This window comes from Adiantum capillus-veneris, chromosome 13 (assembly GCF_014529385.1).
Source record: "Adiantum capillus-veneris isolate H3 chromosome 13, ASM1452938v2, whole genome shotgun sequence".
Taxonomy (NCBI): domain Eukaryota; kingdom Viridiplantae; phylum Streptophyta; class Polypodiopsida; order Polypodiales; family Pteridaceae; genus Adiantum; species Adiantum capillus-veneris.
The window spans coordinates 87,814,810-87,886,898 of NC_140943.1; the positions used below are offsets into that span (position 1 = coordinate 87,814,810).

Here is a 72,089-nt window from a genome sequence, read left to right on the forward strand (position 1 = left end):
GTAGTGATAGGAGAGGGTAACAAAGCAAGGTAAATTGCCTATATATAGGGGATCATCATGGATGTTTTGAGAGTAACAAGATTAGGTAACAATCGAGCACTTGATTATAAGGTAATGATCACCTTGAAACTAATTTTTTCTCCCTTTATTACCCTCGTCTGTTCCTTCTCTCTCTCTCTCTCTCTCTCTCTCTCTCTCTCTCAAGGTCATCATGTGGGGTGAGCGCTCGCCCCACATGATGACCTTGAGAGAGAGAGAGAGAGAGAGAGAGAGAGAGAGAGAGAGAGAGAGAGAGAGAGAGAGAGAGAAGGAATAGAGGAGGGTGAAAGAGGGAGGGAGGGTAAATTTATAATGGCACAATGGATGTGATTGAGAGAATGTGGGGCCTTAGGAGCTATTAATAAATGACACCATTCGTTGCTTACAAGTTTAAAATCACCTTGAAACTCATATTCCATCCCTTTATCACCCTCCTCTCTCTTTCTTTCTCCCACTCTCCCTCTATCTCCCTCAAGGTCAACGTGTAGGTGAGCACTAGCGCTCACCTTTCATGTTGAGCTTGAGGGAGATAGAGAGAAAGTGAGAGAGAGTAGGCAGAGAGGTGGGTGATAAAGAGATTGTAAATGAGTTTATGAAATATTGGAAGACAGAGAGGTGGGTGATAAAGAGATTGTAAATGAGTTTATGAAATATTGGAAGACAGAGAGAAGCTTGGATATATAGAGAGAGCTAGATACTAGTGTGGCAACAAAGAATAAGAGAGCTTAGGTAGGGAAGAAATATTAAGAGAGTCAGGGAGAGATATGCAAGAGATGATTGAGATGGAGTGAGGGGAAATGCCTATTAAATGGGATGTAACATGGAAGTTTCTTAAGTTACGAGATAGTAGGTTACAAATGATGCTTTGCAAGGTAATACTCACCTTATTTTCTTGAGCATGTGTTCATATTCAAAGACTCTCTACCTCCCTCTATCACACTCTTCTCTAGAGTCTTTCTATATCTCTCTCTCTCCATATCTCTCGCTCTTCCACTCTCTTCCTTCCTCAAGATCTACATGAAGGCTGAACGCTAGCGCTCAGTCCTTATGTAGAGCTTGAGGAAGGAAGAGAGTGGAAGGAAGAGAGAGAGAGAGAGAGAGAGAGAGAGAGAGAGAGAGAGAGAGAGAGAGAGAGAGAGAGAGAGAGAGAGAGATAAGGACTCTAGAGAAGATTGCGATAGAGGGACTCGGTTAAAATTTGTATAGAGAGGGGTATGGCCTAGGATATTCTTGAGTCATCCGAGTAAGTATCAAGCGGCTATAAATAAGGTTGCTTCAATGTATATACTCTTTATCAATGAATTTTCCCACTATCCCCCTCTCTCTTGTGACATACCTCCGTCCCCTTGGCTCAATTTTTCTCTATTGAGATAATGATAAAAAAGCAGAGTGATATAATTTTTACAGGTAGAATTATGGTTTTTTCTTTTGATTAATTTTGCATAGTTTTCTGTCTTTGCATTAACCTCTAAAGCAGATTATGGCGAAGAAAATTCATGATGGTGCATACGTTGAATTCATTTACAATGGAGAAGATATTCATGTTGAAAAAATAGACCAGGCTTTAAATTTGGCCAAGCTTCATGGTGACAAATTGATGGATTTATGCTTCTCTATTGCTGTGGTAGAGGTATATGAAGGGAAGGATGGTCCTCTACCTCATGTTCATTCTGGAAATGAGGAGATGACCACTTTGAAGAAGGCGGAGAACAGTTTTGTTGCATGCCCTAGAAGAGATTTGGTAATTTGGTAATACATGTCTCCTCGAACTTGAGAATAATATGTCTCCACCATGAATTTTTCATGCATGCCTGCCTTTACAATAGTGTGTTGAACAACATGTGCCTCCATGGTTGCGACCGATTCATTTCTCTTAAAGGCCTGAATTGATACTCCTGGCCACTAAAGCACATTGTTTATTTCCCTTGATACAATTTTATTTATGATGAAACCCCCTGTTTCCAAATCCAACAGCTGACCATATTCCTCCTCTATACCTCTAAGTTAGTCTACCCCCACCTATATTCTAGTTTTTTCTGCCTCTTCCTACTCTCTTAACCTCAATCTCCTAAATTTTATCTCAATCTGACACTCAATAACTATCCTCCTTCTACTTCGACCATCCTTTACTCTATCTCTATCTATCTCCCTCACTCTATCTATCAATTTCTTCTACCTCTCACTATTTTCCACCCTAACTCTATATATCAAACACTCCTACTTATTGATCTCTATCTATTTCTCTTCACAATATACTCCATCATCTAGACCTTTCTTTAAATTTTTCCATGTCTCTTCACAATGCACTCTATCATCTGGCCCTATCTTTATTAGTACATTAAGAGAAATTGGTAGTCTTAGAGCTACAGTCACCAAGGCCAAAAAAGTAGCGTTTCTCAATAGGTCGCATCAAAATTTTGATTGATTATGTCCGATTTTCTATTGAGAAAATCTCTTTATTTGGTGGTGAAGTGTATAGCATGATAGAGAGAGAGAGAGAGAGAGAGAGAGAGAGTGAGAGAGAGAGAGAGAGAGAGAGAGAGAGAGAGAGGGATTTGTCCATTCCAAAAATGGAAAATGATTGGATACCCCTCTAATTTGTGGACATTCTCAAAATACCCCTCGAATTTCAAAATTCTCAAAATACCCCAACTATTTTGTCATAAATTCCCAAAATGCCCTTCAAATTTTCCAAAATTCCTAAAATACTCATGGTTGTGAGATTATATATTTCTAAAAATAAAAAAAGTTGTAGCTTTTCATATGAGGACTGATTGTCTATCAATACAAGATGTTAAAAGTAGGATTTGAGTTGGTTATGTAAGTTTTGGAGATGAATTGCTTCATTACTTCTAGGCATAATTGCCTTTTTTTTCTATATAAAATTACATGCTAAGCACTCAAAAATGGATCTCAATTGTCAAATAGGAATAAAGATTAGAAAAACTTGAACAATTCAATGAAAATAGATACAAGGGTATTTTGGAAAATTTTGAAATTTGAGGGGTATTTTGGGGATTTCCACAAATTAGAGGGGTAATTTGGTAATTTTCCCTTCCAAATTATTTATAAAAAATTAAACCAAGGATCTCTCTCTCAAGGACTTCCACCTTAAGGCTCTTTTAACCCTTCATGATGACCTTGAGGGAGAGAGAGATAGAGAGAAAGAGGGATAGAGTTAAGGAAGAGAGTAGGGTAAAAGAGGGAGGGAGAAAGAGCTTCATAGACATGTTTGATAGAAGTTCGGGCCTAGGGAACTAGCGATATATAAGAACAACTAGATAGTGGTGGACCCAAAGAAAATAAAAGAGCAATTTAAATAAAATTTACTAGCAATTTAAAATCTTTGTCCCTCCCCTATCACAATCAACTCATGCAAATATCTCCCTCTCTCTCTCTCCCTCAAACTCATCATGAAGCGCTCGGACTCATGATGAATTTAAGGGAGAGAGAGGGAGGGAGATATTTGCGACTATTAATTTTAATTATGCATGTTTTATAACTATAACTAGCAACTATCCTTCATGTAAGTATTTTTATTCACCAAAGCTTAAGATTGATTGGGCTCAAAAAGAAAACATGATACCTCTATACTTCTCCCCTTGAAAATGTCTCTCAACCCCCCCATCACGATCTCCATGTGGTTGAGCGCTAGTGCTTACCTGCAAGGAGATCATGATTTTGAAAGGAAGAAGTGTAGAGTCCGATGGGAAGAGAGAGAGAGAGAGAGAGAGAGAGAGAGAGAGAGAGAGAGAGAGAGAGATAAATTAAAGTAAAATGAATTATGATATTGCTTTTGTTTGTGATGAATTACCCTTGCTTTTCTCCCTCTTTCTATAACATTCTCTTCATGAGAGAGATAAATTAAAGTAAAATGAATTATGATATTGCTTTTGTTTGTGATGAATTACCCTTGATTTTCTCCCTCCTTCTATAACATTCTCTTCATGCAAATATCACCCTCTCTCTCTCTCTCTCTCTCTCTCTCTCTCTCTCTCTCTCAAACTTATCATTAATGCTTGTGCCAAAAACAGTAGCAAATTGGCAGAGAGGAAGCACTAGCAATTCTGTAAAAGATGGGCGCTCGCAACCAACGAGAGTCAACGATCATTTTTCTAGGTAAGCCTTTGACTACACGTTTGTGATATTTTCCCTCTTTCTGTTACCCTAGACTATTTAGTTCATCTCCCTCTCTCTCACCCTCTTGCTCATCCTAGTGCTCACGCATCATGATGAGCAAGAGAGAGAGAGGGGGGGGGGGGGGGGGGGGGGGGGGGGGGGGGGAGGGGGGGAGAGGGAGATAAACGCAATAGGAGAGGGTAACAGAGCAAGGGAAACTTCCTATATATAGGGGTTCATCATGGATGTGTTGAGAGGAACAAGATTAGGTAACACTCAAGCACTTGATTATAAGGTAATCATCACCTTGAAACTAATTCTCGCTCCCTTTATTACCCTCCTCTATTCCTTTTCTCTCTCTCTCTCTCTCTCTCTCTCTCTCTCTCTCTCTCTCTCACACACACACACACACACACACACACACACACTCTATCTCCCTCAAGGTCATCATGTGGGGTGAGCACTAGCGCTCACCCCACATGATGATCTTGAGGGAGATAGAGTGTGTGTGTGTGTGTGTGTGTGTGTGTGTGTGTGTGTGTGTGTGTGTGTGAGAGAGAGAGAGAGAGAGAGAGAGAGAGAGAGAGAGAGAAGGAACAAAGGAGGGTGAAACAAGGAGGGAGGGTAGTTTTATAAGGGCACAATTGATGTGATTGAGAGAATGTGGGGCCTTAGGAGCTATTGATAAATGACACCATCCACTGCTTACAATTTTATAATCACGTTGGAACTCATCCTCCATCCCTTTATCACCCTCCTCTCTCTTTCTTTCTCCCACTCTCTCTCTATCTCCCTCAAGGTCAACATGTAGGTGAGCACTAATGATAAAAAAACAGAGTGATATAATGTTTATAGGTAGAATTATGGTTTTTTCTTTTGGTTGATTTTGGAGAGTTTTCTATCTTTGCATCAACGTCTAAAGTGGAATATGGCCAAGAAAATAGATGATGGTGCATACATTTAATTCATTTATAATGGAGAAGCTATTGGTGTTGGAAAAATAGAAAAGACTTCAAATTTGACCAAGCTTCATGGAAGCAGATTGTTTGATGGATGCACTAACTTCAAAAAGTCAATTTCCCCTCCCAAAATCCACTTTTCTCTCCCTCCCTCACTAATTTTCTCTCCCACACTCTCTCTCTTCTCCCTCCTCCCATTCCCTCTCTACAGTCAAGGTAGCCATAGCCAGAAGCTTTCCACCTTCTCTCACACCTCCATCAACCCTCTACAATCCCACACCCCATAGCCCACAGCTCCACTATCCTCTCTACCTCTCACTCCTCCCCTCTTTCTCTATCTCCACTTCTCTCCCTCACCTTTCTCCCACCCATTTGCAATCCCTTCCTAAGCCCAACTTCCCAAGCATGTCCACCGCTAACATGCATAGACGGCCCAAACCAGAGATACAAGAGATTGTGTTGCACAACACAAAAAATTCAGAGGAGGGATGAATCCCATAGGTATTCAAGAAGGCTTCATGGGTCTACATGCAACCGTCCAATGCTGGACCTCATTCGCGTACGATATCGAGGCGTATTGGAACGCCATTGGAAGGGAAGACTATTGGCATTCAAAGAAACCAAGTCCGGGATGGTGTCCATCGTGCAACACGTGTATAGTGCAGTTGAGATCCACCTGAAGAGAGATTCAACTCAATTTGCACCTCATTGTAAGTCCTCATGGTTTAGCTATCCCATGCATATATCATGTTTACGTGAATGCGATAATTATGTTTGACAAAAAGCATTTGTAAAGATGTTTTTCCATCCAGCTTAGTTGAGGAGCAGCCGCTTGAGTGCCTCTCAGGCACATTCATGGTTGTGCATGCTCACATTGGGGAGCTTATGTTTCCTAATGTCTCGTCAAAAAAACTTAACGAGCAGCGAATATTCATGTACTCCTACAAGTACTTGGTGCCAAAGTCAAGCCAAAGATATGGTAGGTTAGAAGCTGTGGAGACACCCTCATTGCAGAGTGCAGAATGGCCAACTCCAAACCATTGGGCCTTGCTTTCTTTCAAGCGCAAGGTGCTGCAAGATTTCCAAGGGTCCCTAAAGTTTGGTAAGGCAACCAGATCGGTGGGTCTGAGTTGGCATTGTCCCATGCATTTGTTTGTGCATGCATTCCGCTCTCTGCTGATTGTAGGAACAACGACAATGTTTGTTTGCAAAGAAGTTGACATAGATGAATGGACACCATTCTAGGTGTCAATTGGGGCTATGTTGACGGTTTGCATGATGGTGACCGTTACAAGTGCAATGTGTCCCCCACACAGCTTTGCCTTCGATATTTGAAGGCAAGGTGCACCTTGTATGCACGGTTTAGCTACGAAAGGTGGATGCACAAACGTGGAAAACGGATACCCTTGCAGCTGACAGCCGAAGAGGTTCAATCCTTTGAAATTCATGTCCGCATGCCCAATAATGAGGTGGAGGTGGTTGCAGTGAATCCGCGTTGGACTCTTGCCAATCTTCGGGAACACTTTGTCATAATGGGATTCGAAGATGTCGGCAATGTAAGTTTCAAACTTGAACCACACAAGGTCTGCTTTGTGCTTGATTAGCTACCTTTTCTTAATTTTTGTGGGTATTTGTATTTTGATTGCCCATTTTTTGGTTGTGTAGATTGGAAGGAGGATGGAGGCCACTATGCTTGTTTACAAAGATTGGGCTACAGACGAAGTCATCTTGTCTAAGTGAATTGGCTTGTAACTTTAATCGTTTATATATTGGATATTTTATTAAAGATTTTGAAAATTTTTAAGGTGTTGTACTTGATTTTGTACTTGAGTTTTAAGGTGTTGTGTAAATTTATTTTTAAAACATATATTTTTTATTTTTTTTGAGATGGAATATGTCTATATAAGGAGGACCACCTCCTCATTTCACCATTTTCATCCGAGCATTGCAGAGAGACCTAGCATACCCAATCACACAAAGAGAAGACATGGCTGCTACTAGTGCTTTAGATGCATTCCTTACCGAGGCTGGGCATGCAAATCGCCCTGAGCTTCAAGCATTTTTCACAACCCAACCCGATTTGGAAACCACCTTGACCCTCCACTCTCAATCTCTTGAGCACATTACTTCATACATTTCCACGTGCATGGGGAGATTCATTGTTGAGTTACCAAACCGGCAAGGGCAATGGGTCCCTGAGGGCCTTATGCAGCACATCTACCAAGGGGACAGTCCATTTCATCAGCGGCTTGCACGCTTTGCCACCATAGCACAACCCGTCGGACAATATGTGCGGCTTGAAGCTGATGATGTGCGAGCAATGCATAAGGGAAGGATCGGAAACACTTTTTTCTCTGTCTAGGCCATAAAAATCTTCCTCCTTCAAGAGTGCCCAGCAGGCCCTGACGTAGTGCTACCACACTTGTAGATCGGCTGATCTGAAGGACCCCAAGCCCGCGGCCATTGACACATCCGCAGAGGAGAGGAAGCTTGCCTTGACCTACCCTGTAGGGATTCAAGGCCTCTTGGAGGCCTCTCCATCTGTCGGTTCATCCTCAGGACCGCCAGAAGGAACCAGTACTCGGGATGCCATCCCTGAGGTAGAGATGACCCGTTTCTCCTCCATTGTGGTGGGTGGGGAGGAGTTTGTGTTTATGCACGATTTGGAGAAGTCCTTTGAGCTTTGCATGGATGAGTGTTTCGCCATCCTCGATGCCCATGGAAATTTTGAGGTTGATACCACCACCTCCCATGACAATGATCTCCTACTGCCCATGGGGAATACTTTGGCGGACACAGTGGCGATCTCACAAGCCAAGGTGGCAGCGGCCGAGCAGGCCAAGGTCTCCGAGGAGGAGTTTGCGTCCGTGCAAGCCATGTGTTTGGCTAAACGCGCAAGAGTGGATTCACCATCACCTACTACAACACCTGTTTTTCTTGATCCAAAGGGGAAGTCAAGTGTGGATCTTTACTTGCACCCGGATGCTGATGAGGAGGATCGTAGACAAGAGGTATAGATGCTCACTTACATTTGATTGTTACTAATGATTTTGTTAATGTTATATCATAATTCTTTGCCATATTTCTCACAAAACCTATGTTTTGCAGGATGTTTTGGAGGTTGACGCCTGGGTGCAACGGTCAAGGGGGAGTAGGATGCCATTCGGATCTCAAGCGGCACTTGCTCACTACCTCAGCACACTTCTGACTGGTGTCGTGATGCTTGTGCATGCCGACTACTCTTCCAATGGTGGCTACAAAATTTTTTCTCTCTGTTCACTCTCCAAGGCGTTGTGTTTAACAACCCTTGTCCAATCGGCCAACCTTGTAGTGCTTATAAAGAAAGATTTTGCAATATCCACTTTCGGCGTTAACTTTTGCGGGCGCCTTATCGCCCATGTTGGCATGAACCAAGCTGTAGGGGTTAATGACACCCAAGAAATCACAACCACTTTACTTTTAACAGGGAGCCACCCCAAAAGGCGAAGCGCTAGAAAATTGTAATTTGAAAGATCCTAAAGCAAAAGCCGGATATCATGTAAAGCATTGATTTCTTTAATGAAACTACTTTTTGGTGTCTACGACTCTCTTACTTGCAAGTTTTTGAATTTGTTATATGTTTGGCTTCCATTGTGTATGAGAAGCACCATAATTTTTGATATGACTACTAAAGGGTTTGGCAGGCCTTAAAATTATTAATATGCATACTTTGTTATATGTTAGGCTTCCAAAGTAATTGATTTGCCTACTGAAGGGCTTGGAAGGCCCACAAGGGCACACATTTGGGCCTTCCATGAGAAAATGAAAGGGGCCAATGCGCGCCCTTGTGGCAACTCATTTTGAAGCATGTAAAGCCCATTTAGGAGCATACCCAGGTACATTACATGTGCAAAACCCAAAGACAAGAGATAAACATGTTTTGGCAGCTCATTTGCGGTAATCTCAAGCCCATTTGGAGTAGACCTAGATACTTAAAGTTGTAATACCAAATCACAAGAGGAAACCATGTGGCAGCTCATTTTGGAGCTTCGCTAGCCCATTTTGGAGCATAGGGCCAGATCCTTTACAGTTGCAATAACCATCCTTCAAAATTTCTATGCTACATGGACTAAGGGGGGATTATTTCTAGATGCATCTATGCTAATTGAAGCATTGAAGCAAATGAAATATCCCTATTGCTTGTATAAATTTTATGGAAACCATTGGAAAGGACTTGGAATGCCCTAAAAAAGGCTGCCACAAGGGCGCGCATTTTGTCCATCCATATGCCTCTGGAAGCCCTAAATGCGTGCCCTTGTGGCGGCCACTTTGGGGGCATTCCAAGCCATTTTCAAGGCTTTCTAGATGCTTTTTCCATGCAGTAGTGAGTTTTCCCTTTCTTCAATGCTTCACATAGCATGGATGCATTAGGAAGTGCATGCCCCACTTCGCCAAGGTGCTTAACGTAGGCAAGTTTTCACAATAACAAGCTAATGGCTACATACATACAAAAGAAGGTAGACAAAACATGGACCAGTGCTACATCGCATGGTACAGAATTAAAGAAATACAATGCACAGAGTGGGGTATACAATCAAAAGATGCTTATATTCAAATTCTTCCCAATACAATGCACAGAGTGGGGTATACAATCAAAAGACGCTTATATTCAAACTCTTCCCAATCTTGGAAGTTCCATAAATAGAAAAAGGTTTGATGCCTAATTACAAGTTATTCCTCATGGCGCAAATGGAGAGCAAGCTGCATATCCTTGGGCACAATGGTTACACGCTTTGCATGGATGACACATAGGTTCCAATCCTCGAATATGCTAGTTAGATATTGCTTTGCTGCATCTTGGACTGCCTCTATGGCCACAGCGCCCATCCGAAACTGACTGTTGTACAATTGCAAAACCTCCCTGCATAGCCTTGCAAAAGGAGCCCTCCGAATCAAGAGCTCGGTGCTCTTCTAATAGTGGCGAATGTCCGCAAAAGCACGGCTGCGCTTTCGCACCTTCTGAGGTCGACAGAGAGGTGTATTTGTTGCATGAGTTGGGGCAGCTTGCTTCCTCTTCTTGTAGACAATGCTCTTTCTCTTTTTTGGCCGCACAGGCACTTCCAACACCTCATAATCTGATTCCACCCACTCTCCATATGATTCGTGCTCTTCACTATTGAGTGGATGTGATGGTGTAGATCCACTCCCATTAGGGAGTGTCTTATCCCCAGTAGACATGTGAGCCTCATAAGTTTGTATTTTGATGCCAACCCATGGGGGATCTTCATCCGTTTGCGTCTCTTCGGAGCCTTCTGACGGTTGCTTTTGGTTGTTTGTTTCTTTGCCTTGGTCGCTCTCATCCTCCCTGTTGCCATCAGAATCGTTGGAGTCCGATGAATAAACAACAACGTGATGCTTCCTTCTCTCTTTTGCCACTATAAAGGACTGGCCATGCTGGTTTGAAGCTCCAGCTTCTTCTGTGTGGACCTCACCTTGATCTTGTGAAGTTCCAGCTTCTGTTGCTGTACCTATGAGTCGTTGGCCATCCGGCCCCTCTGGATATGCAATCCTTGCCGTTTGTTTTTTCTTTCCATGGTAGCACCTAGTAGGGAAAATGACAAAATGAGCGCCTTTAACCTTTAAATAGGGTTTTTTGGGATTTGGGCCCTTTCACACTATACAGCCAATTAAGTGAAACTCAAATAAACCAATTGAATTTAACAAGTAAACCTGGATCATGTGGACGACTGGCGTGAAGCCCAAATGCTACCTTTTCGATACTCAGTTGCACGCCAAGCTTCATGGCCCAGGGACGCTTGCGATCGTTTCCACTTCTCGGATGCTGCAATATAGGAGGCCTTGCGTAACTGCCTTGCTAACATCGACTCTCTTGCTTTCTCAATAGTGCTAGTTCTCCCAAAGGTGTGCCTAAGAAACCAGTTAAACATCTCTTGGAGGTAGTTGGAGTGTGAACCACCACCACCATGCCGAGTATTCTTGAAGTAGACTCCTTTTTCTCGATAGTGGGACTTCTCCATGCCTTGTGTACTCCATATATCAAGCGAACCATAGCGGTCCATGAAGTATGCACCATGCGCATAAAGAATGTGCTAAAACAACCAAAAAGGAGATAAGCCAATAGAAAAGTTTCATTTTCAAACATTGCATATGTATTAAATCCGTTAAAACAAACCATGTAGTGTGTAATCTTGCTTTCAGACCATCCGTCCTTAGCGGCCTTTGTGAATTCATAAAGCACCTTCTTGAACTCCTCTTGCTACTCAACGGTGGTGCTTGAAAGATTCATCAATTGCACAACCTTTTGAAAGGATGACCATACTAGCTTGCATTGGTTAGCAACCTCCACATTGGGATCTTTGTCCATCGTGCATGAACACAAATCTTTCCACAACTCCCAACGCTTCTCACTTGCTAGATCGACACTTGCCTTGGATACCTGCATTGGAGACTTTGACATCTTCTTGAAAAATTTACGTGCCTTGTATCCATTCATGGAAACCTTTTCTGCCACCTCATATGTCTTCTCCCTACAAGTATCTACTACAATGTTCACCCCTGATCGGTGAAATCCAATCTCATTAAGGAGCGTCTCCACCCCCTGCAAGGAGTCTTTTGACCGTTGAAGGGGCTTCATTGTGAAAGAATAATCAATGTGATGCTTTAGGATCCTATCAAATATTCGCATAAACACATGCAATGTACAAAAGTGAACATTGTTGAGGGAGAAGGGAATTATGGAGTTCCACCCAGGATCTTTGCTATCCCTATTGGGCACCTCTAGCATATCACATGAAAGAACCGAAGTTTGCCACTCCCTATTTATATGGTCATCATTATCTTTGTCTTGACCTTCCACTTGAGTTGCTCGACTTGTCTTGTGCCCTTTCACACAGAATGGGCAGGGAAGTAAAGAATTTGCACCTTGTTTGCATCCAAGCATGCACTTCCAAGCATGCACTTTATGGTCTTTAGATCACCACCTAAATGCCATTCAACATCAAGCTCCCCACATCCTGGAACCATGAGCTTCTCACCGTTTATTTGATCTTTAATGACCTCTGTGACCCATGGGATTCTACTAAAAATCCATGCGAGGACTTCATGTGTCTCTTTCGGAACTTCAATCGCACCAAGCCACCATATATCCTTCTCTGATTGCACACTAAAAGAGGGCTTTGTCGCTTCACTCAAACTGCAAGATTGCTTGGCATAAGCTAGGGCTTCATTCATAAGCGCGATGCTCATTCTCTCCAACTTCTCCATTTTACAATTACACACTCATCCAACTTCAGCACAAACACAAGCTTGCCTTCAAGAACTGCCAACAATATAAATCCTCAGAATGCATGTTATGACACATCATAGAGCATGTAGGCAACCCTAAACTAACGTGCATCACTCAAATTGTAGAAAACAGCCATGGACTGCTGCAATCGTATCAAGTCCACAAAGATATTGTTGAATTTGGTGTAAACAAACCCTTCGGTCCGCAACACACTGTTAGAAACAACACGGCTTTCCTTCCCGCGGCCCTTCCTTCCTTGTGATTTGCTACGGAGCGGCTGAAGAGGCATCGTGTCTTCAATATACAAGTAGTCTCCTAATCGGTGAACAACATCTTCATTTAACACCATCTTGGCAATCGCCACTCTGTGAGGAAGTGGGAATAGGTTTTCCGTGACTCCTCGACTTCTTAATGCATCTTTTAACACTTGATGTATTGCTTGATAGCCCTTCGTACTAATCTCAACAGCATCACAAATATCCTGAACATCTAGATCAGTGACAATAGTGGAAAAATCACTAAGAACTCTCTTAGTGATTGCATTTTTCAAGTGTTTTGCCTCTGGAGCATCAAGCATCCCAATAAATCCTCTATGTTGAAACAAGAATGAAGTAAAGAAGCCCGAGCTGACGCATTCTCGCCGCCGCACGTTTCTTGGACGAAGTTTCTACTACCCAAAACAGCAATGATGAGCGGTATTAGACTTAAACAACATGAGGGGCAGAACGTCTTACCTCATAGCTGTCACCCTTCGTTTTCTTGCACCACCACGTGGTGCAAGAGTCTGAATTTCGTACAACTCTCGTTTCCTCACCCTACCTCCCATGGCAGTACTCTTCATGTGTGAAAGAGTATCCTCAAGCTTTTTAATTACATTTTCCTTGGTTGCGATGGTGCTCTTTGCCTCCTCAAGCGCATTAGTAGCTGTTTGCATCTGATCTTGAAGATTGTGGAAACTCCTATTCAGCAAACTTCCAATGACGCAAGTAGATCTCGGACCGCGTAATCTCATGTCTGTTGAGTCTCTTGCAGTAGCCCAACAAACCTTTCTCTCCATTTCTAACGTATTGCAACAGTGATGGAATGTTTGTAAAAGGCGGATGGACATTGAGAGAAGGATCCTTTGGGTACAAGCATCCATTTGTCCGGAGATCCACATTCTTCTCCCCTTGAGCGCAGCGTTCGTTGGCTAAAGGTAATGTACCCAAGCATGTCTTCTTTGTCGGAACATACTCTTGAGGTAGGCGTAGGAAAAGCCCTAGAGACCTACCGCATGAAGAGCTTGCTGGGACATTGGTCACATCGTCAAGAGGAATTGTAGGATGGAGAGATGGAGCTTGAAGGATGGAGAGATAGAGCTTGTAGGATGGAGAGATGGAGCTTGAAGGATGGAGAGATGGGTGTGTAGGTGCAGCAGCAGGTGCAGGTGCAAGGGGGATGGGTGTAGGAGAGGAGATTAGATTAGGAGGGAAAGTGGTCAATTTTGGGGGGAATTTCCTAAAAGTGTTGGAGGGTGTCAAAAAATGCTCAATTATGAGTAATTTAGCTTAAATTTTTTTTTTTTAATATGTATATATGTTGGGGGTACTTTTTAGGGAGAAATAGAGTTTTTTTAAAAGTTTTTGAAAAAAGTCATTTTTTTAACCTCTTTGACCCACGGATTTGATTAGGTGGGATGGGAGAGTTAAGAGGCCACTTACAGGTTGGCCAAAAAGCTAAAGAAAGAAGACTCCCTACCCCCCTACTTTTCAAATGGTTTACCCCCCCCCCTTCCCTACTTTTTAAATGGTTACCCCCCCCCCCCCCCCCCCCCCCCCCCCTTCCCCCTACCTTTTTAGGGGTCAAAGGTGGAGGATACCTTACCAAAATAGCCCCATTCAAAGCCTTTGTCCCCCTTAATCTTGGCAAGCTTCCTTGAAATTAGGGATTCTTACAAGGCCCATGAAGAGTCCATATTTTTCCTAATGTGTATGTGCATCTGCAATGGGTTGACTCGTTGAATGATCTTTGCTCCTCTTTTTGTTAAATAGCGGGTCACCAAGAATGCAAGGACAAAACCAACAAAAATGTCACCCCCCACTATTGTTGGACACTACACTAGTAGCCAACCAGTTAGTGTTGTCCCATCTCCACCTGTTTCGTCGGTGGAAAAATCCAAAATGGTTGCAAAGGGTAAGACAAAAGTGCAAGAAGGGACATCTTCTGGGTTTGTGAGAGATGCTATCAACATGAATGAGGATACTGATGACCGAGAGATGGAGGCTTACATGACATCAGGGGCAAATCCTAGGGGGGAGTTTCCCATTAACGAGGATGTCACTGTACGACAGGATATGTTGTCCAAGCATCTTGGGAATTGAAAGGTGATTGTAATACTTTGTATTGAAATTATGCAGTGACTTATGCAAATTGAGGTTTAGGACATAATTTGGTTATTGCAGATAGAGCACGAGACTCCATTTCCCAGGGTTCCTCTATGCCAGTTAATGAAACTTGAGAAAGCAACACAGGTAAGATGGAATTCCAAGTGTCTCCAGCCACTAGCAGATACCTTTTTGTTGGAGGGATATTATGAGCCCAAGGGATGTTTGATATGCTCTATCAATGCATCGGGTCATTCTATCATCGATGTTGACGATGCTATCATTCAAACATAGGATCCATTTTGGTGGTGAATGGTCAATGAAAAGTTTGAGGCAAAAATCAGAGCTACATGTTGGGGTGACCTTTGTGGAAAAATGTTATATACGTGGATGGAAACCATAGGTCAACCGCTTGGATGAAAGCTCTTAAACAGAGTGAGTTTTGTTCTCTATGTGGTTAACTTGAATATGTGTTGTGGGGTGAATTACTACGTGGAATTTCCTATGATTGCAAGTGTATCCTACGAGAAAGATATCAATTTTCATCCAAGGGTTTGTGTCGAGCTTCTGGCGATAGACTATTCAAATTAGGCTGACATGCTGAGCATTGTGATGCATATAAACAAGAAAGTACCTTTAGGCAAGTTTGATTCAAGTGCTGCCTTTATAATCAAATAATAATGTCATTCTATGATTGTCCATCCAATTAGATTGAATGAGACGGAATACATTGCAACATCCTGTTAACTGAGTCAACGTCAGTTAACAGAAGCTGGTAAAGATCGAAGACGTACGAATGCACATCGAAGATCAAAGTGAAGAAGCAGTAAAGATTAGAGTTACACATTTTCCATGTTTTCCCAAAATGGTCATGTATTGTAAATTCACGATTTATTTCAAGCCATTGTAATATTTTAATGTGTTACGGGTTCAATGGGAGTTCCAAGTTGTAAAGAATAGGTCACTTACTGTACGTAGGTTGCAGATTCACTAAGTGGTGATCCCTAAAGGCCTTGGGCGCCGGGACATTGCATATTTTTAACCTAGGTATATAAGGCAGTGTGTAAAAGAAATTAGGGTTCTCAAGTCATTTGTTGAGAGCACTCTTTGGTGAGAGCTCTTGAGGTGTGTGGCTATGGAGTGCTTGAGCTTCTCCTTGCTCATGAGACTTGGTTAACACTAATCAATGATTCATTCTCTCTCACTATGCCTCTCTCTTACTTCTTATGATTGCCTATGATGCTTAGATTAACTAAATCTTCACTAATTAGTGGTAGATCCCTCTCTAATCTTGTGTGATTGCCCTCTTTTGCTTGTGTGTGCATGTAGGTTTGATTGGAGTGTGGTGCTCGATAGATCTATGTGTGTGTGCTTGCAATTAGTGTGTTGCATGATAGGATTAGTGTTGTATGCATCTTGCGATCATAGTGTGTGTGATTGGGTTGCGGCTTCGTTCCTCCATAGACCGAGAAGCTCACCTCGTAGAGTTAACCATTTGTGTTGCCATGATTAGCTCACTAATCGTGTAAGTGTTTCCATGCCCTAGTCGGGTAGTTCATCCCTCCGGATTGATAATTTTGTTGGTCGTTGGAGCTATTGCAATGATGGGACCCCCAACATTTGGCGCCGTTGCCGGTGACGATGGCCTACGCTAGTGTAATTGTGGCATAAACAAATGCGTTCCCTCACTAATTTCACTTGTGTGTTTATGTTTTTGTGGATTTTGGATGTGTGTGCATGAAGCATTGTGTTCATAATTCCCTAATGTGTGACCGTATCTTGCCAATTGTGTGTTTACACACTCTAATTTCTCATCAACCCCTTGCTAATTTGACTAGTTTTTACTAATTTACTAATGTGCTATGGAGGATTTGATCTTCATGAGAGGTAATTAAGGTGGTATTCTCAACCTCCCTAGAATCTAGAGATGTGTAGAATTGTGTAGAGATCCCACCATGATGATGCAATGTAATGCTATGCTATGTTGATGCAATGTGGATTGAAAATTTTGCGATTTTTCGTTTTCACGCCGTCGTAATGCCGAAATTTTTAAGAATTGGACCCAGCATATGATTTGACAAGTTTCAATTGCTAATTGATGATTGTAGGTTGCTAATTGGGTGCCTAATTGAGTTAACTGCATGCTTGGATGGTCAATTTCAAGTGTGTGTAAATCAAGTGTGTGAGCATTTTAATTGAGTGTGTGTATGCTAATTTTAGGTATGTATGCACTATTTTGCCCATGTTTGAGCACCTAGAAATCAATGTGTGCGTTATGATTTTTCAATTGTGATGATTGATGTGTGTTGTGCTCATGCCCAACTAATGATTTGTGAAGTCACATTGCAAATAATTTAACCCTTTTGTATGTGCACCTAAAGATTGGTAAAAACTACCAATTTTTTAGTGTGTGTGTGCCAAAAAAGTGTTTAATTTGCATGGTTAATTCAATGTTTTGATTGTATGATTGATGTGTGTAATGATTAACTGCTGCATTTTTGTGCTCAAAATAGGGATTTACACACTCTAAATGCGTCAAATTTTGACCTAATTTTATCGATAATTTTGCCGGTTTAATTGTGGAATTGGAGCTGATCTCTTGAGACAACTAATTCGAGTGTTGAAGGATTTCAGCTACTAGCATGGAAAGATTTCAGACAGCAGACTAGACAGAAATCAGAGACTAGACTGAATTGTAGATACTGAAATAAGGGTCAGACTTGTAGACTGGAATAAAGTTCAGATTCAGATTCAGATTCAAAAGACTGTTGAGAAGTAAGTATCACTAAAATATATACCATGATTGAGATTACAGCGAATATGATTACAGAGAAAAAGTATAGCCAATAATATTGCCACTGACGCTCAAATGCAATTATAGCCCAAAGTGCTAATACAAGTGATTACAATTGCCAACCCGATATCAATGTAATGGGCCCTATTTATATACTTCGGGTTTATTGTAGTAATTACTCTAGTAATTACTAAGTGATTCGCTGCCCATCTTCTAAGAACACGTTCCCACATGGTGACTATCCAGTCGTCTACATCCTTCCCTTCTTTCTTGAATTTTGGCAAGAATCCAAAGTTTTTGAAAAATTCTCCTGTCTGATTCTGATGTGAGACTGAAAAATCCATTGTCTGGGTCTGATGTATTGTCAGATTCTGACATTGAGAAGATGGTGAAGGATGCAGAGCTCTAGAAAGATCACAGATTGCGAGAGGCAGCTGAAAAGGTCAAGGTGGAGCTGTCACCTCTCCCTGCCTACTGAGAAGAAAAGTCGCCCCTAAATTCTGAGATAGAACTACCCAGTATACTTCCATTGGATCGTCTTCCTTTTGCCTTTGCTCTTTGACCGGGTTGGTGCCTAAGAAGTTCCAGCATCAACATTCTCCTTCTGAATCAGTCGGTAAATGGCCTCCTGCTCAAGCTGATCCCGCCGGTCTGTGGTCATCTCTACCTCATAAGGTGTGAGAGAATGATAGGTTTTGGTGTCAGGATCATAGAGTGTATGCCTACCCTTGCTCAGACTGGTTCTGGCCAGTCTATGACAATGCGAAGCAGTATGGATCCATCCTTTTGGAAGAGGCTGATTTGTTTTGACGCGAGCTTCGAAAAGAATCTCAACCATCTCCAATTACTGCGGTGCCAGACCCGGCTTTGCTGCAATGTCTTTCTCAGGTAGTTTGGAAGATTCGACCGTGAGCTGTAGTAACTGATTAATAATCCTAATCAATCCTCTGACCTGAATCTTCCACTGCCCATACACAGCTGAATCCTGTGTAGCTCTTCCTTCATTGCCTGGATGTCATTGATTTGAAGAGCATCATTGAGCAATGTCTGCCAAGTCTTCCATTCCACAGTTGATCGCTCATACCAATCCCGAAGCTCATCAGTTATTTTGAAATATGTGAGTCGATCAACTGGTTCTTGATGTTGAGGATACAGCGTTGGAAAGAATATTGGAAACTCAGTTTCTCTTGCTGGAATAGCATACAAGAGAATTGGAGAATCAGGCACAAATTCTAGGAAATTCAGGACTGCTTGGTTTTCTTGTTGCATCATCTTCCTAGTAATTCTTACTAGCTGGAATAGAGTTCGGAGAGCAGTTGCCTGTGCTCCCACTGACATTCGCGTTTGAGGTCCTCTGCTAGTGGCTGTCTGGTCCTCCAGGATGGATTTCACTCTCTGATCCAAAACTCCTCTGGCAATTTGTAGTTGTACCAGAACATACTTAAGTTGGACCCTAACGTCCTTCATACAGCGGTAAGTTGGTTTGTTACCCAGCAGAAGTTCCAGTTCTAGAGCTAACGAATGACAATCTGCAGTAGACTGTCTTTGCCAATGCGGGTTTACTACTTTCTCATCAGCATTGAGTATCCATTCCGGAACTCGTTCCAACAGCTGAACTGTACTGGGATGCGCAGGTAGTCTATAAGCTTCTTTATCATGGAAAGCAGCAGATTTCCAATGTTCTACCATTTCCCTGTCTCCCACATATAGTCTTTGGAACCTTTCTACATCACTCCAGAGAGCATCATCCTCCAGATACTGTCTGGTGATGGAGGCCTGTTGATGTCTCAGTTGCTTATTCACAGTAATGAGCTACAGTGAATGCTGATGATCATTCACTGGTCCTTCATCCTGAACCTTCATTTTCCTTTTAGCCTGTCTGTTGTAATGGGACTGATCCGTGGGCTGATTCTTAGTGTTACTGGGCTGCTGCTCTTCAGTCTGCTGATGACCCGACTGGTGCTCTGTTCCCTGTCCTTCCTGTTGTCCCTCAGTCTGGTCTAGTTGGTTTGGCCCTGTCCCACCAGTACCAGGTCCTGGGGGTGGAGATGGTGGTGGGGCATCATCATCATCCTTTGTATGCCCAGCCTCTTCATCATCCTCCTCCTGATCAGCTTCATCTTCTTCATCTTCTCCTTCCTCAATTGGGGAAGTCTGTTACTCAATATAATCCATTATGTCTTGGTTCATCAAAGCATTATTGAACTCACCCATCTTGTCCTACACATCACTCAGCAAACTTTCCATTAAGGACTTTAAATTTTCTAAGTCAAAAAGAGCATTGCCTGCGGGGTTTAAAATTTCAGACAAGCTATTGTAGATGTATCTGTCAGTCAGCGAACGCTTCAGAGCTGTATGGTGCACTAGCAGCTTCCTGAATTCTGTCCGCTTCATTCTGAGCCCTTTTTCAGCTCGCTCGGCAGCTCTCAGTGCCTCATTCCTTTGACTCTTCATGATCATAATTTCAGACTCAGCCTTGGATAGCTTTTTGTTCAACAACTCCTGAGCTCTTTCTGATTGAGCTTCCAATACCCTGTGTTGTATGTTATGCATTTCCTGGGCTTTCTGGAGTGTTGCAATCTGATGCTGTGCTTCTGCCAAGTCAGCCTTGAGCTTATTGATCTCATCTTCTGATCCAGCAGCCTCCACCAATTGTCCCATACAGCTGACAATGGTATTCCAAGAAGACTGTATCAGTACTGAACATCTGTCTTTGTGGATCAGAATCGACAGGTTCATATATTGCCACAGGAGCCACATAAGGTAGAGTTGCATAATCCATTTTGGTGAGCAAGAGATGTCCTCTCAATTTTGCTGAGTTTGCATTTGCTGCAACTTATCCTTTTTAACCAGTTGCAGAGGGTTTCCAGAAGTGGCAGGAACTGTTTCAGACAACGTTGAGGTCGCTGAACCTTTCCCCTTATCCAGTTGATTCTTGCCTTTGTCTCCTGACTGGTCTGGTACCTTCACCTCAGTGACTCGCTTTACCTGATCTTTCCCAGATCCAGTAGCAACTGTATGTTTGACAACTGACTGATCAGGTACAGTTTTCTCAGTGCTTGCTACCTTAACCTGGCTTTCGATTTGCTTCAAGAATTCATTGCTTTTTTTTAGTGTGATTCTTGGTTTCTTTGAACTGCCAGCTTCCTCTGCAGTGGCTTTCCTTTTCAGGTGATTGGAAATCGTTTGACTGTCCGTTTCCTCATTATCTGAGGACAGTTCAATCTTCTTTGGTTCAGAAATGGGCTGCTCACTCCATGCCTGCTTTACCTACTCATTAACATCTGCAGAGCAGTAGCCCAATACAGAAATTGCCAAACATACCATGCCTTGAAAACAATTTGATATTTCAGCTTGGCAGTCTGTTGGAGTCCATTATGCGAGAGTATTTGACACAAGTTGATATGGACTTGTGGATCCAGTATCTTGGCCAACAGCATAGCAAATAATTTCTCGGACACATACGTTGGGTTATTCTTAAGACTGACTGCTTCGGCGACAAACCTGTAAGCAGCGAAGGCTTCCAGTCCTGCTACTGGAACTCCTTGAGCACTTGCCTTGTGCTTCTTTCTAGCTGTTTCGTCCTCCTTTAGAGCAGTACTTATTTGCTGTGCAGTTGCCACAGACGGTTTGGGCTTATTAGGCATCTGAAATGCAAATGCAATGGCTTCTGGTGTCACTAACACCTTCCTATTATTTATCACATCACTGCTAGTTTCAACATCAAAGGAATCAAGAACTTGCTTAATCATATCTTCTTGAAAAGCAATCCTTGTGGCTTGCAACACAACTCGCAAATGCCAGAGTTGTAGCAGAGTCATTGCGTGATCAGTAAAGACATATCTTTGGATTTTACTGTATGAAAGAATAGGAAGACTTGCCTTTGCCTCAGCAACTATAGCCTGGGTTTCTTCAAGAGTTTCCTGCATCTTCTCTGAGCGTTTCCTTCTACCCATACATTGTGAGGTCGACGATGATGAAACAAGCGAAGGCGAAGAGGACTTACTTGTGTTAAAGCCGTTTCCTGGTGTCGCTGGTAAGGCTTTCTGATAGTGAACTGTCTCGTCAGAGGTCGAAGTTTGCGGTTGTAGTGAAGAAACCTCGGAGCTCGGCGATGGCGAATGGTTGACAGGAGGAAAGCGTCGCGCAGGAGATTTATGAGGAAAAATGCTAACTCTCCTGAGTGTTATACGTATTCGCGCCATAAAAGCTCCACCACTCGCCACTCCTAGATTTGTGTGCGCCGTTGCTGTCGTGGCAAACATGCATTGGACAAGACTGCAACCCATCCTTGTAATAATTCTCACTAGCATACCACTTGACCGTTGGCCACTTAAAATTTGGAAAGTGTGTTCATACTGGTTCTGAACTGATTCCCACTCTGGCTGGACCATACTGGTACTGGTTCTTAAATCAACCTGATCTGATTCTTCTGGTACTGGTTCTGAAGCTGGAACTGGTTGCACATGGAAAAGACCAAAAATATCTGATTCTGGTATCTCTTGATCAACAACTTCCAATTCCTTAGTGACTTCTTCTAACCCAGTTTCTTTGGTCTCTGAATAATAAAGTTTGATCTTTGCTCCATTATATACTCCCGGCAACATTAGCCCAGATAAGTCTTTTAATCTGACTGTTCCATTGGAAAAGACCCAATCAACCTCAAAAGGTCCTGCCCAGGAAATCTTCAAATTCGGCTTCTTTGGACCCAATTTAGACTGATATAGAAGCACTAAGTCTCCTTTCTGGAATTCTCGAACTTTAATTCGGCGATCATGCCAGTGCTTCCTTCTTTGTTGAACAATTTCCTGTTCCAATATAGCTCTTTGCTTGAGTTCATCTAACTACATCAGTTCATCCAGTCGTTTCTTAAGATTATGGTTGAAGTCCAGTCCATACTTTACATCCATTCTCAGACTGGGAATTACAAACTCCATAGGAACCACAGCTTCAGTACCATACACCATTCTGAATGGTGTCATTCCAGTAGTTACCTTATAAGTTGTCCTATAAGCCCATAGAGCAATTTGAAGCTTCAAATCCCACTGGTTTGGTTTCTTTTGCACCACCTTAGTGAGAATAGTATTAATTATTTTATTGCTACTTTCAGCCTGTCCATTGCATCTGGGATAGTAAGGAGTAGATTTCCGATGCTTGACTGAAAGCATATCCAATAGGATTTCCATAGTATCATTGATGAAATGTGTCCCTTGATCGGTCACAATTTCCACTGGACATCCATATTGGCAGACAATATTCTCAAACAGAAACCTTGCAGTTGACTTGGCTGTGTTGTCAGGAAGAGCTTTAGCTTCAACCCACTTGGTAACATAACAAGTAGCCATCACAATGTACTTATTCTTCTTGGGGGTCACCTTTTTAAAAGGTCCCATAAAATCCAGTCCCCATTTCATGAATACTCCCAATGGTTGTATTGGCATTAAGGGAGTCATGTCTGCAGCTGTTGGTCGGCCCATTCTTTGGCATATGTCACAAGTTTTACAAAAGCTTCTGACATCAGCAATCATTGTTTGCCACCACAGACCTGCTTGCGGAATCTTCTTGTAGGTCACTTCGTTGGAAAAGTGTCCACCAGACTCTCCATTATGCGCTTCTGAGATAACTTGCATTCTTCCCTCCATAGGGACACATCTCCGAAGTATACCATCCACACCCAATCGATAAAGTACTTCCCCAATGATGGTAAATTTCAGGATTTTTATGATCAGAGCCTTCTTCTGATTCTAATTCCAATCCTCTGGAAAGGCACCTTGGGAAAGGAATTGATAAATATCATACCATTCAGGATCCACTGATTCTTCTGCTTCTAACTGAAATAAATCAGCATCCACTGGTTCATCTCTCAGAGGTGATTCTGAATATCCTTCTGTACTTCTGGAAAGAAAGTCAGCTCCATAGTGGTTTCCACTAGGCTTATGGAAAATTCTGAATTCAAACTCCATAAGGAACATCATCCATCTTATCAGCCTGCCTTGAATAATAACTTTGTTAATCAGAAACATAAGAGCTTGATGATCCACATAAAAATGGAATAACTTCCCCAATAGGTAATGCATGAACTTCGTAGCACTAAAAACCATTCCAAGGGCTTCTCTTTCAGTAGTCGTATAGCCTTGTTCAGCCTGACTAAATCTCCGACTAGCAAAATAGACTAGATAGTCTGTTCTGCCATCTGGCTGAGCTAATATTTCCCCCATTGCCAATCCTGAAGCATCTACGTGTACATGAAAAATAATATCCCAATTCGGCTGCTTGAGTACTGGTTTACTGGTAATGGCTTTTTTCAAATTTTGGAAACTCTCCTCACACTCAGCTGTCCAATTGAACTTACTAGTCTTCTTTGTAAGCTCATATAGTGGTATTGCTTGAGACGCAAACTTGTGTACAAATCTTCTATAGAAATTCACATACCCCAAGAAAGAACTCAACTCAGAAGCAGTTCTAGGTGCTTTAGCTTGCTGGACACATTGTATTTTGTCATTGGCCATTTCTATTCCATTGCGGGAAACCACATGTCCCAGTAATTGTCCCTTCCAAACCAGAAATACTGATTTAAATGGATTCAAGCAAATCCTTTTCTCCTGAAAGCATTTAAAAACCATCTCTAGGAATAAAAGGTGTTGTTCCTCAGCTGAATAGACAGTGAAGTCATCCATGAAAATGGCGAGGAACCGATGAAGAAATTCATGAAACATCTCCATCATACACCGCTGAAAAGTAGCTGGTGCATTGCATAGGCCAAAAGGCATCACCAGATACATGAATGCTCCCCACTCAGTGATGAAAGTGGTCTTGGCCCTATCTTCAGGAGAAATCTGTAACTGGTTATAGCCGCTATAACCATCCATGAAGCTATACATCTCATATCCTGCAATCTCATCAAGCAACATATCAGTAAAAGGTAAGGGAAACGGATCCTTAATGGTCTGGGCATTTAGTTTCCTATAGTCGACACAAACCCTTAATTTCCCATTCTTCTTAGGAACGATGACTATTGGAAATAACCAATCACTACTTGCTACTTCCGTAATGAACCCAGCCTTGAGAAGATTATCAATCTCCTCCTTGACCTTCTTTGCATAGTTGAGGTTCATCCGGTATCTTTGCAATCTGACTGGCCTAGCTTCCGATTTCAGTGGTATTCGGTGCTGACAGACTTCAGGATCTACTCCCTTCAAATCTGTATGTTCCCAGGCAAATACATCTTTATAGTTCTGGAACGTTTTCCTTGCCTTTTCCTTCATTGACGGTTTCAGGTGCTTGTTGACTTTGATCATTCTGGGATTTTCCTCTGATCCCAGGTTCCACTCCTCTACTCATCTAGAAGCAACCAATTTGGTCCTTCTCCTTTTCGTTTGGTTGAGTCTTCAGTGTAGTCCCAAGAAGGTCCATTCATCTCTGAATCATTATTCTGATTCAATGGATACTCTTCAGAACATACTGATTCTTCTATTTTACCAGTATTAGCTGGTTCCTCTATTCTTCCACTTAGCTGAATGGTTCTTTCCCCTGTATTGACTTCAGTAAACTGATCAGGGAATTGTCTCTTCTTCTTGTCAGCTTGTTCTTTGTTTAATAGGATTGCATTCAAATCAATTTCTGCCAAAGGAAAGATGTTCATAGCTGCTAGCATTCACTCAATTTTCTTAGCTCGGTATTTCTGACACAACTCCTTCGGCCTCAGTTCCTTTTTCCAGCTCTTGGTGTTGTTGGTCTGGATTTTGATTCAGCCACTAGCCCCTTCTATGGTTAAAGTCTGGTTTGCGTAGTCATGAACAGCATGTGTTGTTCTTAACCATGGGCGGCCTAATAGCATTCCATATGCTCCCTGTACATCCAAGACTAGGAAAATAGTTTTGAATTTCTCCCTCCCAACTCTTATCTGCATGTTTTGAATCATGCCCATCGCTTGTATGACTTGATGATCTGCTATTCTTACTTTGAATGGTGCTAGTTTCATGTTAGTTATACCCATTCTTTGCTGAAGATGGGCTCCCATTATGTTGACTCCTGCTCCTCCATCCAGTATGACGCTTGAGAGAGGTTCCCACTGCTTCCTGGCCTTGTAATCTACCTCAATAAGTGGAACTTCATCATCCCGGACAGCCGTCAGGTCCACTATTCTGGCCTCTGCCTCAGTCTTCCTGCGTTGTCTGATAAAGTTGGCCACCTCAGGTAAGGTCTTTCTTATATCCTCTAGCTCTACAGTCAGCTTCTGGATTCTATCACAAATTTTCACCTGAATTTCCTCTCGCTCCTGGTCAGACTGATTGTCAAAGCTTGAAGAACTAGTGTCTTCACACTGCCATTCTTCTTTATCAGTACTACTCTTTCCTTCCACTCCCATTTCATCAACTAGTCCATGTACTACAGCCAGCATGGTCTCTGTCATGGCCGGTACTGGCTGATCTTTATCAGTCAATTGGACTGGTATCTTCTGAATAACCCTAGCCTCAGAACTTTCTGGCTGCTCTGGCAGCTTCGTAGCTAAATCCTCTGTGATTTTAGCTGCTAGTTCGCGCTGCTCTTGCCACTCATCTACCACCTTTTCTTTTCCTTTGGCCTTCCAAACTTCCCTTTGCTGGGCCCACTTGCGCTGCTGTTAGGATTAGCTGGTACTTCTGAAATGTCTGGAATTTCTTCAATGATCACTCCCTTGCTCCTGGTAACTACTCTGACTGGGATTGGCTCTGGTGCCTTAGCCTCAGTAGCAGTCGTTACTGGTGCATCTGGACATTGGGCTGCAAAATGACCATACTTCCCACAGGTGTAGCAATTCATGCTCCTGGTCTGGATTTTGCCTCTTCCTCTTCCTCTGCCCATTCCTTGTTGGTATCTGCCACGTCCTTGACCAGTACCACTGGTACCTGGTCCCTCGTCTTGGGCTACTTTGATTGGCTCTGCCTTTACTAGTTCAGTGTAGGCAACCACTGATAGATCCTTTCCTTTCTTAAAATGGTGAATTCTTATGCCACAATTATTCCATAGGTGACCAAAGGCCTTGCAGTAGGTACATTGTGGGCATTCCGTGGAGATGTGGTCCTTGGATTTACATCTGGAACACCAAGTCTCCATCTTCCGGACCGGCTGTCTTGTGTGGCTAATCTCTGCAATCTGCCTAGCCATTTCTTCAATTTTCTTGGTCCATGATCCTTTCTTAGATTTTGCCTTTGTCCATTCATTGGAGCTGCTCTCGGAGATGCTGGACGTTGCACTAGCATCAGAAGTTTCAGTAGCCGAACTACTGCGACTGGTCCTTCGCTTCTTGTAGATCTTTTCTTTCTTAGCCTGCTGTTCCAGTTTTAATGCTCGTTGGACCAGATCATTGAATTTCTTTGTGAGGGCTGGTACTTCTTGTTCTCTCAGCTTTTTGCTTCTGAATCCATTCAGAAACCATGCCCTCAATCTCTTTTCAGACGGTGGTTCTTGCAACTGCCTGGTCAGTTCTTTGATCTTTTCGACATAGTTGCGGACTGACAAATTCCTCTGATTGATCTGATCCAATTCACAGAAAATATCCTCATCTCCTCGATTGTCGGAATATTCCACCCTGAAGGCCTTAAGTAATTTATTATATGATCTCAGCTGGCATGGAGGGTAATGGTAATACCATTTCCTTGCTGCTTCCTTCAAGGTTTGTGGAAAGTATTTCCCCCAATCATCTTCATCAATGTTTTTTAGTTCAACATACTGCTCGAAAGCTTGTATGTGAGCATCGGGATCATCCTTTTTCCCTCCTTTGAGTATGGGAAAGGAAATCTTCAAGGAAGCGGTGTAATCATTTCGATTACTGCTGATCCCTCCAGTTCTCTTCTTGGCTACAGAATGACGCTTGGGAGCCTTCTTGCAATTGTCAGTGTCAGCATCCCAATCAATCTCTGTCTCTGTCTCAGTATCAGTATCTTCTCTGTTTTGTCTGCTAGAAGTACGGTGACTTCCCTTTCTGCCTTTGATATGCTCATCTTTCTGGCGAGACTGAGAACTCTTGGAACTTTTTGCCTTTCGTGCCTCCCGTTCTGCCCGTCTGCGTCGAGAATGACTGGAGTGCTGTGAGTCCTGCGCCTCATCAGCCTGACTATGCTCCTCCTGAGCCTCAGTGTCAGTCATTTTCTCTTGCTTGGGGTCAGACTCTCTTCCTGACTCCTCAGGAATGGGGTCCACACGATTGGTAGATTTTCGGCCACGATTGGATTTTGGTGCCATTGCTGAAAACTTCAACTGGGAGAAGAGTCTTTCAGTCAACGAGCTTCAGCTCGAGCCACCATGATCGCCAAAATGGAATTGGAGCTGATCTATTGAGAGAGCTAATTCCAGTGTTGAAGGATTTCAACTACTAGTGTGGAAAGATTTCAGACAGCAGACTAGACAGAAATCAGAGACTAGACTGAATTGTAGATACTGAAATAAGAGTCAGACTTGTAGACTGGAATAAAGTTCAGATTCAGATTCAAATTCAGAAGACTGTTGAGAAGTAAGTATCACTGAAATATATACCATGATTGAGATTACAGCGAATATGATTACAGAGAAAAAGTATAGCCAATAATATTGCCACTGACGCTCAAATGCAATTATAGCCCAAAGCGCTAATACAAGTGATTACAATTGCCAACCCGATATCAATGTAATGGGCCCTATTTATATACTTCGGGTTTACTGAATTAATTACTCTAGTAATTACTAAGTGATTCGCTGCCCATCTTCTAAGAACATGTTCCCACATGGTGACTATCCAACCGTCTACAAATTGCCTTGATTTTATTGATTAAATTCTTTGGCAATTGAATTGAGATGATTTTTGCAATTTTAATAGGCTGCACTATTCCCAATGTGTGGAGAATTTGTAGAAAATTTTTGGGTATTTTTCGGATAATCTTTGTAATTTTTGGCAATTTTTTGCTAATTTTTGCATTAATTTTTGTATAATTCCATAAAAATTTGATTTTGCAATATTTATGAGCCATTTTGTGTGTGCATATTTACGTCATCGTTTTGTTCACATTTGTGCCCTCCGTGGTCAAGTTTCCAGCGTTCCGCTATTTCCGGGGGCTAGGTGGACAACTTTGTTGAAATTGTCATTTTTCAAAAAAATTGCTATTTTTGGTGTGTTTTTGCGTGTCGTAAATGCTCGATTGTGAATCTCCGTGATTTTCTAAGATTCCTAGAATTTTCTGGGATTTGTTTGGACTTTTCTAGCAAACTTTTGGATTTTCTGGCGAATTTTAGCGTTTTCGGCTAATTTTCGAGCTATTTTTGCCATTTTTGGCACTTGGAAATATAATTTTTTTCATAAAATACCGGGTTTCGGGCTTCGGTACCGTGCCTTGCGGTGCATAAAGTACTTCTCTTCTTCTTCTTCCTGCTCCGTGTGAACCCTCTCGCTCTCTCTCTTCTCTTACTCTGTCTCTCCCTTATTCTCTCTTCCCAGGATACAATGTATTTTAACCGGCCGAATTCATAAAATCTCGGTTAGATTTTGAGCTTGCCTTGAAGAAAACCGGAAAATTTTCACAATTTTTAGTGTAATTACTGGCGAAAGCTTCAAATTTTGACCTAAAACCGGAAGAATTTCGAGTTTGCCCTTATTTTCACCTGAGAACATGCCTCTCTCTTTAACTTTCTCTCTCTTTCTCTCTCTCTCTCTCTCTCTCTCTCTCTCTCTCTCTCTCTCTCTAATTTCCTCTCTCTCTACTCTCTCTCCCCCGAGTGCCAGCCTCGTCGTGTAGCGCCCGCCAGCTCTGCTGACAAAACATACACACACACACCCATCCGCACGTCCTGACGTGTGCTGCCCCACTCGTGCTGTCAACAGCTACCTCTGTGCGCCAGGTCCACATTTAAGCGCCAGTACAGGCCGCAGCCCGTCACCTCCGCGTCAACAGGCGCCTGAACAGGTAAGCACTTTTAAGAGCTTAAGTTAGTCTTTTTCTTTAAAAAAATAAAAAATAAAAAACAATAAAAATTTCAAAATCATATTAAAAAAACAAAAAACGAAAACAAGAATAAAAAATCTAATAAAAAAGAATAACTCAAAAAATCAAAATTAGAAATTAAAAAAGAGTTGTAAAATTTCATAAAAAATAAAAAGATTTTTCAAAATCCAACAAAAAATTAAAAAAATCATAAAAAATCAAAATTGACAGAAAAAATCACAAAACTAATAAACATTTCATAAAAGTTCAAAAATGGATTTAAAAAAATCCCATAATTCAAGAAAATCGTAAAAATTCAAAAACTCCACAGATAATTCAAAAACTAACCAGAAAAAAATCATAAAAATTGTAAAAATTTCATAATAGCTCACAAAAAATTCTTTAATAATTAAAAAATCACAAAAAAACCATTTTAAAAAAAAATCAAAAACCCAAAAAAATATCAAAAAAAGAGTCAAAAAATTTTAAAAAATAGAAAACGCATTAAAAAAAGAGTAACAAAAATAATAGAAAATTCACAAAAAAATAAAAAATACATAGAAAAATCATAAAAATCCAGAAAAAAATAAGAAAAAGATATAAATTCATAAAAAATAAAAAAAGATTTTGGAAAAATCAGAAACCTCTTTGAAAATTCTAAAAAGTGTCAATTTCTAAAAAGTGACACTGATAAATTCCTATATCAAAAGAAAAAAAACATTAAAAACAGAAACAGAAATCTAAATTTTTAAATTAAAACTCACATAAAAATAGAAAAAAAAATAAATCATTAAAAATTCAAAAATTTCACTGAAAATTCACAAAAATTGTAAAAATCCAAAACTTTTCAAAAAAATTTATTAAAAAATCATAAAATTACCAAAAAAGTTAAAATTTCAAAAATAACTAGGAAAAATAAAGAGGAAGTGCCGAAAGTACCCAGAAACGCCAGAACGAGGCCAAAACGCAAAAAACACACGCATCGTCGAAAAAAGACACACGGGGCAAACCGCACAAAAGCGAACAAGGCAAAAAGGCAAAGCCGAAAAGTGTACCGCACATCGAGCTAACACCGCAAACCGAGCACACTGCAGGCAGATCATATTAGCCAAAAAAGCAAGCAAAACAACCAATTTGAAGCAGTAGCGCAGCATACAAATTTTCAAATTTTGCATGCTAGAAATTGGCTAGTGCCAGCAATTGCATTGCAATTGAGCTTCCACAAACAGAGACACCAACCACGGTGGATTGCAGATTAATCTGTTAAAGGCCCAGTTTTTCATCGTTTCAAAAGCTTGCAATTAATTCTGACACTGCCAAGCTAGAGTTAATCAATTGTTGCGAGGCTGAAGAGCGGTCAACTGCAAAAGCGCTTTGACTAAAGCAGTTTTATCAAGTCGGGCAGGAGAAATTCTGCTAATCAATACTAGAATCTGCCAATTGACAGTTTTTGTGGATTAAGCCAATATGGACTCAAATCGAGCTGAGAGTTCAAGTACAGCAAAGCAAGCCAATAGCAGTGGCAGCACAAATGCAACTACAACAGAGCAAATTTTGCAGCTATATGGCTACAATGGAGATAAAGTCTTATATGCAGATTCAGAAGGCCATAGATATCTAATGAGCAGCAAAAGCAACATAGGAGCCAAGATCGTATTGATCACAATAGAGCTTCCTAGATGTTCACAGACTTCAGTGGAGCCAGGTATTGTAAACTTAAGGATGAAGTGCAGATAGAGGTTCAAAAAATTGACCCAAGTGGTTATCCAAAAACTTGCACAAGTCCGCAAAGCATCCATTTAGTGCATATGCAATCAGGGTCATTGTACATGGATTACAGTGGTCAAATCTACATTCGAGAGCCACAATTGCAAGATCCAACAGATCGACCAATTGAAGCCAATCTAATTGGGAAACTAAACCAAAGATGGTACAAAGGTCAAGACAGAGCAATCTACAGCTTGATGCTCAGTGTTTTGAAAGAAGATGCTGACAACTGGGCAAGCATAGAAGCAAAAACTTCTCAGCTAGAGCTTGACATGACAGAGTCGATTGAAATACCACCAGTCATGGCGTATTGCTTAGATTGTGGACCAAAAGGTGGACATTTTTTTGAAGATTGTCCAAGAAATCTAGACAACAGGGACATATCAACTGCAAAGCAAAGTACAGAGAAAATTGGAAATGTGAATCTCGATGTAAGTGCATTTAACTCGACACTTATCATGCAATGGATGATTCTGCATTACCATTAGAAGCACCAGTAAAAACACCACAAATTCAAAATGAGCATAAAGATGCACAGATACTTGAAAAGCTTAAAATTGATTCTTTGAACAACAAATTCCTGCATGAATTTAGTAAAGGTATTGAGATATCACCAAAGGTTCAAAAGACTGTTAATTTTGCAAATGATTTTGCATCCACTGACACAAGTGTGCAATCATTCACGAGTCTAAGGGACACATCAAAGAGAATGATGCTAGCTTTGAATGGTACACATCATTCCTATGCACACTATGTAGACCAAAAAGGAAAATTGTACAAAAAGGATCAACCAGTGTTTGAACGGCCACATACTAGCTCATAAAAGTGCGTCCAGTGATAGATCAGAAATGATGGTTCATTTCAGAGGAAAGAATCTATTATAGCCATCCTCTCTAGAGTTGAAGGATATTACCCGAGTGAACTTAGAAATCTGTTCAGAGCCAAACTCTCCTCCATTGGAAATCAAGCTTCGATTTTGTGACCAAACGAGCATATACTTTGACCAAAACTGTCGTAGATATAGACAAGAGTATAGCATCTATGATGCCTTGGGTCCTAAAACAATAGAAGCTTATATCATAGGAGACCCATGGGATAGACAATATCAAGGCAAAGATATTGCTATCTACAGCTTGACTTGGGGAATAATTTGTCATGTTTCAATAAGATACATAGGAAACTATGGAGAAGGTTTACAGATACCAAATGTCAACAGTGCTAGCCAAAGTGTACCTTCACAGTCCCAAAAGGTGAGACTAAATCAGAGCCAAACAATTTTGAACTCGTACAATGAAGCGGGCTATAGTGATCACCCTAGGAAGGGGGGTTTATATCATAGGAGACCCATGGGATAGACAATATCAAGGCAAAGATAATGCTATCTACAACTTGACTTGGGGAATAATTTGTCATGTTTCAATAAGATACAGAGAAAACTATGGAGAAGGTTTACAGATACCAAATGTCAACAGTGCTAGCCAAAGTGTACCTTCACAGTCCCAAAAGGTGAGACTAAATCAGAGCCAAACAATTTTGAACTCTTACAATGAAGCGGGCTATAGTGATCACCCTAGGAAGGGGGAGCTGTAAATCCATCAAGCTCAGCTTATGTGCCAGGAAATGCTACACCAGTTAAAAGCCCTAGGGCTACTAGCCAACAGACCCCTTCAAGGCAGAAACCATTGAAAGACCATATGGTTGTTGGAAGTTTCCAGTTGACCCAGATTCCATCAGAGTCTGCAGACAAATGCTTATATGAAGATCATCAAGGAAAAAAGTTTCAGCTGATCTCCATAAGTCAGAGTCAAAAGCCAACAAAGACCATAGTGTTCAAATAGTTACATGTGATCAAGCTCACATATGTATATCAAGATGTACATGGTAACAAATATAAGCAACATCATGATCTTGTACAGACCCATACGGATGGCCCGACTGAAGTTAAAGACTATCTAAAGATGGTGCAAAGCCTGAAGCTACCAGAACAGGTGATAGAAAAGTCAAAGTCAATGAAAGCTAAAGTCTAGAAGGATACACAAAGGTCACCACCAATATCTCCTCCAAAGAGACAGATTCTGCCAAAAAGTACATTGGATCTATTAAGGTGAATGGTTACTCAGATGCAGGCAGACAATGCTCAACAATTGCAAAAAGTGTAGTATCACAGTCATATGAGTCAACATCAACGGAAGCAGGTGGTCAAAGAAAAGAGAATACAGATAAAGCTCAACCAAAGGACGCTGCCAAAGTAAAAGCAGTCAATTCAGACATGAATTTTGCAACAATCAAGTGCAACATTGTTGGTGAAAACGAAGAAAAGTTGTCAAGAGAAATAAAGCTAGATTTTCAACTAGACAAGAACCTTATGTCTTTTCGCACTTGGAAAAGATGTGGCCAACCACAACTGAAAGATGCTCCTGAATTTGTGAGCATATCAAGAAACAAACGAGTAGAATGTTGGGGAATCATTTCCACCACCATTGAAGTAAGTTCATAGATCACCACAACTCAATTTCATGTGATCAAAGCAAGAGATATGCCAGAAGATATCATAATGGGAATGCCAATGGCTGAGAAGATGTCAGAGATACAGAATGCAAACATGACGGAGTCATCACATACAACAAAGAATGAAGACCAAGACTGGTCACCCATGGACGACATCACAATGTCCGCAAGCACAGTTAAAATGGAGACTAAAATCAATGCAGGTCTTATTGAAGATGATTCATCTCCATCGAATAGAGCTTCAGAAGATCTTAAAGCAAATCAAGAAATATCAAGTGCAGATCAAACAGAGCAAAGAGCAACCACGATATCTATTGAGCAGAGAATTCCACCAAAGCCAGAAGTAAAGAAGACCAAGGTTGCGGACAACCAAGAAACAACAGGAAGTCCAAAGATCCAAACATTGCCAGTTGAATCAGTTGTTGTAAGTCAAATTGGAAAACAAAGTCTCAAGCTACCCTCCATAGAGACACAGTTAAATCAAGATGAGACCATGGCAAAAGAAAAACAAAGATCTTCAATAGAACCAAAAATGTCAGATTCATAGTTACAAAAGTCACAAGAATCAAAGACAAATCTTGTAGACAAAGGTAAGGCTAAAGTGAACCCTCCACAGACTAGCAAAGAAGGTATGACAGCTTATGCCTCTACATCAAAGAACCCTCATGGATCAGCTTCTTCAAGCAAGTCAAGCTTTCAAACCTTCAAGTCAACTGCTAACCTAACTGAAACCTCTAAGAAGACACCCAAAAAAGCAAAGATATATCAACCAAGGTACTCAAGAAAGCTAAGGAAAGTCAAGAAAGTGTTTGTTTAAAGCAGTTTAGTCAACGTCAATGATCCAATTTGGATTAGAGATAGGAAATCAACACATAAATACGAACACATGGGATGGATAGCTTCACAATGGAGCCTAAAATAATAGGAGTACTATGGAGGTAACAGACAGATATGGGCGCCAAAACCGCAGGTTAGAGCATATGAAGTAACATCAAGACCCTCCCAAGAACGAAGGCCCACAAGGTATCAACCTCGACAATATTCTAGGGTACCTAAGAAACAGGTATACAACAGAATAACATCGAAAGATGTTGAAGTCTACCACAACTTTCAAGAGAATACGGAAAAAACACGGATCTCAAAGAATCTTCCTCTTTGACAAGGATTCTACACAGGCTATACAAAGATTTGGCTACCAATCAACCACAAAACAACTGCAACTACACCAAACTTGCATGAAGATCTCAAGAAATTAACAAGACCTAGAGCGAAGCAAAGTCAACAATGGAGATACAAAGGTCCTCAAGCGATTTGGATTCCTAAGTCTTCCAATGCTCCTAGTCAAAATTCAAATGTCAACGATCAACAGAGGCCTACAACAACATCAAAGACTTCTTACAACAGGCCTAATTGGAGAATCAAACGGATAATGGAGTCTTCACAGTCAAAGAAGGACAACCCAACCAACGAGAATGGAGATTCAAGGATGAAAAAACAGGTATGGCAAAATAAACCTTCAATGCCAACTTGGTCCTTCACTAATCCTCTTTTTGAGGACTCAAGCTTACTTTTACCTAAAGAAATGTTTGTAGTAAGCACAAGATTGTAAAAATTCAAGTTGCCAGGGTGCAAAAAAAACTCTTTGGCATGGTGGAGTGTCGTAGAGTCCAACACTCACGCACAGTGCACAATAAGATGAGAGCACATATCCTCGTCAACGAAAACCATTCTTAAAGGGATGCCAGTTTGCAAAGCTATGTCAAATGCTTTTATAGCTACACCATCTTTTTGAATAACCCCTCAAAATCTTTCTTGCACAGCATATTGTTTTCTATGCATTTCTATGTATGTATAAATAGGATGTCCCACCATTGTACATATGCATTAGACACTCTGTTTTGCTTCCACCTATGCACCTTGAGTGAACTACAATAGGCAAAACCAATGTTCCATCATGCTACCCTCTTACATTTGCTGCCTTTTTATTTCCATATCTATCAGCAAATAATCCCTTGAGTACTCTATTAATATTTCCCATGCTAATAAGTACTCCAATAATGCGCGTATCCCAAAGGCACTTTTTTCCCACTGGGTTTTTCCCCTTTGGTAGGATGAATATACAAGGGATCATAGCTCCAAGGATATGGCGATAACAGTAGGATAATAAAAGTAGCATAATGTTTGGTAACTCTAGCCATGCGTACCGGTTCCTCTCTTATGACATGAATCTATGGGAAAAGCCCCATGTCTACTAGATGCCCAGGCGGCATAAAGCCATGTGATTTTCCATGCAACTCTATGTGACATTTTACACTTAAGACAATTGACCTTCTAGACGATGTATCACTACCCAATGAGCCTATAACTTCAACCTTGTATTCATTCATTCTAAGTTCAATATTCAAGCATCTCCAAATTTACGTTGTGTTGTTGTCTTTACTCTATTACACACTTTTTTTTAAAGGTAATCTACTCTATTACACACACACACACAATGAATGCTTCACTCATTTAGTCACCTAAATCCCAACATGTGGTCTCAGAGTGTGCATGGTGATCAATAAATCTTAATCACTCACCTATGATCCTTCTCTCTCTAATAAGCACCACTAATCATTTCCAATTATCCATGTGCAGACACGTTCTCGAATTTACTCCTTGGTCCATTTCCCTTCATGCTAATTGAAGTTAATTAATGAGTGCATTAAGTTTCACTTTGCATCTAGGATTGAATTTGCAATTGCATTTAGGATTGCATTGCATTGGCGCTATCCCATTGAAGGCCGCAACTGCAATTTTGAAGCCCCTGAAAGGAAGTCTCGGAAACAAACTAAAGAATTATACTTATGTGTGTACATAGCCACGATCATCAACTTTCATTTGAGACCACCCGCACACATTTTGGGCTAAGCATCACGAATTAATGCTCCAATTAAATTTAAGCTTTTGGGCTTGGCTTTATGATCCTTCTGCATTAGCTGCTAAGAAGCTTTTGTGTGTGCACGATTTAGGGCATTTAATGCCCAAGTCTTTTTTAGGTTAACGTCAATATCAAGAGCCTCTTCAAGGAGCCTTTTAAAATGTATGAAAGTGCACCTAATTTAGGGCTTTTTACTTTTGAGCACAAGGGCACAACAGTCTCTTCTCTTTTTGGACATCCCACCTCTAAGCCTTTGAGTGGATCATTCTCAACTTGCCCCCATGTGCTTAGTTCCCCATCAACACCCCTATCATCAGCGCTAGCTAGGCCTCATAACTATTGCCCCAATTTCCCTGCGCCAGCATCTATAGGCCCTCACTCCCTACTTGCAGCACTACTCAAAAACACTACTGACAACAGCACATACATCTGCTAGCCCTCGCCATCAATCCTCACCCTCGCAGTGTAAAGTTGCCGCCTTGTAGACCCAACTCATCATCAGCATTGTCGAAGTTTTCCAGCTTCAAATTTCTTCTATGAAGCTGCCTTGCTCATTGTCTGCTCTGTCCTCCTGGCTAACACCTTCGCTTGATGCGACATCTCCTAGCTGCTACGATAGACATTAGCACACCTGCTCAACCACCGATTGATGCCCATGTACTCGCTCACACCGCCTCATCATAGATTCGGCATGTTATCTCATTAAAAGACCGAGTTCCCACCACTTTTGCATTCGGCCCCAATAGAAGCCCCTTTCCCACGATTAGGTTCCCCCAAAAGTCCAAGGCGGCCTCTTACATTGCTTAAAGCTTCCCCAAAACCTCCTTTAGAGCTGCCCAAAGCCTTGCTGTTGAGCCCTTCCTTAGGGTTTCTCATGTTCCTACTCCTCCTCATTACCTCAGGCTCAAGTTATTCAAGCCTTCCATGCTACTAAATATCAAGATTTACCAAAATTCTCACATTAGCTCAATTGTAGCTCGATTGCCCAAGAGGCATTCCTAAATGTTGTCGAAGACCTCGACCTTTCAAGTAGCACCAAATACTCAATTTCAAGGGCAATTTTGTAAGGAGACAAATATTTCCAAGGTCGTTTTTCTAAGCATGAATGATATATTTGCAGGAAATATTTTCACCCTTGTACAAAATTTGTATTCACATTTGCATTAAATCAAGGCATAATAACACTTGGCTACATAATGATCATAAATGTACGAGGATTCTAGATACATCTATTTATTGGTAAGACCGCCCCATATGATTTGCACAACATAAGTCTATATGAAGAAGAGTTCTACCAAACATCGAGCGAACTTATCCGAGCAAGCTCAAAACCGAGCAAATTTATTAAGCGACTTGCTCAAGTATTGTATACTTCTTCTCTAGAAAGAGATTTCTCTAAACCCAAACAATAAACGTCAGCACCATTGCTAGTCTCTTATGGTGCTAGCCTCTCTCTCTCTCTCTCTCTCTCTCTCTCTCTCTCTCTCTCTCTCTCTCTCTCTCTCTCTCTCTCTCTCTCTCTCTCACACACACACACACACACACACACACACACACACACATACACACACACACAATAATTGTTTAATCAATAATTAATTGGTAAACATGAATAGCCATTAAAGCCTACAAACCCTTACTATACATTTGTTTGCTTATTCCTTTGTCAATAACACAACATTGTGGGCAGCAAAGCTACTATTCTCTCCTAACCTATCCACCTTGTCATGGGTACTGGCCTTGATATTAACTACTGAAAAATCTATGCCAAGCAGCTCATAGAAGTTCAACTTTATGGCCTCCTTATGGAGACTCAACTTTGGCCTTCATAATATGAGGTTGGCATCCAAATTGCACATCACATCCCGCTTCATGCATCAATTGAACAACTTCTTTCACAAAGATTGAAGATGTGGCTCCCTTCCATTTTGGATCATTCTTTGAAAAAATCTAGTAGATGTCAGGAAGGTCATATTTTTTTGTGGAAAAATTCAATATCTTTTGAGATTGTGTCTGTTCAAGATAAGGTGGTATGGAGATCTTGCTAGCTGGATGAGGGAAAGAATTGCATTGTATCAACAACGCACTGTTTTGCACACCATAGGGACTTTCCAAACCAAGAGCTGCCATGTCCAACCACCAGGAAGAACGCAACCAGAGAGAGAGAGAGAGAGAGAGAGAGAGACTGTGACTATCATTGAAACAATAAGCAATCTGTTTTGAGCTAATACAAAACATCTTTACAACAAAATGTCGAGCTTGGAGAATCTCCATTAAAAAATCTTTGCACTCCGAGAGACCAGAGCTGACTAGATTTACTTTGTTCTCCGCCTTATCTTTTTTCGCTTTCTCTTCAACTTGCACATTCTCCCACTTAAATCTTGACTTCAACTCTCTTCGTTGGATAGATCTTTAAGGTCTCTTGGGATGGTCTCCTATGGCGTTAAAATTCTCTTCTTCTCGGGCGAGGGGGGGTCATAAAAAGAGGAAAATGCTATAACCTTTATATCACTCGAGTGTGCTGGATTGGTTATTCCATTTCCCTCTTGAATAATAGGTCATGAGTTTATTGCTCGTTACCTTCATAGTAATTGCACTCTTTTGCAATATTGTTCCTAATGTGAGCAAAGAAGTCAGCGACAACGTAGGCAGTGAGAGGGTGCTGATGATTATAAGCATGTGAACTAACTCTCTCTTTCAAAAAAAACTCTATGAAGTAGTCTGTGCTGGCGCGGACTTCTTGAGAGAGTTAATTCTATAAAAGAGGCTAAGGATGTGAGAGGTGAAAGAGAGAGGCACTCACTAAGTGTGTGTGTGTGTGTGTGTGTGTGTGTGTTGGTGTGTGTGTGTGTGAGTGAGAGAGAGAGAGAGACAGCGCATAACTCGGATAATGCCAAGCCGCCATAGAAGCTAATTAGCTAGCCTATTGAGGGTCAAGTTTGCATGCACACCCTTCCGTGCAACTCGATGCCGAGTGGCGAAGTCAGGACCGTTGACATTGTGAAACTCTCCGTTGAGGAGGGTTGACAACATTCCAGGCAAGCAAATGACATTGGACGTGGGAGAGAACCCTGGTGAGTTCTTTGTCGGTAGAATGAAATGATTTGAGCCCATATTGCACACGTTGTGGGCATTTTATATGCTCTTGAAGCAAAATGCTTCTTCGCCAGAATGCTGGTTTAGTTTAAGCTTGAAAGTAATTATGGAAGACGAACCCGTGATCTCTCCCCCTCTCTCTCTCTCTCTCAAAAGAAAAAAACTCTCTCAAGGAGTCCACGCCGGCGCGGACTCATACAGAGAGTTTTTGAGAGAGAGAGAGAGAGAGAGAGAGAGAGAGAGAGAGAGAGAGAGAGAGAGAGAGAGATTGAGATCAGAGAGTGATACGCAGTTGCGCACTCATCAAGCTCAACCATCACGCAGCTGCTGCCATGGCCGGCGAGGAAGCTCATCGCCCTCATGTATTGCAGAACAAGCTTGACAGCAGTCGCGGAAGACGAACCTGTGATCTCTCTCTCTCTCTCTCTTTTTGACATGAAAGACCCAATGTTGAAATAAGCCTAAATCAGTTGTCTGCTTACAAAACCCTAGCCATTCTCTCTTGGCTAGTATCAGAAACAATCTTCCGCACAAAATAACACCTCATCAAGCCTTCAGAGCATATTTTTGCTTTGGGAAATAGGTCTCTTTCTTCTTCTGCTTCAATGTCTTTAAACCACCTTGATGTTTGGTTAGCCGCCGCCGAATGGCACGGGGGCGCAGGTCCAATGGCAACCGCTTGTTCTTGTAGGCAGTCCGAAGAGCTGCCTTTTGATTTTGTGAAAGTACTGTCAACACTTGCGCTACTGACTGCCTGACTACCTTGATTTTGGATAGCTTGTTGGGTGCTCCTCCAGTCACCTTGGATACTCTCAACAGAGAAATCTCTGCTTTTAGGTCCTTGAGCTGATTCTGCAGCTCCCCCTTGCTCTTGGCTTGCAATTCATGCACCTTGATCTTGGCTATTTCTGCAGATACCGCGAGCTGCAAAGGTCTGTTGTCGACGAAGGTAAGACTTAGTAAGAGCTCTCTCTCTCTCTCTCTCTCTCTCTCTCTCTCTCTCTCTCTCTCTCTCTCTCTCTCTATAAAAAAAAAAACTCTCTGAAGGAGTCCACGCCGGCGTGGACTCCTTCAGAGAGTTTTTTTTTTATAGAGAGAGAGAGAGAGAGAGAGAGATATGTAGCCGTGCTCGTAAGCTTAACCATCATGCAGCTGGAGCCATGGCCGGCGACAAAACTCATGGCCCTTGTGTACTGCAAAACAAGTTGTACTTCGATTGATGCTCCCGACTACTTGGCTAAACGCCGCAAGGCTACTTCCAAATAATTAGGCTCCCCCAAGAAGGAGCTTGCCTTCCTGCCACCATTTGTCAATTTCAGCTTAAGTGTAGTAGAGCGGTGTCGTCGTCGTTCTTGATGGCTAGGAATGTGTGGGCATGCAGTCTTCGGATTGATGAATTCTCTTGAGAGATGCAACAATAATAATAGAGCTGTTAAATATTGCATATTGACACTCTTTCTATACGGTTTTGTCAGAACTCGCCTATCAGTAATGTAATCACTTTTCCTTTTTAAGCTCTATGCTTATATAAGAGAGAGAGAGAGAGAGAGAGAGAGAGAGAGAGAGAGAGAGAGAGAGAGAGAGAGAGAGAGAGAGAGAGAGAGAGAGAGAGAGAGAGGACTTCATCTTCATTCTTGCCAAATCCCTCCTTCCATGTGCCTTCACAATCATGTAGGCCCTATCTTCACCCTTCATGTCAGCATTATCTCCATGATCTTCATCACCTCCATGGCTCGTGCCCATGAAGCCCTCATTGATAAGGGTCTCCTCTCCGCAACTCACCTTGAAAACTCAAAAAGAGGACTCAAAAAATTCTCAAAAAGAGTCCACTCTGACACGGACTCCTTTATCTAGTCGTTGATGAAAATGACTACGGTTGACCTTCCTACCTTACCTAGTGTAACTCCAACAGGCTTCTAGCCTTTTCTTGCCCAACCTTGTTGCTATATGACACGTGCAGACATTAATGGTGGAGGTTTAATTTGTCGTTGTCGAACTTGGTCTTGCAAAAATACTAGCGCTTCCCCTACTAGATGCCATTCGATCCCTGGACGTCATACCTCAAGGCACTCTATCTTAACCACCTAGGCTAGCACGTGACCCTGAGCATGCTGCGAGGTCATACGTATAAAAGTCTTGGCCCCCTATTGTGGCGATCCAACATCCTGGATCCCGCTTGTCTTGCAGATTGAGGCGCATTTGTTGATCCCTTTACTCTATCCCCATATCACTTATAGATGTGGCTTGCCAACCAAATCCAATGAATGGAGACACTTATATTTGCCTTTCCTAGCCAACAATGTTGTTTCAAAGCTGTACGTTGTAGAAGTCAACAACCTAGTCACTGCTTGGAGGGGGGTACCCTGTGGGGTGCTCAGACAAGTGCGTAGTAGGATTTCACTTTGTTCAAATTTTACAAAATAGAGTAAAACTTAATAGGGGTGGGACAAATCTACAAGGTAGTGGAGAGGCTCTAGCATGAGGACAACAGACATGTTAAAGGAAGCTAGGGAGTGGATCCTAGCTGTTGCATATAAGGGGATCACAATCTTGTAAGAGTCGCACGACGTGAAGGGAGCGGAAGATGTTGAAGCCATGTGGGCATGGCAGATTATCCTACGGTCGAGAAGGTAGAGATGTTGATGATGGTGAATGTGTCGATCGAATTACCGTGGATTTTACTGCATCCAGGTCATTGAACCTTTTGATCGCACACATTGTATGTGCGCTTGTGTCGCTACTGTTGGAGGGCCTCTTCGTTCACTTTTGTAGTAGATCAAAACCTTCCTGTAGCATTCACAAAAAATGTGGCACTCTTCCATTTCTTCAAGCCGGGACATTGATAACTAAGTGAATTGGTAGATGGACTGATGCGGCACTCACCTTCACACACACACGTACTCACACACACACACATACACTTGCCCAAGCATCTACCATGGCTTGATTATCTATGACCAGCAGCCGTGCTTTCAAGGAGGTGTTTGGGAACAATGATAGATAGATAATATGTAGTTTGATGCTAAATGCTTCCTATTATGATTTAAGTTCATAAGTATCTTGTTGGGTTTTGGTCGTTTTTATGATTGCTCGGAAAGGTTTGCTCGAAGTTTGAAATTCCCCACAACCACCTGCTTATAGAACCCAAGATCAATATATCATTGTAGCTATTTACGGACTATTTGACCAAGTGGGCAGAAGCTAAAGCAACCCAAAAGAATGATGCCAAAACCACAACCTTATTCTTGTATGAGAATGTGTTCACAAGATATGGAGTGCCAATAGAAATTTTCAGTGATAGGGAAATCCTCAATGAGGTGATTGAGTATCTGCTGAATGAATTTATGGTCATCCATAACAAATCGGCTCCCTATCACCCACAAGCAAATAGACAAGCTGAGCACACGAATAAAATTCTTAGCTCACTACTGACTAAAGTGGTTAGTTTAGGACAGACTTATTGGGAACTGAATCTCCATGCCACTCTATGGGCTTATAGAGTTTTGTTCAAGACAGCTTTAAATGCTACACCCTTTAACCTTGTTTATGGTCTTGCTGTCATACTGCCGATAGAATTTCTATTGCTGACAGTAAGAGTAGCTAAGGATCTTGAGTGGATTGGACATGAATTGTCAAAGAGGCTTGAAGATTTAGAAAATCTTGATGAGCAAAGGCTAACAGCTGTAGCTCACATCTATGCACAAAAGTCGAAACAAAAATAATTTTTTGATTCCCATCTAGTCACAAAAATCTTCAGAAAAGGGGACTTAGTTTTAGTCTACTCCCTTAAACAACAAATTCCTAAGTTTAAGAAGAAGGGAAATGGACCATTTATCATTGAAGATGTATCCTTAAGTGGAGCAGTTAAGTTGTCCACTCTAGATGGTGAACCAATGGCTAATTGGATTAGTGGACGTCGTTTAAAGAAGTACAATTTTCCACTAACCAATGAAATGCCAGAAAAGATGCATGCAGAAAAACATAGAAAGATGAAACAAAAGCAGGTCATTAATGAAGCCCAAGTGGAAGCTTGGCTTTGAGTACTCAAAAGGAAATCTACTCTCAAAAGTCAACAAACATCTATTCCCATCAACACTCTGGAACTAAATGAAGGACTCTGGGGATTGTAGAAGTATTTAGTGTCAACAGATGATGAATGGCTAGATGGAATGGACCTTTGCATCAAAGTAAAATTGAACAATCATATCACAAATGCATTGGTCGATACAAGAGCTCGAGCAAATGCAGTCAGTTTTTTCACGTACAAGAAAGCAACGGATCAGTGTTTGACATCAAGAATATCGGCTATCAAAGGATGCCACAAGCACCCAACACTTGCATTGGGAGTAGTCAACTTAAATGTAGTAGTACATAGATGTTCATGCCCTCATTAGTTTGTATGCTTACCAAATGAACACATAAATGAAACAATGATTCTTGGAATCTCATGGATACAGTCATACAAGGTAGTACTAGATTGGGACACCAATCAACTTTAGCTATCATCTAAAGGCGGACAACTCATTGTTCCAATTGCACCAAGCCAAGAAGAATGGAAAAGAGATTACAAGTAGAACAAGCCACAAAGAAATCAATCTTCCCCATCCTATAGACAAGCTAACACTACAAGTAGCATGCAAGGAGTGAGGTATATCTGGGTACCAAAAGTACAACTCAAGGACAAGCCGTTTCAAATTTGGGTACCCAAAACATCATCTACTGTACCAAAGAAGGCTCCCAGGTTAGAAACACAAAGAAGATCATCTTCGAGAAGGAAACCTAAAACAAGATGGATTTGGAGGAAAAAGGAGCACTTATCTTCTCCGCAAACTGTAAAACTGATGAAGCAGTGGAGAGTTAAGTCTCAAAACACTCAACCACAACATTCCATCGAAGAAAAACCAAGATACCACTAACGAGTTAAAGCACAACAACCGTCATTATTGATACCAACAGCTCAGGAAATTAGGGTGCCAAAGCATCCTGACGATACAATAAAGCAAAGAGCACACAAGCTACAAGATTTGCTCTTTGGGAAATAGCAACAAAAAACCTCGACCACAGAAACCCTTGAGTTAATTACTCAAGACCCAACTCTTGCACATCATAATGGTTTGAATTGCATTGATCTTGGAAGCATGATAGAGCCAACCAAGGCTATGCATAGACACAATTGTTCAACCCATGCACATAGTCGTCCCGGAGTGCGCCATCTAGGAGGGGTGAAAGGGAACTAAGTAAATAAGGGCAATGTTTGAAGAGGGAGGAAAAAGTTGAATGTTAACATGTGATTTTTTGCAAAATTACCTAATAATGCTCGTACAAAATCATCAACGCGGAAAAACTAACTGATAATAGCTTCCCGATGAGTGTAAATAGTGTATATACTATCAAAAATCATCAAAAAATGGCCTTTTTTATTTTCATCATTGGGACTTAAAAAGGAAGAAATCCACCAAAAAACAATAAAGTAGTTTTTCTTAATGGATTTTATTATAATTATTAATTTTTCACTTTGCTTTTTTAGTGCATTTTATTATTTTCTTTGATTTTTTAAATTAATAGGTCAAAAATTTATAATAAATAGCAAATGAGCTCAGATGGAGAAACTAAAGATATGTGATAATCAGAAGGACAAGGTGGATAGGCACAAAAATTTTCAATCGAATCGACAAATGAAAGCGGGAAGCCTAAACTAGGCCGCCAAGGCCTACTTTCGCAAATTCTTACAGAATGAGCTAACGAAATCCGATAATGTGGTGCACTTCATAAAGCACAAAAGGAGCTTCCTATTCCCACTCTTGTCTCTTGGAGTGGATTGATTGCAGGAGACGTGCAACAGAAGCAGGGACAAAAAGATCTTGGCTTTCTTCATCGGATCCAAAGCGAGGGCCTCTCTCCAAATGCAAGCACATACGCATTCATCTACAAGGCATGTGTCCTTATGCAAGATGTCGATATGGGATTAAAAATTCACTCTGATGTTGTTAGTCATAGGTTTCTTCAGAAAACTGTTGTTCCTGGCAATGCCTTGGTTGATTTGTAGGCCAAATGTGGTGCTCTTGTACAAGATTTCATCTGTTGAAATGCACTGATTGCTCAACAACAGCTAGGCTAGTAAGCTATGGGCTGTTTTGAACAGGTCACATACCCAAGGAAGGGACTGCCTTTGTTGACACGTACGTCAAATGTGGGACACTTTCACTAGGGATTTTTCATAATATTGTCGTGCTTGGCAATGTCTTGGTCGATGTGTATGTTGAATGTGGTGCACTTCAGGAAGCAGAAAACGTGCTTTAGGAGCTTCATGTCTCGAATGACGTCTCTTCGAGTGCATTGACTGCGGTAATATATTCCAACTGTGGGACACTTCAGAAAAAAATTGTCGTGCTTGGCAAACTTTGATATTGTTAGTAAGGGGCTGTTGCAAACAATTGCCATGCTTGATAATGCCTCGGTCAATATGGATGCCAAATGTGGTGTTCGTGTGCAGGATGTCGTCTTTCGGAACACAATGATTGCAAGGTATGCCCAACAATGCCCGGTGGGCCAGCAAGGTCTGGGCTTTTTGAAGCACATGCAAAGCGAGGGCTTTTCTCCAACCTTTCTCCAGATGCTATCACCAACTTGTGCATCTTGCAAGCATGTGGCTCTATGTAACTGCTCTGGAAAGATGGCATGCTAGGCATTGTCTTGGTCGATATGCATGCCAAATGTGGTACACTTCAGCAAGGACTGTTTTAAAAAATTGTCGTTCTTAGCAATGCCTTGGTTGGCACTTCAAAAAGCACAAAACCTACCTGAGGAGCTTCATATCCCTGATGCCGTCTCTTGGAGTGCATTGAATGCAAGATAGACAAAATAGAAGCACAAACAAAAAGCTCTTGGCTGTTTCCAGCAGATTTGAAGCGAGGGCCTCTTTCCAAGTGCAATCACATATGGATGCATCTTGTAGGCATTTATCTTTACAAAATATGCCGGTGTGGGCCTCTCCCATATGGTATCACCTACGTGTCCTCATTGCAGGCATCTGTCTCTATGCAAGAGGCTGATACATGCACAAAAAATCAACTTCTTATTGTTGCTCAGAGGCTATTGAAAAACAATGTCATGCTTCGCACAATCTTGGTTGATAAGTATGACACATGTGTTGAGCTTCAAAAAAGTGACGGTTCCTCAACAACCAAAGTCTCTTGAGACTTGGAGTGCTTTTATACGAGTTATGCCAAGCAAGGGCACGTTTGAGAAAGCTCCGAAATTAATTTCAAAGATGCAATATGACAATTGCATGCTGCCGTGGGAATGGCATGTTCCCTCGTATTATAAAAATTGGGGAGGACTGTGCAAACTCCCCCATGGAAGGAGACTTGCATGTTTTTTTTTTTAAACATAAAAATGGAACAACAAACAATTAATAACATTGACATTTTCTACCATTACAAACATTGATCTTGACAAAACTCTAGCCCTCTTTGTGGTTTTTTGCGAGGTACACCTCTGAAACACTATGATCTGTATCCCAAACATGCTCTCAGGTAAAAAAATATAACACACTTTGATAAGATAACTTTCTCTCTCTCTCTCTCTCTCTCTCTCTCTCTCTCTCTCTCTCTCTCTCTCTGTGCTTCATTTTAATGTCTCACCTCTTATTTTATAAATATCATAATTAGTAGCATCAAATAATAGAATTGGTTGATTTTTTTCATTTAAGAAATGTTGAAGTGGCATATACAAATGACAAGAATTCAGACAATAGAGAGAGATTGAATCAAGAATTGATACAATCTAAAATCTAAAATCAAGAATTGATACAATCTAAAAACATATTTAGACATATCAACATTGGGACATGAAGATCAACGCGTTGTCAAAATATGATTATGTCAACTCAAGGTAATAGGAGTTGTGGAAAACAAAGCACAAGCTCTCTCTCTCTCTCTCTCTCTCTCTCTCTCTCTCTCTCTCTCTCTCTCTATTTCTCTTGTAGGTTCTTTTTTTCTCTTATCCTTGGACTTACTTCAATTCAATACAAATACGGCTAATGAAGCACTCTAGTTGTATCTACTATTTTAGAGTTGAAAAGCCTAAATCTAGCACCATTTCCACCAGTGCACTCAAATGAGCCCACACTTCACTCAGAGCACCTAAATGCCATATATTTCAAGCCTATGATGTCAAAAATGTAAAAAGTTGGAAAAAATCCCTAGCTGTAAATAATTACGATTATTTACTTTTGTTGTAATTTTTGCCTGAACTGTATGATTTTGATCTCTACATGTTTTTATGCATCTATGCATGCTCCAAAATTGATTTGAAGCAAAATGGACATCATTTGTCAGCGATTCAAAATCAGGGCATTTCAGTGTGGAATTTGCAGAATTCTCTAACTTTGACACTGTATTCACTTAACAGGAGCAATGTAAGCGGCTGAGAAGGCAAAGAAAAGGGTGTCCAAGAAAGAAAATCTGCAAGAGTTTCCACCGTACCAATTAGATCCAAGCTCAATAAAGACATCAAAGACAACTTACTTGTCTAAAAAACAGCTCGAAGGAAACAACACAACAATTTTCACTTGCAGATTCAATATCCAAGAAGGACACCAAGTAGAATTGCAAATGCTATCAAAGGAGGTATATGATGAGGCGGCAAAGCCAAACACCAAGGAAGCCAACAGAAGGCTAGGCCTAAGAGATTTCTATGACCAGGAGCCATGCAGAGTGGACTTCAAAAATCATATGAATTGATATCCTTAATCAAGGAAGATGGGTTAGCCCAAATCACTGATCAACAAGGGCAAAAAGTTGAAGTAGTGATCACTAAAGTAATAGTGGCCGAGGCACTAAAGCTGCCAACAGAGGGTATATCTATGCGGGGAAGAGATAGAAAAATAGTGGGTACTTTTACCAAAGATACTGCTACTGCCATGTTTTCTGACCCATCCAAAGGCAAGTGGAGGAACCAGCTCGCCTATACCATCAACATTTCCACTTCCTCTCAAAGAGACCGCCACAGTAGACAACTCCAAACCATGTGGTTGTAACTACTTTCACTCAAGTATTGAAGTCGACAACCAGGCAAGAAATAGATCATGCACAGTATGTGCTTACAATACTAAAGCGCACAAAGAAAGAGGGAAAGATCACCTATCTCGGTGCTCCAGAAGTGCTAACAAGAATAGCATATCATGTTATTGGAATGGACGACAATTTCCAGCCAGCCCTAGATCAAAACACTTGGATTGTGTCAGCTCAACCTTCTCCAAGGACCACTCGATCAACAAAGAGAGTGTACAAGTCAAATGAGGAATCACAGAAAATTCCCATGAAGCCCATAGCAGTGAAAGCTCTGACAACAAAGAAAGAAGGGCAAGGATTGAAGCAATGAAAAAGAAAGTAGTAGCAGCTCACCAAGAGGAATCGCAACAAAAAAAGGCCAAATTTGAAAGAGAAAAGCAACCATACAAAAGGAGCCACCAAGCTGCATGTGAGGATCCCGAAAGATAGAGTCCAAGAAATATAAAGGGACAAAGAACCAAAAACCCTGCAAGGAAAGGACCAAAGGATCCCAAAGATTTCCTTGAGCAGATGTATGCAGAAGTGAAAGCTTTAAAGCTGAAGGAAGCTCAAGAATCTCAAAGAAAATCAACAAAAGAAGCAACTGAGCAACAACGAGAAGCAGAAACTCCAGTCCATGAAGCTATGTCAAGGGACGACATAGTCGAGGAGAGGGGGAATGTTAGCAGCAAGCTATCTCAAATAACATTTTTAGGAGCTTTTATTGTAAAAACACTTATTATTTTGATGAATTGAGAATGTTGTAACTCCTACTTTCCAGATAAACAGTGTGACTGATGAGTCGGGGCTACAAGCTTCCAGATTATATTAGCCTATCTTTAGTTAGAGCTCCCAGATTATTAGTTTTGACCAAAGAAACCTTGGCTAAGGTCTAAAAGCCAATTTTTTTGTAAGTTTTTGGATAATAGAACACAACATGAGCTAATGGCGCTCACTTCTCTCCTTCTCGCACTTCCTAATCCCTTTCCGGTTGTCACATTGCAGTGTTGTCTGTTGCATTGCAACCGTAGGTAAGAGCTCTACGCATTGACCTAATCATTTCATGGTAATTTGTAGATTTTGGCTTCGCCGAACTGTGGCCTAATTTCATCACATAAGTAGGAATTTAAGCCTAAAAATCATAAAATAAGTATAGTGGGGTATTGGGGCATCATTGCTAAACATTTATATGCATTTTGGGTCGAAAACGACTAGGTCAAAAACTCACTATTGTTAATAATCGTGATTTTTTCAGTTGACCTAAAGTGAGATTTGAGACCATAAGCATGTGTGCTTAGTCTTATAAAGATGTCCTACAAGTTTCGTAACGTATGGATGTGTTTGATGCTGTAACGGTTATGATTTGCTAACCGAGTAGCAACTAGTTTTTTGTGATTTCTGTCATTTGAGTGTAGCTTGAGATAGATGTGATTCGTCTGTTGTTTTCCAAGAGATTGATGACCTCTTGTAGCTTCTATGCACTAGTTGAGTCAGCTTTGTCCCATGGATTGACAATTATATTCATGGTTATCGCTATGTCTGCAATAAGATAGGAGTGAGGTTAGACACCCGTCCCATAGTAGGCTACATTTCTCTTTGTGCATTGTCATGGGATGTTGAACAAGCTCTTAAAAATCAAGTTCCTGAGCAAAATCATCAATTGGTTAGCATTATTTGAGATAGACAAATACATTATCATTTTATATTTATAGACCAAAAAAAAGTATGGATGTTAAGTCACTTTTTATGTAATAAAAAATATATAAGAGCGACTCATTTAAATATGACAAAAAGAAAATCACCACATATTTGTAAGTTCTACAATTTGTAAGCAATGTAGATGCGTTCACTCCACATGTCAAACACTCTCCCATCAAGCATTCCCTTCTATGGAAAACTGCATCTATGGGCTTTGGACAGAGAACAGACTCCCACATATGTGTGACACCTTTGAAAGTGTGATGTGAAGCCAAGAAACCCTTGCTAATGTTCTCACTTGGGACACAGATACTGCATATACAGTCACAACCTTCTCTATGCAGCCCAAAAGCACGAGAGCCCATGTGGTTCAGTGTGTCCTTCAAAAAAGAGATTTGCACATGGTATTCGCATCAACATGTGTATCTATCCTTCAGCCGCCTACAAAAGAATGGCTTCAACATCTCAAACTTATTAGGACACCCATCATGCTGTTGAGCATAGTAGGTGTTAACTAGCAGAAATTATGTTAATCAGCATACATCTTGTGCTGACTAGCTAACTCTGTATTCTAGGTAGAACACAAGGCATGCTAGCTAGCATACTCCATATGCTAACTAGCATACCCAGCCCAACCCGCTAGTTCTAACTAGCATACTCCATATTCTAGCTAGCATACTAGGTATGTTAACTAGCATACCAGGTATGCTAATTAGCATACATATTGTGTTAACCAACTAGCTCTGTATGCTATTTAAGGAACCAAGGCATGCTAACTAGTAGAGTCCATATGCTAACTAGCAGATTCCATATGCTAACTAGCAGAGTCCATATGCTAACTAGCATACTCCATATGCTAGCTATCATACTCAGTATGCTAACTAGTATACACATTAGGACACCCATCATGCTATTGAGCATACTAGGTGTTAACTACTAGCATAAATGATGTTAATTAGCATACATCTTGTGCTGACTAGCTAACTCTATATGCTAGGTAGAACACATGGCATGCTAACTAGCATACTCCTTATGCCAACCAGCATACTCCATATGCTTACTAGCATACCCAGCCCAACTTCATACTAGGTGTTAACTAGCATAAGTGGTGTTAACGTGCATACCTTTTGTGTTGACCAACTAACTTTGTATGCTATTTAGAATTGAAGGACTGCTAACTAGCATACTCCGTATGCTACCTAGCAAACTCCATATGCTAACTAGCATAATAACTTTCTATTAGACAACGTACTTATCATGCAATTGAGCATACTAGGTATGTAACTAGCATACTAGGTTTATTAACTAGCATACCAGGTATGTTAATTAGCATACATATTGTGTTAACCAACTAGCTATGTATGATATTTAGAACCCAAGACATGCTAACTATCATACTCCATATGCTAACTAGCATAATCAATATGCTAACCAACACAGTCCATATGCTAACTAGCAAACATCTATAGATCAATATGCTATTGATCAGCATATACAAGCTACTAAGCACTAGAGATGAAATGCATAAGTTAAGGTACAAGTATTTGATTGATCACCTGAGGCTCGTCTAGGAGGTGCACTGGGTGTTGTATGTACATGTTCCTCCCCATCCTCTTTCGACAAACATCCTTCTTGTTCGGTGAAATGCGAGTCTCCACTTTCCAAAATGTGTAGACCAACTCCTTAATTTCATCTATGATAGGGCTATGACGGTGGTGCTTGTGACATGCAATCAATGAAAACAATCGACCATCAACATCGGGCTTCGCCTATCGTGATCTCGCCTTGTGCAAGGTGCGACAATTGACATTTAGGACCCTGGAAATTTTTGCAATAGGAATGTTTTCCTTTGAATTCAACATCATCTGCAATGTTACATTCTTCAAAAACAACTCCTCATTGGAACCTAGCTGCTTGACTGTATCCAGTGTGCTGCGGACATTGGAGACAATTACGGTATGTACAGTAGCCTCCTCCTGGAAAGAACTCATCATGGATCGCCTAAACATGCGGATGCTGAGTAACAAGATTCCAAATTTCCCACTTTGCTTCTGTACTAAAACGTTTAGTCCTACTCTTGAAAGCTCTCACAATCTCAGAGGAGATTTTCTTTTTCTCCTCATCGTTGAGGGCATGATGTTGTCACTCAAATTTCATTTGTTTCTGCTCCCATTGTTTCCTCTTTCTTACTCTATCATATTCCCTGTTTACAGAAAGAGCTGGATCTTGGGAGTTGTAATTCATTGCTTGTAGTGGCTCTCTTCCGCTTTTTCCTGAGAACTGTAAACGTGCATAATATGTTACTTACTTAAAATCACTTAAATGTATAGCTTTCAACAATTGATGTTGTAATACACACATACTATGAACAAATGCCCTCACAAAACTATAGATGTGACCAACAAAACCAATGACTTCATTTGAAGTGGGTGGGCTACACATAAGATTTTCTTACCATCAAATTACAGTACGGCTCCATTTCCAGCACTGGAGCTAGTGGCAATAACTTTGGCTACTGGTTCTCCATTTTTTTAGGTCTGTGTCAAAACGAGAGAAAGAGCTCAGCTTTGACAACTAATCTCTCAGGCAGGATTCTCGGTGCAAGAAACGAATGAGAGAGAGAGAGAGCAAGATTCAACAAACCACCTTCTAGTCAGAGAGAGAGAGAGAGAGGGAGAGAGAGAGACCAAAACTAAGCAAACCGCCTGCTAGTCTGAGAGAGAGAGAGAGAGAGAGAGAGAGAGAGAGAGAGAGAGAGAGAAAGAGAGACTCCCCACGTCATCTTCAGTAAGTGAAAACACAAGCACATGAGGAGGGAAAATGATTTTTTATGGAACATTTGAAATTCAAAGGACTTGCCCATCCATTTTCAATATATGCTAACAAGCACAAGTAACTAGCACTATACGAGACAACATATTCAGTGAAACGTTAACATACTTCTACCGAGTACAAAAGCTCGGGCGGCTAGGAGTAATTCAACAAGACGCTTTTCTCAAAGAGGTAAGGAAACTCCTAGAATCACGTTTCATCTATCCTATTGAAGACTCAAAGTGGGTTTCTCCAGTGGTAGTCGCACCAAAGAAGAACGGTAAGTGGAGGGTTTGTGTTGATTACAAGCCATATGCACACTATCACATACCCACACACCTACACATACACACCCTTGTGCTACATGCTAGTAGCATGAACCCTAATCACATAATCACAACACCATCACCATCACCATGCACAAAGTGAGCACCATATCTCCACACGCTTGCAATGAAGGATTGAAATCACAATTCAAGAAGAAGAATGATGGCTACACTCATGATATTTCTCGCCATCAACTCCCGTCCCTCCATTATGCTTCCTATGGTCTTGTCCCCTTCTCATCTTCTTTCCCTATGCTACCTATTGTATTCATCTTTTGCAAGCAATCAACACACTCCATCTTGGTGCCATACCTTGTATCATTTGGGATACACGTCATTCTGAGTATGGTTTATGCTTGTTCTCTCCAATTTGCTTATGTTAAGGTATGCAGATTTTCCACCATATGCACACTCTCTCTCCTCTCATATTCCTATCGTCTTGCTACTTGCATCTTAAGTTGTGTGGATTTTCTACCTCTAGTATGAGAAGTAAGCATACATGCATGTTCCCCTTATCTCATTTTTTTCCTTACTATATGCATGAGTAGCAAACCCATTCCCACTCACTCACCATTCCGCTCATCTTGATTTCTGACCACTCCATCACAATGTAGGCAAAATTGTGTGTATGTTAATGGTATGCTTATGTTTGATGGTGTGCTAATTAGCATACATGCTATGTTAATTAGCATAATTGGTATGCTAATTAGCATACAATGTATTCTAGCATAGATGGTATGCTAACTAGAGGATAAGTTATGCTAATAAACATAATGTCTCTGCTAATTAGCATACCATTTTTGTTGGTTAGCATATTGTGCATGCTTACTAAAATACACATTATGACAGCTAGCAAATACGTATGCTAACTATAATACAAATTATGCTAGCTAGCTCAAAATGTATGCTAATTAGCATACAGGTATGCTAACAAGCATACACATTTTGCTAGCTAGCAAAGAAGGTATGCTAACTAAACTTTGAATGCTTTGTTAGCATGCACCAAATGCTAGCTAGCATACTGAGTATGCTAATTGTCATACCTTTTTTATAGTTATCTACTTGCATGCTAGCCATCATACTAAATGTTCTAATTAGCATAAGAGGTATGCTAATTAGCATATATAATATGCTAATTAGCATACTTTTTATGCTAATTAGAACATTGTGTTTAGCCATGTGTGCTAACTAGCTAACAAGTTACGCGAATTAGCATATAAAATATGCTAATTAGAACGTTTTGTATGATGAATAGCATGCAAGTATGATGACTATAAGAAAAGGTATGCTTATGCATGCTAATTAGCATACCTTTTTCCTAATTAGCATACTTGCATGCTATTCATCATACAAAACATTCTAATTAGCATAAAAAGTATGCTAGTTAACATATTATATATACTAATTAGCATACCTCTTATGTTAGTTAGCACACTATGTGTGCTAATTTGCATACCCTGTATATTAGTTAGCGCACAGGGTATGCTAATTAGCATACTTTGTTTCTAACTGGGAAAATCTCTATGCTAGTTAGCATGCATAGTTTGTTAACTAGCGTAGAAGGTATGCTTATTAGCATACACAATATGCTAACTAGCATACAAAAAATGCGAACTAGTATTCACAATGCTAACTAACATACAGGGTATGCTAAATTAGCAAACTTTGTGTCTAGCTAGGAAACTCTCTATGCTAGTTAGCATGCATAGTTTGTTAACTAGCATAGAAGGTATGCTTATTAGCATACACAATATGCTAACTAGCATACAAAAAATGCCAACTAGTATTCACAATATGTTAGCTAGGATAACTATCTATGCTAACTAGCATACACAGTATGCTTACCACCATGACAATCTATGCTAGCTATATCTCATAGTATGCTAACTAGCATAACTAGGTTTGACAACTACCATACACAATATGCTAGACACTATACCCACTAAGCTAACTAGCATACCTTCTATGCTAACTAGCATAACTAGGTTTGACAACTACCATACACAATATGCTAGACACCATACCCACTAAGCTAACTAGCATACCTTCTATGCTAACTAGCATACATAGGGTTAGTGTAGGGATCAAGGCTGGATAATTGTTCCTTAACATTATCTTACCAGAACTCTGTGTGATTGGAGGTCCTTGCCCCGTGACCTTGCCAGACCATTCAGCTGGTATCCTCTGCTGGCAAGTGGAAGCTCTACATTCGGTCCCCAGGGAGCATGCAACAACAAAGAAGATTAGGTGATAGGTATGCTCACATGGCATTTTGACCATTGCAATGATTTCGTGTACTTCTAGTGGCAAACTACAGCCAGTACACAAGTTTCTTGTTGTCCCATCGTGTACCCCTCCTATACACTCTGTAAAAGTGTCCATAGCTATCTGCATAGGGAAGTGGGGATGAAAGAGCCTTGTATCATCCTACTTATCTACATGAGCAGCTGCAATTGACTATCACAGGAGTGCACTTTCGCTTCCTGCACCTCCACATTAATCTACAAACCAATCAAAATAGAGGCATGGTAAGTACATAGGATAGTTGTGCACATAGTCAAAACATAAGGTTCGATCACAAAAACCATCGACACTTACATGAAGACATGCTAGGTCAATATCAACAGTAGTGGGGGTGTCCTCACTGTGAGGAAACCCCGAACCATCTAGTGTCTCCTTCAGTGTCTCGATCTTTACCTTGAGCTCTATTTCTCTCCTTGCATCCACACTGTCAGTGAGGCCTAAACACCACAATTCATTCTTAGCATCATGAATCTTATGTCTCATAGCAAGTACTACAGAGTTAACCATATCATGGCTTGCTTTCAGAACCCTTGCAACTTCAAGCTCCTGAGCCGCATTCTTGAGCTGCTGTTTAGCATCTTGCAATTGATTGTTGAGATGGTCATTCGCACTCATGATGTGCTGCAAATCAGAGAGCCCAAAATATGACAGACTTGCTGTCACTTTGTGAGAGCTGTTAATAGAGAGGGGTGTTGCCTTGGTAGTAGAAACAACGTTCGGAGCTACTTGTCCATCGCAATCGTCCTTTGTTCTTGTGGAGCCCTCCTCTGTTTTTTTACTTGAGGGGTGGGTATTACGCACCCTCCACTTTTCAACATGGGCATTGTAGTATCCATTCTCTCAACGGTACTGCAAATGCTAGATAGCAAACTCAGCCCAATTGAACTTCATGATTGAGCCACTTGCAATTGCCATTGGACTGAATTGTTTTACGAAACCCTTCACAAAAGCCAAATTAATTTCCATGTTGGTGGGGGGCTTCTGGTACACCCTGTAGTGCAGCTGAAGTACTTGGTTGTACATGTCGCCACGAATGCTACTGCATTTGAAGGGATATTTGTTGCGATCCTTCACCTCTCTGAATACACAAAACCACTTAAGGCAATGCACAAGCACCTGATCAGTGTGAGAGAATCCACAACTAGATTGCAGCCAGGGGCTACTGCAAAAAAAAAGCATATAAGCTGAATGCATAGTCCTCTACGTTGATTGCAGCATATGCTTAGCAACACAATTTTCTCATGGGTGAGAGGATTCACTAACAGATTAGTAGTCGGGGCATGCTGTAGAAATGTGTCATGCTTTGCTTGATTTACAACTTCCAAATGTGGCCCCCTCATTGAAGAGAGAGAGAGAGAGAGAGAGAGTACCTGAGTCCTGATTCACCTTCCCTGCATGCATTTACTTTGACATTGGGGATCCTTGGGAATTAGAAGCATTCAATATTTTGCAGGGTGGAGGAGAAGCAACAGAACCTTTGCCCCTCGACTTCATTCTCGGTGGAGTACTGTCAAGATTGTTGTCGGAGGTGGTTGGATCCAGTGGTGAGCTATCCTCCACTTGGGCTAACTTCTGCCTCTGACTGCAGACCTAATTGTAGCTCGCAATCACTTTCCTCCCTCTCTCTGACCAGCGGCCCCTGTGTTGTGCTTCCCTCCATGCTTCATGACTACACCACTACCTCAACGTAACAACTGAGCTTAATTGCTAGAGATTTTAAAAATATTACGATTCATTTTTTTGAAGTCCAAGTATTACACTTTGTATAGTTCATGATGGTGTCCCACAAACTTGAAAAAACATGATTATCCTATCCATGTGTTATGCTTACAATTTGTACTTGTTGGCATATGTTAACTAGCACAAAAAGCGCGACACGTTAACATGCTTTCACCCTACTACAGGTTTACTTACCTCCTTGAGCTTAATGTGATGTTGAACTACTATGATGCCAATGATTTTATCAATTCATCAATGAACAATGTGGTGAATTTACTTAGCATCAAAATATAATCTCCACACTCCTTCCCACACAACTCACTAGAGAGCATTCAATGTAGCTTACTTGCTTCTACCAGAGGTTGTATACCTGGTGTCTCCCCTTGGTTTGATGATAATGCATCAGGTTTCTCCATCCTCTTAGGGTCCTTGAGAATGACGCCCATCACCTTACCTTTCACCACTTCCTTGATATCCTCCTCCACTTTCTCCTTTCCCTTACCTTCAAGACTGATGACACTTACTTCCTAGTTGCCAACTAGTTGTGGGGGTAAGGGTGGAATGAGAGGTTGTGGTGGTGGTGGATGTAATTGAATGGGTGCTCGTAGGATTTTCATGGGTGGTGCTTGTTGTTGTGCATCGGTGGTGCTTGTTGTTATGCCCTTGGTGGTGGTGGTCTTACTCTCGGTGGTGAAACCTGGTTTTGTCTTGCTCCTCTGTTGAAATTCTGCCTCCTTGGGTGTGGGCAGTAATACATGCCATGCCCATCTTCCCACAATTGTAGCAGTGGTATTCTTGGTTCTGCCTTTGTTTTTCTCTCCCTTGCTCTTGATTTCCGTTGTGTGCATGCCCTTGCAGCACCAAATGCATAGATAGATTCTCAAGCTAAGTAGTGATGTGACTCAACAGGTCTTGCTACTCTTCTGATGCCTCTTGTGGTTGGGTTCTCTGAGTGGCTGTTGCAGTCACTGGGGTTATTCAGACTGAGCTTGATTCCTCTAACTCATTGACTCTTGCTTGCATGTGCCGCTTCTTGTCTTTCAGGAGGGCTACTTCCACTGCCAGCTTATATGTTGCAGGGAATCTCCCCTTCACCTTCTCTTTAAGCGACAACCATAGGCCAGCAATAAAACGGTCCTTCTTCAAGAAACTAGTCTCTCCTTCACCTTCCTCGGTGAGGCAACCCATCGCTCCCATAAATCCAAACTTGGATTCATAAGTGTCATACTCTAGCAGACCTCTGTGCTTTAACTCTACCAGCAGCTGCCATAACTATTCTGAGGTTGTACCTCCACTAAACCTCTTCATAAATGCAGCACGTAGTAGGTTCCATGCATCCTTGGTGGCTTGGGGCAAAGCATTGTACCAAGACTTGGCGTCTACTTTCATTGGTAGAGGAAAGATCGTAGCCGTGAGGCGTTGTCATTCTTGTTGGAAACCACACAAGCGATGTCAAACTTATCCAAAAAAATAGTGATAACGTCTTCTCCCTTCTTGCCACTAAACATGGGAAAAGAGACACTTGCCATGGTAGTAAATCACTGAGCAGACAATTATATATATATATTTTTTTTGAACGACTTAGTGATTAATAAAGGTTTATACATGGGTGGAAAACTTGAGTAGGAGCTAAGAAGAGCACAAGGATATAATAGAATAAAGATACTTACATCAAAAGAGTGGTAGTAATCAAGAATAGGCAAGATGATGTGATGTGGGAATCTTAGGATTTCATCAAGCATGTATGCTCCAAATGGGAAAACAATCTTTTGCTGGTAGAATATCTTCCTATCAATGTACACGTTTACATGCATGTGTTGCAAGAAACGGAAGGAAAGACTTCTGGCCTATTGTTGTTATCCATGTTGGGTGTAGGGAAAGGCTTTGACCACTAGAGTTGCATACCTTAAGTGTTGACAAGGTCACACCTTCACTATAGGCCTCTACCTCTTGTTGAAGTCCACATAATCCTCCATATTGGGTTCAAAACAAACTGGGTGAGAAGAGTCTACCTCAATTGGCTTTCCATTTTGCATGTGGTGGCGTTGCTTGGGTGGTCGTACTTGACTTGAACTCTCTAGGTTTAGAGAGAGCGTAGGCCCGCTTGCTTCCACCAAATGCTTTAGGCTTTGTGGCTTGGAATTTGTGCTTGATGTAGTTGACGACTCTTCTCTTACCACTAGAGAGAAAACACTTGGTGCTACACAAAATCTGACTGATGTGAGAGTGCTTATGTGGTTCTCAAAAGCAAAACTCGCCGTTCTTTTATTCACCTCCTTTATCGGCACTAATTGACATAATGCCTTGGTTGACAACAATGATGAAATTTTGTAGCCCTCCCTCTTGATGCTCTTGATTTGCGATTAATACAAGCAATGTGACATGGGGAGCTTACCTCTTGGATATCGATGACGTTACAACCTGGCAATAGCACTTTGATGAAGTCCTTGAGTGCTTCTTCAATCCTCCAATTCTAAAAATCTTGTAGCCACCCGTCCATGATTGATGGCATGCATGATACTCTTTGTTGACTTAAGGTTTTTGAAAATCTCTCCTCAGCGAGGGCACCAAATGAGAGGTGGAACTGCAAAACAGACTCGGTGGCCTCTACACCAAGACTATGCATGATGGCCTCATCATGGGAGGTACACAATAGTGGAACCACCTAGCAAGATATGCGGCTAGGGCGCATACATATACACAATCAAACATGCGAAAACAATTTCAAGATCCACATCCAAGTGTTGGATGGGGTGGTTGGAAAACAAGATGAGAGAAATTGTGAGTGAGTGAGAATGGGTTTTCTACTCATGCATATAGTAAGGACGATAATAAGGTAAGGGGAACATGCAAGAATTCTTACTTCATACTAGAGGTGGCAAATCCATACACCTTAAGATGCAAGTAGCAAGATGATAGGAATATGAGAGGGAGAGAGAGTTTGCGCATGGTGGCAAACCCGCACACCTTAACATAAGAAAAATGGAAAGAACAAGCATAAACCATACTCACAATGAAGTGTATCCCAAATGACACAAGGTATGGCACCAAGATGGAGTGTGTTGATTGCTTGCGAAAGATGAATACAATAGGTAGCATAGGCAAAGAATATGACAAGGGGACAAGACTGTAGGAAGCATAATGGAGGGATGGGAGTTGATGGCAAGGAATATCATGAGTGTAGCCATCATTCTTCTTCTTGAAATTGTGACCTCAATTCTTCATTACAAGTGTGTGGAGATATGGTGCTCATTTTGTGCATGGTGATGGTGATGGTGTTGTGATTATATAATTAGGGTTCATGCTACTGTCATGTAGCACAAGGGTGTGTATGTGTAGGTGTGTGGGTATGTGATAGTGTGCATATGGAGTAGTGTATGGTGTGTGATAGTGTGCATATGGGTATAGTGTGTGTGTGTAGTGTGTGGTGCCCGTTCACAAAAGAGGAGGCCTCCTTTTATAGGCCAAGAGAGTGATTAGGAAAGAGATTATGAGCAAGAGGAGTTATCAAAAAGTAAACCCAGTTAGAGGCATTCCCTCAATGAGAAAGCTCCATGCACCCTATTTATTGATCAATTTCCTCCTAATCGCCTTCATCATGGCAACCTTGCCACCTTCTATAGCTTGAGTCCAAGAGCTTCCTTATAATATTTGAGATCATCTTGAACAAATTAGAGAAAATGTAGCAATAATGAAGAGAAATCTATAAGAAATTGTGTGTGTGAAGTTGGATAACCATGACTTCTTCCCAAGTGGACATATACTCCACCATTTTGGCCATATCTCTCAAACCATTATTTAAAAAAAAGGGGCCAAAAGATCAGCTCAACGCTTACAACTTTGCTGATGGGAACTTTTTTCAATTTGGAATGGAAAAAATAGATAAAAATCCCACAAATATATGTGTCCATCTTTTCCCTTCCAAAAGTCTTCCAAGTGGTCCCCTCTTAACTTCACGTGCCAGCCCTGTGTCCACAAGTGAATTAGGCTTGAATTAAATAATACTTTGTTGAGTCCAACTCCATAATACATATGATTCTCTTCCCTTTCACCATTGACTTTTACTCTTCACTTGTGATGATCCTCAGGTAGTTACCAGGTAGAATCGGCATCCAGTGAATTTTTTTTTCATAGGGTTTGTTCCTACCTCTCCTTATTTTTGAGATCCAAATGTGTCAAAACCATAGCTATGTACAAAATAAATACATAGATTTTTATGATTTTCATGCATCAGGTCCTTCCTCCTCTTAGGGTCTTTGAAGCCTTGCCACCAAGTGCATACCAAGAGAGAGGTGGAGAAAAATTTGAAAAGTGGCCCTCAACACGAGAATGCATAATTGGAGGGTTTGTGTGTGTGGGGGGGGGCTTGTGAATGTACAACAATGATAAGGTTTGGATAGTCGCTCGTGCGCTTTAGGATAAATTTGGATGGCTGCATGAGAGAGAGAGAGAGAGAGAGAGAGAGAGAGAGAGAGAGAGAGAGAGAGAGAGAGAGAGAGAGAGATAGAGAGAGAGAGAGAGAGAGAGAAATATTTCCTGATGCACGTTAGTGATGAGGGGTTTCATGGATGGAAAATGGTGAAGTAGAGAATGAAAGAACAGTTGTGTGATCGTTTATCAGAGACAAAAAAGGATAGTTGGTTGGTGGTGGTAGAAAGAAACAGAGTGAGAGAGTGTTTCCCATCACATGCAAGATAAAGAGTGGCAAAGCTTGAGCTATAGAGCTACCAACCATCATCATAAAAATACTCTAGGTTATCACTTGCCTCTAAAAATGGTACATATTGGAAAATATTATCACTAATATTTACAGAATAAAATACGAGCACCCTGTTGTTGATGTGGCTGGAGGCGTTCTTCTAGCTGGTTGCGACAGCAAGGAATGCCATATTTTTGAATTGCTTCCACTGCCTCTATTGCTGATAGTGTTGCATGGTCAATTGACATTGACGATAATATTGCCGCAAAGAATCTCTAGCATGGCATACCGACCTCGTATTGAATTTTTTCTTTCAGTTAGTTTCAAGCTTGTGCTCATTATGAATTGTATATGCCTCTATGGTTCAAAGGCTAAGGTTCTTCTTAGGGCCGATTTCTCACAGAACCCCTCGTCTACTTCTTAGACCTCTACCCCCTTCATGTTGAGTTTAATGGACAATTTTTCTTGCATGTCCCAAATGGTTTGGTATTCGTAATGATGAGAACCCATTGGCATCTTTTATTCCTCTCTTAACATGTATCTTAGAATATATTTAATCCCCACCATCTCTCATTACATAAGGGCAAGCTTTGCACTAATCTCTCCCCCGGGCCTCATTGGGAATGGAAATTTTTTCCCTAATATCATCTCTAAAGCATCAATCTCTTGGTTAGGATATCAACAATATTATTATTATTATTATTTATTTTTAGCCATCTTGGTCTCTGGTTGTAGCCTCACCCCGCTCTCAGCTCAGCCCTTAAACTACATGAAAAAAACAAACAAAAATTTGTCTATGTTCTTAGCCAAATTTGGAAGATGTTAAAATAGTATTAAGAATGCCAATAAATGGCTTGAAATCAATACTAATTTTGGACTTTTGATCAATTTCTATTGGTGCACTCTACTATGCTAGAGAGAAAAATAATAAAAATTTAAGGAAAGAATAGGAAAATGACTTAGCTCTAACTCTTAGACATTTCCACGACATTACTTTGTATATGTAGAAACATAGACTGGATATGATGCCACTACTACAATCGGAAACACAAAGAGCCCTGTAAAATATACAAATAGCACCCAATCGACAATAAAATCAACAAATCCACGTACTTGCACAATTGTGTACACATAGAATCTATATCAAGTCTGACAAGAGAGAGGTAGAGAGCGAGAGAAATCATGTGCAGGTGCACCTCCTATAGTAGAGTGCTACACCGGCATGATGAGAGAGAAGAGAGGAGAGGAGAGAATAATAGACACAAGAACTCGATGCAATCTCCCCCTTTGCAAGAGTGAGCATTTTCCTCTTACGCATATTTATTTATAGATTTCTTGAATGCTCAAAGTGAATACATATTCGTCGATCAAACATAAATCAAAACAGCTCATAAAGAGCACTTGAATAATAAAATATACATAAGTGTGATGTCCTTTTGCATATAATTTAGATTTTTCCACATGTCACATGCAATAAATAAATCATTTTCCATTTTTATTACACTTTGTCCTCATCTTTTGATGGTTGCATTAGCTTACTTTTTAATCTTCTAGTGATGAGAGTGGCAGTCTCTTGCTCTTCCTCCTCCAATTCTTTTTATTTTTACTCCTACTACTAACCAAGAATTTTGATCTAGGGTAAGAGATATATTATCAGCCATCCCCACTACATGGTAAGCTATTTTGGCAAGCACTTCAAGAGATCCCAAGTAAGTAATACCACTGGTCTTATTTGTAATTTTCAGAGTGTTCAGCACATAAGATGGATGATCTATAGGCATTGTTCGCTTTTTTTTCAAGGTGGTGGTGAAGGTAGTTGTCACTACAAGATTAGGGCATGTATATCTTGCGGTCTCTTTATCAAGAAGTGAAAATGTTGGTGGAAGAGGCATGCTGGGTCTTCTTCAAGCTTATGGATCATATCTTGAAAATTCGGCGTGGCATTGTTACTTGTGAATATATCTATTCTTTTCTTCTCTTTGGATCTCATGGATTCCCCTTATAATGGAAATTTTAAAACCTCTCTTAGTGTGTCTTTTGTGATGTTGGCCTTTGTAGCTAGGGTGGAATGGGGGTGGAATCTATGATCCTTGGTGTGCCAGTACTTTTGGATGAAAGTGTGTAGCCCGAGTAATATAGTGCACGAATTGATAAGTCGTGTTTATGCATAGCCCTGATTAGATCTACCATGTTGGTGATGTCAATGAATTGTAAAAACAAAACCTTGGGCAAGAGGGGATCTTGAGTTGATTTCTCAAAGGGCTTCTGCTGTTGAGGCTTCTTGTTGTTTAATTATATCAAACAACAAGAAGGTATTGAAGCACTTCAGCATGTTCTCTGGTTGTTGCTTTGATGACTAAATTGATGGTTGTCAAATGTATGGCACCCATATATAATCCATCTTCCTTGGTGTCTTTTCTTTTGCCCTATTGTTTGGCACTCACACCCATTTGGTCTTCGGTGGTTGCACTTTCTTTTTGGTATGTTGTCTCGTGGTTGGTTTTTGTGGTTGGTAGGTACTCTGCTTGTGATTTGATTATGATTTGGGTATCTAAATCTGCTTATGATTTTTTTGGAGTTGTTTCTTTGTTACCCAATATTGCTCAGTTCCTTTCATGCCCATGTTATAAGGATAGATCTTGTTTCGAGCACTTGAACTAGGTTCTATGTTGGGGCTTGGTTTTGTCAACATAGAAGCCTGTAGGTATGCCTTCCATTCTTTCTTGCTATAAGAAAATGGTACTTTCAATTTCCCCCTTTTGAGTTTTAGTTCCAAGACATTGTTGTCCTAATCTTGAACAACTTTATACGTTCACATCCATGGAACTCATAGTACCATGTCTTCATTGATGTGCTCATCTAGAATGTAGATAAACGTACATGGAAAGAGAAATCCATGCACAAATGTGTTAAGGATATCCAAGGTCGGAGTAAATTATTTATGGAATGCTTTCATTTTCGCTCTATAATACTCCAAGGATTGGGTAGCTGACTTCTTGTAAGTGGAGTAGCTTACTGAGTTAATTTTGGCACCTATATCGGCTAATACCTTCACCTTAGCTCCATCTTCTAAGGTCATTCTAATCCCCATGTCAAGACCATCCAACCATTCATTATTTGACTTGATATTATCTTTTGCTAAGGCTTAAGTGAAATGGAGAGCTTGAACCTAAAGCGTATTAACTGGCATGATTTTTGGGGTTGGTCGCATTGTCACTTTTCTCTTCAAATCTTGAATGTGAGCATCCTCATGAGCAACTCTAATGATCTTTTAGCATTTAATCTTTCATTCTTTTTCTGCATGCATTATTTCTTAGAGATCATCCACTTATCCAATTTTCCATGATTTTTCCATCTAAGGTGGCTAATGTGAGGGCCATGCTAGGGACCACCGGTTGTACCATCTCCAAATGGATACACCGTGATCTTTGACATCCCTTCCTTTTGAGACCAACATTAAGACAGGACTCCTCCTGCTCTTTCATGCCAATGCAAGGGGGTGATAACATTCACTTTCTCTCATATGGATACTTTAGCCCCTAAGCACCATTGCTTACAGGTCCAACTTTCCAATAAAAGTCATGAGACTAAATTCAAACTCCACCTTCTAGGGTCAACTGCTACATGTTCTCTAATTCACCCTTGATGCAGGGTTAGTGATGCTTATTTCTTGGTTATGGCCAAGCACACTCGTCAGAGCGTCCCCTAAGATGAATGTATTTAATAGTTACCACAAAGCCGTCGTTCTCAATTTTGATTTCTGCTACGTAGAGCAGAATCCCTTATCCCGTTTTTTATTGGACAACATAAAATTGGGTTCAACTTTTCGGCCAATAAATAAACCCTCCAGAATCCACCCACCCACCAAACCATTTGATAAATGCACCTTCCCACGGAAGTACTATGATACTAGAAAACAATATTCCAATCATGCCAAACCAAGAATATATTTCAAGAATTTGAAAGCAGCATGCAACTTGTTGCATGCCCTTGCAAGCGTGTATTTATCTGGTGGTTCCAATATTTTTAATTTGTAGAATATTTTACTTCCTTTTTTCTTTAATATTAGTAGAATTTTCTAGTTATCTTTCAAGCAATCACGTAATACTCCTCCAGGAATATCCCTATCCTAGTCCTAGGACTTGGGTATCGTGTGTCCTCCTCCACATGTAGAGATGGCACCCTATACACAATTTTCCAATTCTTATTTTTCTTTATCTGTGTGGAAAAAGCTTACAAAAAAAATCTACTCTATTTTTTTTAAAATCAATAATTCGAGAAAAGGTCCGGCTGATGAGGACAATTGCGGAATAGCCCATTTAGGTTCCTAGCCTTTCCCAGGTTTCTTTTTACCAACAAACAACTAGAAGAGTTCCTTAATTAAATCACATCCTCCTACCTTATCCTAATCCATTCATGGATCCATTTTCCTTCCTTCTTTTCACATCGGCATCAGACCTACCCAAACTAGGCCAATTTCCAGACGCATCTGTCGGTCTCTATCACCCGGCCGTAACTCAGTCCCATTCAATCCCATTTCTAGGGCAATGAATGAACTCGAGCTCAAAATATAGACCAATGGTTATCAGTCCTAGCCGGAAGGATCATCCCCCATTGTATACCACAAGTAAACATCTACATCGGCCTTTTCTAAGCATGTAAGACAAAGTTCACACTTAAATCTTCTATGTTATGCTAGGGCTATCCACGTCAAATCTTCTCGATAAAGTTTTAATCTAAGTTTAAATTTAGATTAAGCTCCTCGAGTTATAATCTCTTAGTTCCAAGTTCATTTTAATTTTTAATCAAAAAAGAACTTAAGATATACAACGAGTCTCTTAGGAGTTTAAGGTTTTGTTTCAACGTATATTTCAAGTTAACCCTGACTTTGACAAATCCCATTTTGGTCCCTTTGCATCATTTTCCATCCATAGGACATCTCCATTGAAGCGATGGGAGTTTTATGTTCAAGCAACACGATCACAACATCCGTGAAGCTATCCCCTTACTCCCCCCTTCAAAATTGCAAAACAAACTTAAAAGTAGACAAACTTAAAATGAACAATGCATATGCTTTCTACAATGATTTTTGCTTTGGTGTGATCTATGCATGGTAAAAAAAAACTTCGGAATGCACCGACTTGAAAGCTTGAGACAAATAATCATAAAACTTCCTTTGAGTGCTTATGAAAGATTTAAATACTTCCATGCATGGTAGTGTAAGCGCTAAAAAAAAATGTAAAGTTCCTAAGAGTAGACATGCTAGTGTAGTGAAAAATGTTCAATTCTTCTTTAAGAAGGGATTTAGGCAAACCTTTGCTACCATGGAGAGGAATAATTTGTAGCTAGAAGAGGGGGAGGGATAACCTTAATTGGAAGGAAATTTCCACTTCCAATTGATAAGAGGGAGAGGGATAACCTTAATTGGAAGGAAATTTGTACTTCCAAGGAAAAACTCATTTGATTAAGATAGGGCTACCCTTCAAAACTTAACTCTCCTTGAGAGAATTAGTATTAAATTTATTGGTATCACTAAACAAATCTTACACACATGCTATTTTTCTCTTTGAAAGAAGAAAATTTCTATTTCTTAAATTTAAAGAAAAACTTGTGAACCTTTCATAAGACCATTCTTTTTAGAGTAATTTATAATGCCACTTGATTGCCCATGATTATATGGCAATTATCTCATTCATCTTAAAAATAGAAAAGGCTATTTTTGGCAGGGTTTAAGGGTACGCATGGATATTAATCATCATCCAACATGCATTCTATTTTAGTATGATCTTCAATCATCTATTGTTAAAGAGAGTGCTTTCTACTCTCTCTATGTCATATTAGTCTGGTAATCTAGAGAACGGAACTTGAAATACAAGTATGATCTCCAGTCACCTATGGTTAAAGAGAGTGATTTCTACTCTCTATATGCCATATTAGTCCGGTAATCTAGAGAATGGAACTTGAAATATAAGTATAATCTCTAGACACCTATGGTTAAAGAGAGTGTTTTCTACTCTCTCTCTATGCCATATTAGTCTGGTAATCTAGAGAATTTGAAACAACAGAACTTGAAATAACATCGGGGTTAGTTGTTAGCAACATGGTTAGTTATGATTGGTAATGCACCTTAATTAGAGGGAAACAACAAAATTAAGTAGTTTTTTCTTCTTATCAAGCAAAAGGCTTGGTTATGAAAAAAATGAGAGCCTAAGCATAGATTTATGTAAGCATGAAAGTAAATCACTTTCAAGAAAATGCAATAGCTTAAAAAGAACAAGAAAACAGTACCTTATTGTGTGTATGGTCTAGTATTCTCCTTGCTTTGGATGTTGGCCGCTCTTCACTTCATTTGAAGACCACCAATTTGGCTACTTGGAGTGAGAGAATGGTAAAAGGCAAAAGGAATTCAATCTATGGAAAGCTTGAGAATTAGGAGAGAGGAGAGGGAGAGTATAATGTGAAGAAGAAGATCAAGTTTTTGACAAACTTGATTAGGGTTTTGGCCGTGGATTCTCTTGGAGAGATGTTTTTGTGTGTGTGTGTGTGTGTGTGTGTGTGTGTGTAGGAGGTGTGTGTGTGAAAGAGGTTTGGCTATGCCTTCCTCAAGCTTACTCTCAAGTTTGCACCTTGAGAAAATGAAGGAGAGGAGTGAAAAATGAGAACAGAATCCCTATTTTTATGCATGTTTTTGATAAGTGCTTTCACTTATCTTGATAGCTTATCTTTCTTATCTTCATAACTTATCTTTCTCTTATCTTGATACCTTATCTTACTTACCAAAACTTTTTCAACAAGTTACTTACTCGCTTTATCCTTATCTTCTCCGTTATCTTTTTTCTTTTTCCTTTTCCCTTATCTTATCTTTTCCTTTATGCTATTTTTTTCTCAAAATGAAAAGCTAATTTCCTATGCATTGGTTATGTCCATGTTCCCATGGCATAAGCCGGAAGTGTTTTGTGAGTAAACTTTGGTGCTTAAATTGAGCCCGAATTTTCTCGAACATTTTTTACTTTCTATTATTTTCTTTTCCTTTTTCATCTTTTAAGTCGGTGGCTTAGATGTGTTGGCCTTGCATAAGGGCTAGGAGAAGGCCCTTACAAACTCCCCAACAAAAAAAAAGAGTTGGACTCCTCAGCTCATAACAATAAAGAAAGGTGGTAAATATTCAACCGCTAGTTACACCTTTAACTTTTAGATAACACTAGTATGTTCTTCTCTTGCTGGTTCATCTATATAAGGCACAATCTATCATCATCTCTTACTGTATTCTTACCTCAGTCTTCCTTCCTTTTTTCCATCTTCTTGTCGATGTTTTCTAAGGATTATCTCTTTCAATCCTTTATGTTGTCTCTTTGTTCATTACCTTACTCATGGATCAATGGCAAGAGATGATCTTATTTGTGGCCATATCCTCATTTGCAACAAACAAGTAAGTCAATCACATGAGGGATTTTATGAAGCGGTATGAGTGCCTGCTTTTCTCTCAATTGGGAACATCAGTAGCTCAAACCAATTGGTGGACATCATAGGGATGTCTAGCAAGGGTCTATACTGGGTTTGCCTGCCATCAAGGTTGTCTTCTGCAGTGTTCAAATCTTGGACCGTCTTCTGTTGTTCTTCTGTTGTTCAAGACTCTTGTGTCTCCAGTGTTGAGGAATCCACGGCACTTGAATTTGCTTCTAATGAGCTATGATCTGTTTGTGTGTCAGCAACAGGTGGAGGTGTGGCAGAGGTATGCTCTACTTGAGGGTTAGAGTGTTCTTTTTTAGCCTCTACCTCTTCATAAACTTCATCCTTTTGAAACCTCCAAGTGTAGAGGGACTTTCAACATTTATTTATTTATCGGCGCCTTGATCTGTGTGATCTTTCTCCTATGTGGGCTTCCCCTCATTTGGACGTTTCTCCTCATCAAACTCTCCCTCCGCAGCATTTCCCTTCTTGGAAGTCCCTCCCTCCTCTTGCTCCTATCCTTTCTCAGCTACCCTTATGAAATTTGTTTGCTACAGTCCATCAGCTCATCATTAACTCTACAACGGGGTCATCAAAGAGGTATGGAAAAATTATGGTTGTTACTTGCAGCATTGGACAATGAGCAAGCCACTTCTCGAATGTGTGGACAGAGGTATTTTTCATTCTAAACTAAGGGAGAAATGTGGGGATCCAATATATATATTTCTGGATGGCATTGTGGAGGCAGTTGGCTCTTTATCATGGCTCTTTATCAAACTACAAGATAGCTTAACACCTATTTAGGAAAATAGGGAAAAATTCACACATTTGGGACGATTCTTTGTGTCTCATGGACTTGAGGTAAGGTTGTGTACTAGGTTGTTGCACATATGAAAACTGAGATACAATGTTTAGTGGATGCTTATGAGTCTGCACTAGAGTGTTTTTGCACATTTTAGTTTACAAATACACACACACACACACACACATGCTCATGCACCCAAAGTTTTCTTCCCACACATGCTTCATTTGATAAAACAATTAAAATGTAAGTTGCAAGAAAAACTTGGGTGACTAATGTGAAAAAAAACACCATTCATATTGAATAAGATTTCTTGAAGATTACAAAGGTGGGATGCCATTATCAATGTTGATAATGACCATAGCTATGGGTGGACTAATTGGAACCATTGCTAGAAGATTACAAAGTTGAAAGGCAAATGCTAAGCGATCATTCCTCTTCATTTGCATTGACATTTGATGGTGCCTCATGTTCATCAAATTTCAACTGACTCTCTTTGGCCTTGAGGATTATTTCCTTTGGAATCTTGATTTTTTCAAGAATTCGTCCACCCTTGGGCTTCCATGCCCAAATGATGCAGCTAGTGTCTTCCCAATGTTGAGGATCATTGATGTTCTCTCTTCAATACTTATTCCAACAATCCTTGTAAACCTCCACATCACTTGCATTCTTCTTCTTTGAAATTGGTGCCCAGTACTGTATCTTCACTTGAAGATAGGTTGCCGAGTCATTGTTCTGATCAATATCTATTGCTGCCACTCCTAACCAAATTGGGTAATTTTCATCACAAGGTTGCACAAGTACAAAGTCTCCCTTTGCCACATCAAGAGTTGGGTTGAACTCCTCAGCAGGTTTGTTGCGCATTGGACCACAATAGTGGCCCTCTATTATGTCAAGTGCTTCATCTAGACCATCTTCCAATGGAACTTCAAGAGGATGATCTTGGTCACGCATACTCCTTGGCCAAAAGTCATCAAATAAAGTGTTTTCACTTTGTCCAGGGTTTTTCATAGCTTGCATGAGATTCTCCCAGTACATAAGAACTGGGTTGATCCACCTAGCATACTCACTTTCATCTCCTTTCTCTTGTAAGTGATCTTTCCACCAACTAACATACTTCTTTATTCCTTCCATAACTTTCTCACTATCTTTAACATACTGAAAGGGTGGTAATACTTTTGGAACACCTTCACGAAGCTTGGCTCCTCCTTGGTCATTTCTCTTCCATAACTCTATACCATTTTCGGGTAACCAATCCACATTTTTAAGGTGCACTTTGTACTGCATCAAAGGTATTCCATCACTCATATAGAACCTAAATTGCAATGGCTTTGAATGACCCACTAAGCTTTCTGCTCCATCATTTAAGAACCCCTTTACAAATCCTTTAAAGTCTGCCACCTTTTGTAGGAGAAAAGGTGTTGGATGCATGCTAACACACTCAC

At 40.7% G+C, this 72,089-nt stretch overlaps 2 pseudogenes; both read right to left on the minus strand.

Annotated features, from left to right (window-relative positions):
- Positions 1-38,342: 38,342 nt before the first annotated feature.
- On the minus strand, positions 38,343-38,885 carry LOC147444405 (2-C-methyl-D-erythritol 2,4-cyclodiphosphate synthase, chloroplastic pseudogene; annotated as a pseudogene).
- Positions 38,886-40,283: 1,398 nt separating this feature from the next.
- LOC147444406 (large ribosomal subunit protein uL29z pseudogene) lies at positions 40,284-40,752 on the minus strand (annotated as a pseudogene).
- Between the last annotated feature and the right edge of the window lie 31,337 nt (positions 40,753-72,089).